Source organism: Chenopodium album, chromosome 5, assembly GCF_948465745.1.
Source record: "Chenopodium album chromosome 5, dcCheAlbu1.1, whole genome shotgun sequence".
NCBI classification, from domain to species: Eukaryota; Viridiplantae; Streptophyta; class Magnoliopsida; order Caryophyllales; family Amaranthaceae; genus Chenopodium; species Chenopodium album.
The window spans coordinates 73302779-73374867 of NC_137838.1; the positions used below are offsets into that span (position 1 = coordinate 73302779).

At 33.7% G+C, this 72089-nt stretch overlaps 5 protein-coding genes across 5 annotated transcripts; all 5 read left to right on the forward strand.

The window, feature by feature from the left end:
• The first annotated feature begins 21577 nt into the window (after positions 1-21577).
• Positions 21578-29236, forward strand: LOC145632267 (transcription initiation factor IIB-2). Its single transcript, XM_081684591.1, has 7 exons — positions 21578-22108; positions 23797-23821; positions 24349-24478; positions 24563-24693; positions 25759-25847; positions 26566-26642; positions 28698-29236. The coding sequence occupies exons 1-7, from the start codon at positions 21756-21758 to the stop codon at positions 28829-28831; spliced, it is 939 nt and encodes a 312-aa protein (XP_081540717.1). The 5' UTR covers positions 21578-21755; the 3' UTR covers positions 28832-29236.
• Positions 29237-30193: 957 nt separating this feature from the next.
• Positions 30194-31519, forward strand: LOC145633131 (putative disease resistance protein RGA3). The gene has a single exon (XM_081685414.1). It carries the CDS (start codon positions 30194-30196, stop codon positions 31517-31519), a length of 1326 nt encoding a protein of 441 aa, XP_081541540.1.
• On the forward strand, positions 31367-33328 carry LOC145631014 (uncharacterized). Its single transcript, XM_081683123.1, has 2 exons — positions 31367-32809; positions 33029-33328. Exon 1 carries the CDS (start codon positions 31538-31540, stop codon positions 32801-32803), a length of 1266 nt encoding a protein of 421 aa, XP_081539249.1. The 5' UTR covers positions 31367-31537; the 3' UTR covers positions 32804-32809; positions 33029-33328.
• An 11578-nt stretch (positions 33329-44906) lies between these two features.
• Positions 44907-48164, forward strand: LOC145631015 (putative disease resistance protein RGA3). The gene is made up of 2 exons (XM_081683124.1): positions 44907-47552; positions 47812-48164. Exon 1 carries the CDS (start codon positions 44996-44998, stop codon positions 45914-45916), a length of 921 nt encoding a protein of 306 aa, XP_081539250.1. The 5' UTR covers positions 44907-44995; the 3' UTR covers positions 45917-47552; positions 47812-48164.
• On the forward strand, positions 45945-47546 carry LOC145633133 (putative disease resistance protein At3g14460). Its single transcript, XM_081685415.1, has one exon. It carries the CDS (start codon positions 45945-45947, stop codon positions 47544-47546), a length of 1602 nt encoding a protein of 533 aa, XP_081541541.1.
• Positions 48165-72089: the final 23925 nt, after the last annotated feature.

The window sequence follows — 72089 nt, forward strand, 5'->3', positions numbered from 1 at the left end:
CAATAATTTAAGCTTCAGCTGAGTTTGATACGCAACTTGCTGTCACACTCTCATCTCATAACTAAGGCACGATTATTTGATTTATTGCATTCCTCTGATTTTCTTTACTCTCTTAGGTCACTTTTTTGGACTTTTTAATGTTTTGGCACAATGGCACTGCCTAGGCTACTTGCTGAGTTGCTGGGTCTTTAAAAGTAAAACAAATACTAGTAACTGAAATTTCCCGCTAATAGCTGTACAAATATACCACCCACTTTATTATGGGAGTATTCTTGAGTCTTGACTACATCATTTGTACTTCTTACTCCGTATACTACCTCAATTACAGGTTATGTGCAACGATTAGACATTTTTTTTCTCTGCTTTATGTCAAATCATTGCACATAACCTGTAACGAATGTAGTATTTAAAATAAATAAATAAATAAATAAAAACTTATCGCCGAGTTGTTCGTGAATGAGTCAAACTAACACCTTTTTGATTGAGGTGAGAATATTCAAAAAAATAATTTGATTTTTTTGGAGTTAAGCACACAATTAGGTACTCAATTGTTAAAAATTTCACCTTTTAGATACTCAATTATTTTTACTTTGCTTTTGGGTACTGAGGGCCTGTTCCGATTGACTGAACTCAGCTGAACTAAACTAAACTGAACTGAACTGAACTGAACTGAACTGAACTGAACTGAACTGAACTGAACTGAACTTATTAATTAGTGATTTTTAACTACGGATTAGTGATCTTTGATTATTTATTGATATTTATTACTATACATATGTGTATATACAAATGTACATATTAAAATATTTACGAAAAATATACTATATAATTATAATTATAAAATGTATGGAAAATATATTATAAACTTGAAACTTCTAAACATTTTAAACACATATACTATTTAATTCAAAAATAAAATAGTATTAGGACAAAAGAACACAAAACACTTACATGTATCTAACCCATTTAAACAAATTTTAAATAAAATAATATATATATATATATATATATATATATATATATATATATATATATATATATAAAATAATAAAATAAAAAAAAAATAAAAAAAAAACCAACAAGAAAAGCTGAAATTAGCTACGGTCCAACACCCTAACCCACGATGCTCTAACCCCAAATAAAGAGAAAGAAAAAACCTAAAAACCTATCTCCTTCCTCCTGCAGTCACCAGTTCGGCAGTGCCCCAAACAAACACAAAAAACCCAACGAAGCTGTCTCCTTCTGCCTGTAGTCCACCAGCAGCGGTGCCCAGCCAGTTGTTTTGATAATTATTATTATTATTTATTGATTATTATTATTAGTATTATTATTAGTATTATTATTATTAATATTATTATTGTTATTATTATTATTATTATTATTATTATTATTTATTGATGATTATTATTATTATTTATTGATTATTATTGTTAGTATTATTATTATTATTATTTCAATTATTATTGTTATTATTATTATTATTATTGTTGTTATTATTATTATTATTATTATTATTATTATTATTATTATTATTATTATTATTATTATTATTATTATTATTATTATTATTATTATTTTTATATACTATTTATTATTATTATTATTGTTGTTGTTGTCGTTGTAATAAGATCTTAAAAGAATGAAATTTGGCTTTATATCATTAGCAATATCATTAGACATAAATTAAGAGCTGAACTGAACTGAACTGAGCTGAACTGAACTGAACTGAACTGAACTGAACTGAACTGAAGTGAACTGAACTGAACTGAATTTCAACGGAACAGAACAGACCCTGAGTTAAGAAATTAGGCCAAAAAAATTAAATCAGCCAAAGAATTCAGTACCTTGGGTTAAAGAATTTAGTACCCTTGGTTAGGTATGTGGGCCCCACCCGATTAAAAAATTCGCGGGTCAACCCATTTTTTTCCCTTTCTTTTTCTTTATTCCCCTTTTTGCTCCTTTATTCTTTCCCATTTCTGGAAACTTTGCTGCGAACGTCGAAGAACAACGAGCAACCTTTGTGCTCGAATCCGAATCTGGGGAAAACGACACCAAAAGCCGCCATTTTTTTGAGGTAAGCTCAATTTCTCATCGTTTATGTTGTTAATTTGATATAAATTTTGGATTTTTTGCCCATTTGTTGATGTTTGTTGCGACCTAGGGTTTTTGAATTTTGGGGTTTTTTTTTAACAAATTGATGATGTCGATTGGTTGTGGTTTTTGTGTTAAATTTGGGTTTTCGAATTTTTTTTTTTTTAACAAATGGTTTTGGATGAATTTGTTAAGCAACAATGGGTGATTTTGTGGCTGGACAAAAGAAGCAACAATGGCTGATTTTGTGGCAGAGTTGAACTACCAGCAGCAGGAGAAGCAACAGCCCTTCTGTTTCTGGTTTTTTTATTTTTATTTTTTTTTTTCTACAAAATCTGGCAAAACCTTGCAGAATTTATGCCTAAATAACATGCTCAATGAACCTGTTTTGTTGTTGGTTAAGCTGATGTTTTTGATGAATTTTGATGAATTTTCTTGCTGTTTTTTATGAATGAATTTTGATGAATTTTGATGAATTTTCTTGCTGTTTTTGATAAATTTTCTGCCAGGTTCATGCCTCTTTAAATAGAGAAACAACGGCTAGTTTCTTAGTCAAATTTATTACATTTTTTTTAAAAATATTAATTTTTTTAATCGGGTGGGGGCCACATACTTAACCAAGGGTACTAAATTCTTTAACCCAAGGTACTGAATTCGTCGGCTGATTTAATTTTTTGGCCTGAATTCTTAACTCGGTACCCAAAAGCAAAGTAAAAATAATTGAGTACCTAAAAGGTGAAATTTTTAACAATTGAGTACCTAATTGTGTGCTTAACTCAATTTTTTTGCTATAGTTCTTCAGATTATTAGTCATGTGAAATAAGGAGGACAAATCATTTTTAGTTTATGGAGTGAAATTCTGATATCTGTTGGTAAGACTACGTGTTTGTTCTCATTGACTGAAATGAGCTGAGCTGAACTGAACTTATTAGAGCTGAACTGAACTGAATATTTTATGAGAGAAGGAAATTAGAAGCTGAACTGAACTGAAAATAATCTGATGACTTAAAAGTATTTGAAAGAGATGAATATCTCCCATTAGTTAAATCATAGATCATCGTGATGTTAACATTATTCTTGTAGAAATTAGTAGATTAATAAAAATAAAGAGTAGAACCTTAGGAATAGGCATTATAATTTTTTCCATAAATAAGTTCCAATTTAATTGGTTTAGTCTTCAATGGTTCATTCATGAACCCCGAACCTTTAAATACCTTATTCTTTGTGATAACTTTGTAAATAAAACCATTTTTAAATCACAAGTCTCGTTATGAAAAATTGTATTCCATAAAATAAAAAACTAACTCGTGATCACCATATATATACAACACATCAATCATAAGAATACAAGAGAAGGAATAATACAAATGCATGAGAATTTTAAAACTCGATCTCTTATATACATGAACTAGATGAAGCTCGTGCGATGTACGGATTGTTTAAAATTTTAAAATATATATTTTTTTTTTGTATTTATGTGTTAAAATTTGTTATATATTTAGATAAAATTCCTAATATCAAAAGATAATACTCCCTTCGTTTTTAAATACTTGCTCCATTTCTATTTTTTGCATTATTTATTTATCCTACTTTGACTAATATTTGTGATTTATACACAAGAAAAAATATAGTCGTGTGGGTACTTGTTGGAATCATCTCAATGAATAGATTTTTAATTTAATTGTTAGAATTTATACCTATTGATAATTAAAGATATTAGTGATAAAAAATTAGGGTCGACATGCGTGTCCAAGAGAAATGGAGCAAGTATTTAAAAACGGAGGAAGTTTTATATTAATTAATTTAAACTTACATATATCATTCGCCAATTTTTCTTGCGTGGCATTTGAATTAATTAATTCTAAAAGAAATTAATAATCTCTTATTTAATTGGCTACATCTAAAATTTATTATCTAACGTGACACGCTAAGAAAATTAAAACCTACGTGGCTCTCTAAAAGCTCGGGAAAAAACTCCCCTTTAATATATATATATATATATATATATATATATATATATATATATATATATATATATATATATATATATATATATATATATATATATATATATATATATATATATATATATATATATATATATATATATCACCTAATCACAATAATGTAGTAATTATACAATAAAAATAAAAGGTGACCAATGCAAAGTGGGAAACAGGATGCCATTAATTGGGAGATGAAATGAAGATGGATAAGAATCTGATCACATGTACAACATGTGCTTTGTTTCTTGCTACAAAAAAAAGAGTGAACATTTTTTGGAATGAACTTTATTACCATCTTCATTTTATTATTATTCTCAACTTGTGACCAACTGACCAACGAGCATCCTTAGCATCTGCCATTTCTACATTACCACATGTTTTTGCAACTAGCCATTCCAACAAAGAAACTTGATCTCCTTTATTCTAAATTCTAATCCCCAATTATGTTCTCAATTCTACCAATTTTGTTGGTTAAACATTAGTTATTGATCGATTAAGGGTCTGTTCTAATTAACTGAATTGAACTGAATAAATTAGAGTTGAGCTGAACTGAACTGAACTTATTGGAGCTGAATTAAACTGAACTGAACTAGGCCTGTTCTCTTCAAATTAACTGAACTGAATATTTTACGCGAGAAGGAAATTAAGAACTGAACTGAACTAGGCCTGTTCTCTTCAAATTATTTTCAGTTCAGTTCAGCTCCAATAAGTTCAGTTCAGTTCTTAATTTTCTTCTTTCATAAAATATTCAGTTCAGTTCCAATAAGTTCAGTTCAGTTTCAATAAGTTCAGCGCAATTCAGCCAATCAGAATATGCTTAATTATTAAATAATTTAAGCTAACATAAGGTGTTTGGTGGAAAGCTATTTAAAAAACTTATTTCTCTAAATAAGCTTTTATCTAAAACGCTTCTCCTTTTAAGAGCTTTTTCAATTAGCTAATTTAATTCTTATGATGAAATGACACTTATACCCTCATATAATATAATATTCTATATGAACAACCTACCCAACAATTGCTTATTGGTCATTTCACATAATCAAATAACTTTAAACAATCATTTATTTACTAAACACTTTTATACAATCAGCTAATAAAATAAGTTAATAAAATCGGCTATTCAAAATCAGCTTCACCTTTTAGTTTTTCATCAAACACGGCCTAAATCTAATTTACATGTTTACATTATTGTCGATATGGTTCTCTAAAAATTATAATACCAATTAAAAATTGAGTAATTAAAATGATTTGGGATATTAAAATTAAATACAAGGCGAACTCAAAAATAGGTGGAGTTTCAACTCATGGCATGTTCACATTTATTGAATTGAGCTGAGCTGAACTGAACTGAACAGATTAGAGCTGAACTGAACTGATTGGAACTGAACTGAACTTAGCTGAAATGAACATTTTATGAGAGAGGGAAATTAGGAGCTGAACTGAACTAATTGAAGCTGAACTGAACTGAACTAATTAGAGCTGAACTGTATCAAAATGAAATTAAGTAAATGTGAACAGGCCCTAAGTCATACACACATAAATAACTAAATCGAAATAGTGAACTTGAGCTTGGAGTTACGTATAGGGCATCCATTGGACCCCAAAATTTGTATTCCATATGAAATTTGATTCAATCTAAATTATATTGTAGATCATGTGACTCCAGAAGAATTTCAGTTAATAGAAAAATGAGCCAGTAATAATACAGTGCAAAGTCATGGTTATCCTCAATTATTATTGGAAGTACGTGGAGAGTATCAAGCCTTAGGATTCCTGGTTTTAAAATTACTCTACTTACTTCAAATTTGCAGGAAGAAGAGATTAATTTTTAGGAAATTTTGTTTTTTACCACCTCACAAAAACACGAAAATCTCTTTTACCACCTCCCAAAAAAAGTATTTTACTTTACCACCTCATAAAAAACACGAATATAGGTTTTACCACCACTTAACGGTTTCCATCCAAAAATTCCGTTAAGTGTGGCCCACAGTAACACGTGTCAGCATTTTATTTGTTAAAAAAAAAAGAGAAATTAAAAAAAAAAACAAAAAAAAACCTAAAACTACTCCGGCCACCACCGCGGCACCACCCCCGCGCCACCGCCGCCTTCCCCCCCAACTCACCACAGCACTCCCCGAAACCACCACCTGCGTCGCACCACCAGCCCCAACCCACCTAAACCCTCCCCCTCCCTTTCCCGCAACCGTAACACCCCCAAAAACCACCAAACCCAAAACCCTCCTTCCCTAATACGGTCACGATTTCGGCCACAAATGGCCGAAATCGGCCGGTTTTAAGGCTGAGTGGCCTTAACCGGCCGATTTCGGCCATTTGTGGCCGAAATCGTGGCTATTTTGGGGGGATTCGTGGTCATTGAGGGTTGTGGGTTGGTGGTTTTTGGGTCGATTGCGGTTGCGGGAGATGGAAGGGGGCGTTCAGGTGGGTTGGAAGAGGGAGGGGGTGGAGTTGCGCCGCCAGTGGTAGGTTCGGGGGGTAGTTGTGGGTTAGGTGGTGGCGTGGTGGTGGCGCTGTGGCGGTGGCTGGGTAGCTTTAGAGTTTTTTAATTTTTTTTTCTTTTTTTTTTATTTTTTTCTTTTTTTGGCCAATAATAGCACGACACGTGGCTTTATGGGCCCACTTAACGAATTCTTAAACGGAATCAGTTAAGTGGTGGTAAAACCTATATTCGTGTTTTTTATGAGGTGGTAAAGTAAAATACTTTTTTTGGGAGGTGGTAAAAGAGATTTTCGTGTTTTTGTGAGGTGGTAAAAAACAAAATAGCCTAATTTTTAATACTTGGATAATGTTGAATATGATCAAAGTGATCATAATATAATCTGATTGGATGAATTGATTTACTTTCAAGTTGAGTAATTAAGAATTTATGCATGTTGTGAACTGTTACATCACGTGACTAACATTCTATATTCTATAGTTTTGCAGAGTCTTGGATTAATAGATAGAACTTAAAGAAATAGGCCCTAAAAAAATTTAGAGGGTTCAAATTAAAATTCCATTAGCAGAGGCCTTTCAGATCTTGATCTTATTGAAGTTTTAAATGAATAAGCTTTGGTTATGATTTAAGAATAAAATATGTGATTTGATGTACAAGTATAATACTCCGTATTGCTTTATTTATGAGTATAGTTAAGATATGTTGAATTAGATGAGAAATAAAGGAAACGATATACATAACCCTTAGGACTACTTATAAGCATTAAAAATACTTTTGAAAATTGTATAAAATTAGAAAATCATCACAAAAACACACTAATTACACAACAAAACAAATATTGTAAAAAAAGCTTAGCAATAAACGAGCACTTGAATTTATATTCTATATTATTTTGTCTCTAACTTATACTTGTATAAATTATTAAAACTTACATTATTTTGAATTTTTGACTATATTTTGAATTTATCTAAACTAATCTAAAACTTTCTTGAATTAAAAAAAAAAAAAAAAAAAAAAAAAGAGTTTATGATGTCTTAGTTTATTATGGTCAATAAAAAAAAGAGTTTATGATGTCTTAGGGCCTGTTCTCTTACGTTGAAATTCAGTTCAGTTCAGCTCAGCTCCTTATTTCCTTCTCTTATAAAATATTCAGTTCAGTTCAGTTCAGCTCAGCTCAATTCAGTTGAGTTCAGCTCAGCTCAATTCAGTTCAGTTGAGTTCAGCTCAGCTCAATTCAGTTCAGCTTAATTCAGTTCAGTTCAGTTCTGTTGATCGAGTTCAGTCAATGAGAACAGACCCTTAGTTTATTAATTTGTTTCTAGACTTATGCAAGTAATTATAATATACGATAAATTACTTAGTTGAATAAGATGAAACTCTAGCACAAAGTATGATATAAATTCAAAAATTAAAGTGAAACCCTTATTTAAAGACGGAGAATTTTCTAATTAGCCAATACCGGTATAGTATTGGATACTAGGAGTATGAGTTACGACTGTACGAGTATACGAATATGGTACATGAAGAAGAAGGTGAAGATTGGAGGCAGCAGGAGATGGGAAAATACCGGAAAGGCTGACAAATTAAAGGCAAGTGTTTTAAAACAAAGGCGTGTCAGAATACGTTATGTTACATCTTCAATTCTTCATTTCTTCCATCAACAAAAGGACATCCTCTGTATAGCTTTAGATACATACATTACTCATCATGATATGAATATCCCTTTTTTTTGGGTCCCATACATTTATCTTTTCCTTTGACTTAGTTAATTATTATACGGAGTATTAAGCATGCTTATTAATTGCTAAGCTTTTTTTTATCATCTCCACCTTTATCCCCCGCCTCCACGGCCCTATTACCGCCGGAGTTATGGGCCTTTACCACTTTCCCACATTGAAGAGATCAAAATTTGAACTACTAAGTACCAATTCATTGTAGGTTCTAGAATGCATCAGTGCTTTTAGCACAGGTTACATATTTCTTGCGATGAAAAATAATCTTTGAATATTTTGATTGGTTCTTTACAAAACTAAATGTAATAGGTAGTTATTGATGCTCTTTAAAAAAAAAAAAAATAGAGTGCATATATTGCTCAATTAATGAATAGTAGGAATTGGTTAAAAATTGTGCAAAAGATATATACAATTATAAAATACTCCTTTTGACCCCAAAACTTTGACCATTTTGGCATAATTTCAATTCCAAAATGATCGACCCATTTGCATTAAAATGTCCACCAATTTACAACAATGTTTGTGCAAAATTAGTTTTCCCATATAAAATTTTGATTTTTTTTTTAATGTATTTTAATACTCCATGTATATTTAATTTTCCAATATGTTTTTATTTCTTTTTATTTAAGTTTTTTAATAACCGCGAAATCTGTTGAAGAATAAACCTCTCAAGTGTCACCAACTCACCACATGTAAGTGTCCCATGGTTGAAGAAGAGAGAATTAAACACTTTATAAGGCTGAGGGGTTACTCCTCCTATTGTCATATGGTTTTGGGATGGAACCTCCTTAGTTTGCGGGTGCGGCCCAGACCCGCGTTTAATAAAATCAACCCAAAATGGTCGAAATTTTGGGGACGGAGGTAGTAGATAGATGGATAGATATATATTAATGATAAAAAATTTGCGTTAAACAATTAGGGGTTTATTTTGATTTTTAAGTGTTGAATTCATCAATTCAATCTAATATGAAATAAATTCAATTTCCAACCAATGGATTCAATCCAATATGAATTTCTTACCAAATCCAATTTGGACCAATCCAAATTTCAATAATTTGGATCCACCTCAATACTAATTAAAATAGGATCTACACATTTTTAGGGCCCAATGACTATAGTATAGACTAAGGGCATGTTCACTTCAGTTTAATTTCAGTTCAGCTCCTAATCTCCTTCTCTCATAAAATATTCATTTCAGCTCTATTTAGTTCAGTTCATTTTCAATTAGTTCAATTCGTTCATTTCAGTTCAGTAAATATGAACAAACACTAATAATCTCAAGACATGTGTTGTAAGTTGTAAACATAGTTTATGCAATCAAAGAGAAGCAATTGGGCCAAATTGACCATTAATCTCAACACATTCCTTAAAAACATACTTCATCTCTTTTTTTTAATATCAACATTTTGACTTTTACATTATTTATATGTTTTTACTTTGACTAGCTTGATGACATATATATTATATAATAATAAAAATAATAATAGCTATGTGGATCTTGTTAGATTATTCTTGAGTTATACTATTTCATTATCAAATATTTATAAATTTTAAACGTTTATAATGTATCGATAATTGTAAAAAGAAAAGTGTTAGGGGTAAAAAAAAAAAAATCCAAAGGAAATAGTGTCAGATGATCAAGATATGTAAACATCTATCAATTAAAAATAAATACTTCTTACCACAAGTTACGGGGAAATGATTTTGGCACACCAAAAATTGATTTTGGCACACCTTCATGTGAGAGGAGTTTTGAAAACTGTGCTCTCACAATGGGTGTGCCAAAATCAATTTTTGGTGTGTCAAAATCACTTCCCCAAGTTACGCCATAGTGCGTAGTACAACACATGAAAATAAAATTGATTTTAGTTAGTACACATAAAATCCTCTGTTATATATTAGATGACATATTTAGGCTCGCTTGTGAATGCATACTTTTTAATGCAGATATCTTTGATTACATATTAGAAATATTTATAAAAATTAGATATTTGAAAAATAGATATTGAGACAAATCCGATAAGAGCTTGTTCTCTTTGGCTTAATTTTAGTTCAGTTCAGTTCAGCTCCAATAAGTTCTAATCAGTTCAGTTTAGTTAAGTCTGGTTCCTTATTTTCTTCACTTATAAACAATTCATTTCAGCTAAGTTTTGTTCAGTTCAGCTCTATTTAATTTAGTTCAACTCAGTTCAGTTCAGTTCAGTTCAACTCAATTCAGTAAATCAACAGTGCAGTAAATCAGAACATGCCCTAAGACTCTACATAATATGTTTTTTCTCAACACGAAATCACAAGCAAATTCATAGTAAGTTATGTACTTATGTGAATAGTGCACATAGTCAAACTGTGTTATTTAACTTGGAACAAAGGAAATACTGTTAGTGGACCAACTCAACCAAAAGCTTAAACTAATGATTGAGGCCCATAAATATGTTTTATACTCTATCACTCCCCTCACATGAAAAGCCCTTTGGGGCCCACCCATACCTGGTGCGAATGAATTCCACTTTGAAGGGGGGGCGGATGAGATTCGAATCCGTGACCTTTGTGTCACACTGGCTCTGATACCATATTAGTGGACCAATTCAACCAAAAGCTTAAACTGATGGTTGAGGCCCAGAAATATGTTTTATACTCTATCAAATACTACCTCAATTTCTGAAAGTTCGACTCATTTACTATTCATGGGGGTCAAAATAAAATAACTTTTGACTACACCAATGACTTATACAATGTAGTACCTCCGTTTCTTATTAAGTGCAACAAAGGGATATTACTTGTGATACATTAAATATTTCTTTGTTGCACATAATTAGAAACGGAGGTAGTAAATAAATTAGCATATGAGATCTAATTAGATTTCACTTATTATAAATTTCCAAATATCAACTTTTTATAATTTTAACTTATACATACCAGAAGATATTTATAGTCAAACATGTTAATTGGAGACCACGTAAATACAAAATAAGTCGAACTTTTAGAAATAAAGGGAGTATATATTTGGTCCAATTGTCCAAGTATCCAATTGCCCCTAAAAACAACAACGATATAATATCAGACATAAGAAATAGTCTTATTGGACTAAAAAAGATTATTGGGCTTAAGGATGCCATAGAGCATATTTCTAAAGCTGGAACATTGGACACTAGCCTATTGCAGCGGAAAACCATTAGAAGGCCAGTACAATAACTTCTTGGGTATCAGAATTATACTCTGATGTGAGTATGTGACCCAGTCGTACAATCAATAATTGGTAGGTATTTGAGTATTTCCTCCCTTTATTTTTAATAGTACTCCGTAATGTTTCTATTCTCATGTCAATGTATTAATTTAATTTCAGATACATAGGATTAAATATTAATAAAAAATATTTAAATTTTTGAGATTATGAATTTTTGTACTAATACCTATTTAACAACATATTTTATAATAAAATTTATTTTTTATACGATATCAAAATACGATGATCAAAGCCGTTATATTAATAGTAAAAAAAGTCAAACGTGTCAACTATTTAAGCTCTAAGGGAGTATTTGTCGTACATAATTTTAACTACGAAGAATACGAATTTAATGATATGTTCACACACAAGTACATAACTACAACTTGAAGAGTGAGGAGTGGAGGCTGGAGGGATGGTTAGTCCCTCCATCTCCCCCAGATGTGACATAGGTTCTACTCCTCATCCCCCCTTTTAGGTGAACTGCTAAACACCGCCAATAAAAATGATCATCACCACCAACATTCGGTGTGAATGGACAATCGTACCCTTATTACTTCACCACCCCTTATCCTCCCGGCGACCCACAACTCCTTTTGATCGGTGATGACCACCACTACCCTGATCGGCGACCCACCATACTATACCCTCCTCTATGACGACCCACCACCTTCCCTCACCTTCCCTCAGCTGGCGGGAAGATGGTGGTTTAATATATTTTTTTTATTTCAGGCAACCGCGGTAATCAGAGCCCAAAACCGATTACCGTGCGCGATAATCGGAGCCCAAAACCGGTTATCGTGCACGGTAACCGGTTTTGGGCTTTGGTTACCACGCACGGTAACCGGTTTTGGGCTCCGGTTACCGTGCACCTTAACCGATTCCATGTTTACCAGAGCCCAAAACCGGTTATTGTGCCCGGTAACCGGTTTTGAGCTCCGGTTGGTACGGTTGTCAAAAAAAAAAAAACCACCACCTTTCCGCCAAAGAGGGAAGGTGGTGGGTCATCTTTGAGGGGGATGTGGTAGGTCGCCGGTCAGGGTGGTTGTGGTGGTGGTCGTCGTCACCGGTCAGTGTGGTGGTAGTGTTAGTCATCAATTGGGGGTGGTGGTGTCAAGGTGTTAGTGATTGGTGGCAAGAGGGAAGATAGTGGTGAAGTACTAAGGGTATGGTTGTCAATTCACACTAAATGTTGACGGTTTTGATCATTTTGGATGGCGGTATATAACACCCCCTTTATGATAGGAGGGGGATTCCCCCATCTTACCGTTTAAAAAAAAATCAACTCGACAAGTATATATATCATGAAAAATAATCAACAAGAAAATAGTGTTTATAAAAGTTGAAACATTAAAAAAAAAAAAATGGAAGAACTATTTGTTTGATTGAGTTTATTCCCATTTTGGGAAATTGGAAATGATTTTAATCATCTACTTTTGAAAGTTTAATTTGTAACATTTTTTATTTTTTTTTTTATTTTATGTCAACAAAGTTATAACGGTACAACTTTGTTGATGTTGGTCAAATTAACATATTGAGTCATTTACTACAAGTATAATGGACATGTATAATGGACAATAAATTGCTATAGCATCTATAATGTTGCTTTAATGTATCACTAAGTATAATTGACATTCATTGTAAAATAATTTGTTAGTATCAATAGATTCTTTAATTTGTTATTTTTAGCATTATCAAAGTACACATTTATACCGACGGGTATTATTAGAATCTGTCAAGAATAGCGAGAATAGTATGGTGTGTCTTTATTATTAGAGTATGCACAACCACATATATATACAAGATTACAACATGACTCTGATACCATGCCAATAATAGAGAGAATAGAGGATAGTGTAGTGTCTTTTCTATTAAAGTATGCACAAGTATATATATACAACCTAAACAAATTAAGGCTCATAACATCAGCCCATAAGCTATACACTAATAGGCCTAACTAAATTGTTAATGACTCAAGTTATTTAAAGATGGGAAATACTTCTAAACAATCACTCTTTTTTCTAAGTTTCTTTTCCTAATTTTGTACTCGTTATGAGTTAGGTCTTAATTAGGTCCTTCAGTACAAGAAACTTAAGACAAAAGGTTAAAATTTGTCCAATTAGTGTGTATTCTGCCCTACCTTAAGCTTACCGCTTGCCTGTTTTACTCCTCATTTTTCCACAAAGAGGAATGCGGATTAGATTGTACGGCAAACATGCCTATATACTGTACAAGTATTCAAACCTTATACCGTTCAATTAGAGTTGAAGTGGAATCATGTTCAATTAGAGTAATATTATTTAGTTTTGTTCTATAATCTATAGTAATTGATAAATAGAAACAACTGTTACTGACTTAAAGTCTCAAACAAGACTCAGCAAGATACATTAGTAATTTCTAAAACTATTACTCCCACCCTTTTTAAATACTTGCTCCATTTCTCCATGCGTGGAGTTTTAGGAGAAAGTAGTAAAAGTAATAAAAATATGGAGTAGTGGAGGTTGGTGGAAGAATAAAAAATTGTAAAAAACAAGCTAAGAGTAGTGGAGAGAATTGGAGGAGAGAGAGCATAAAATTAATCAAATATGATTAATGATGGATTCACTAGGTGAGAGAAATTAATTAATTATTGCAAAAACTTACCAAATAAGGAAACAGAGCAAGTATTTAAAAACGACTATAAAAAAAAAAAAAAAAAAAGTGGAACAAGTATTTAAAAACGGAGGGAGTATAAAGTATTTATCTTTGTGATTCGGATAGTATCATCAATCATTTAGTTGTTATAGACTTGCTCAATTATTGGTGCATTGTTGCGGAAACCATTTGAATGAGGGGGTGTACACATTATAAACTTAGAGCATCTTCTCCACCCAAATTTGAAAAGTATCAAATTAAAGCAGTACCTTGACCGTTGGAATAACATTGGCAGACTTGCTTGATTGAGCAACACTACTTGAAATTTTGAAGAAGGTGTATATATGTACTACGTATAGACTAAGGGCATGTTCACTTCAGTTTAATTTCAGTTCAGCTCCTAATCTCCTTCTCTCATAAAATATTCATTTCAGCTCTATTTAGTTCAGTTCATTTTCAATTAGTTCAATTCGTTCATTTCAGTTCAATAAATATGAACAAATACTAATAATCTCAAGACATATGTTGTAAGTTGTAAACATTGTTTATGCAATCAAAGAGAAGCAATTGGGCCAAATTGACCATTAATCTCAACACATTCCTTAAAAACACACCTCATCTCTTTTTTTTAATATCTTGTGACCCGGCGATGCCCGGGTAGTTTATGGACTTTTAAGATAAAATTATACTACGTATTATAATTCAATTTGATTGAAAATAGAATTCTAAATTAACTCTTTTGCTACAAAGTCAATCTATATTTATCCAACGTAGATACTTGGTGAAAAATTAAAATGTTAAATGATGTTGTCTTGTGGCCTAATTATAAATTTATTATTTGATATTTTATCAAAAATATAACTCTAAACTAGTAATCTTATTCTAAAATTCTATCCTATAGAATTCTTAGCTAATTTTTTTTTATCTTATGAAATCTATCCAAGGTGGCGCAACACTTGACGGTTTTTTTTTTATCACATGAAGTCTATTTAAACTTTTAGCCAGGCGACGAGATATCGACACTTGGCGTTCCAACTTTTCGCCAAGTGTCGCGCCACATAGGATAGAGTTATATAGAATTCAATTTGTAGGATAAAAAAAGTTAATTTAGAATTCTATTTTCAATCAAATTTGGATAGAATTTTAGGATAAAATTGTTAATTTAGAGTTTTATTTTTGATAAAGTACCAATATCTCATATGTACAAATTAAATTATAATTTTATTAAAAAAAAATTATAACACTCATAAATTATCATATAAATTTATTTTTTGTATCATAGTATTTTTTTGGAGCGAAGGAATTAGCACCACATCCATTATTTATAATATATTCTAATCAATTTAAACAATACACTTTACAATCTAATATAATTTTATTACTCTATGTAGACCTTTCAATCGGGTCGGGTCACGAGTCATTTCGGACAGGGTCATTATTTCAGGTTACAGGTCAAGAAATGTTTAAATCATCATAAAAACACATCAATTTCTAACTAATTTTGTATCAATGATATGTTTTAAAATTTGACAGATAGATTAAAAATTTATCTTAAAATTCAATAAACAACCCGGGCATCGCACGGGCACGAAATAGCGACACTTGGCATTCCAACTTTTCGCCAAGTGTCTTCGCCAAGTGTCGCGCCACGTAGGATAAAGTTATATAAAATTCAATTTGTAGGATAAAAAAGTTAATTTAGAATTCTATTTTCAATCAAACTAGATGAAGCCCGTGCGATGCACGGTTTGTTTGAATTTTTAAAAATAAATTTTTTTTATACATATATTTATGTTCTAAAATTTGTTATATATTTAGATAAAATTCCTAATATCAAAAGATAATATTTTATATTTAATTAATTTAAATTGGAAAATCTCATTCGCCAATTTTGCTTACGTGGCATTTGAATTATTTAATTATAAAAGATTTTAATAATCTCCTATTTAATTGGTTACTACTAAAATTTATAATCCTACATGGCACACTAAGAAAATTAGATCTATGTGGCTCTCTAAAAACCCGGGAAAAAACTCCCCTTTATATATATATTAGATTTGGATAGAATTTTAGGATAAAATTGTTAATTTAGAGTTTTATTTTCGATAAAGTACTAATATTTCGTATGTATAAATTAAATTATAATTTTATTAAAAAAAAAATTATGACACTCATAAATTATCATATAAATTTATTTTTTTTATCATAGTATTTTTTTGGAGCTAAGGAATTAGCTCAAAATGCACCACATCCATTATTTATAATATATTCTAATCAATTAAAACAATATACTTTACAATCTAATATATATAATTTTATTACTGTGTGTAGACCTGTCAATCGGGTCGGGTCACGAGTCATTTCGAACAGGGTCATTATTTCAGGTTACGAGTCAAGAAATGTTTTTCACCAATGTTATTATTATTAGTCATTACATGCCTACTACATAGTTTTAATCATCACAAAAACTCATCAATCCTAACTAATTTTGTATCAATGATATGTTTTAAAATTTGACATATAGATTAAAAATTTATCTTAAAATTAATAAACAACCCGGGCATCGCACGGGCACAAAACTAGTATATATATATATATATATATATATATATATATATATATATATATATATATATATATATATATATATATATAATTTTAATATTGCATATTAATTTATACCAAATGGAATATACTGTGTGAGATAAATACAGGTAATTTGGCATGCAAATCGCTGGATAAATGTACATCGTATATGTTTCGATTTTATTGGATCCATCTCCTTCACACTCTTTTTTAATATTTTAAGTTTTCTTAGGCAGGCCCTGTTCTATTCACCTTAAAAAAATAATATTAAGTAAAAATAAGTTCAGTTCAGTAAAATTAATTTCAGTTCAGTAAAATTAATTTCAGTTCTGTAAAAATAAGTTCAGTTCTGTAAAATTCAGTTTTCTTAAAGAAGAATTATAATAGAAAATCAGTAAAAATAATTTCAGTTTAGTAAAAATAATTTAAGTTCAGTAAAAATAATTTCAGTTCAGTAAAATTAAGTTCAGTTCAGTAAAAATAAGTTCAGTTCAGTAAAAATAATTTCAATTCAGCAAAATTAAGGTGAATCAAACAGGGCCTTAATCATATTTTTTAAAAAAAAATATTTTTTGTAGTATTTTTTTTTTTTTTGGAAACCTTTTTGGTAGTATTATTTGTAGACTAAAATGTAAACATATTATTTAATAAATATTCACAATTCACAACTATCCAATAATTATACAAAAAAATAAACGTTAAAAAAACCCTAGCCTCCTTTTCTCTCTTCTCTCTCCTAAACCTAGTCTCCATTGTCAATTTGAAAGGGGCTTCCATCGGTGGAAAGCCCCAATTTTTATTTACTTTTAAGCTTTTTGTTTTAGGTTACAATAATGTCTCCCTCGAAAGAAAGGGTTTATCTCCTTCGAAAGACAAGGTTTTTTCGATCTCCTTCGAAAGACAAGATTTTATTTGTGCTTAATTTGGTCTCCGGTTGTGCGGGGCTACTATTGATTGTGGCTCGAATTCGGGTTACGGAATCAGCACAAGAATTTACTTTCTCACAAAATTGCGAATTGAAGCGGCGATGGATCCACTCAAAAAGTTGTATGAGACAACAAATCGAGAATATGCCGAATTGTTATATTTATGTATTTGGATTCTTAGCCCTTCCCCGATTAATTCTTGTTTGATTTTGTTAAATTCGTTTTCATTATAATTCATTATCAATTGTAGATGCCGTATGGCTTATATCAATGAAATTTAGTGTCCTTCAGGACTTTTTTCAAAAAAAATAAAAATAAAAATAAAAATAATTATACAAGTAGTAAGAAAAAATCATTATTCTATAAAAATAAAAACAATAATAATAATAATAATAAAAAAAAAAAAGCAAGCTACAAGGTATTGTAGCCAACTAATGTGGAACTTTGTAGCTTGAAACCCTTGTATATTGAAAATCTGATGTGGCAATACAAGCTACTATGTAATATTGTCATTTTTTTTTACGGGAATTGTCATTATTATTAGAATGAGTGGTTAGTTTGGGAATTTGGACTATTAATTAGGTTGTTGATGTATTATGTTATTATTTGTAGGATGTTGCTAACGAACGCCCCCGGAGTGTTGGATAAACATTTAAAATATTACCTAAAGTGGTATTAATTTGGAAAAACATGACCAAATCACGTGTCGATCAGTGTAATTAATGTAGTAATTTTTATTTAATACTTCTACTTTTAGCTAGCTTATTTAGGGACATTCGTTAGCTATTGCCTTATTTTTATTATCGGAATAAAATGATTTATTTTTACAAGATAATGCCATAATTACTCTAAAATTTGAAAGCTCGTCTCTCTTTCAATCTCAAACAATCATTATAAACTAGTTTGAGGCCCGGGCGATACCCCGAGTCATTAATTTTTATATAAAAAACTATAGTAAATTGTTTTAAAAAACAACTTTAATAAATTAAAGGGAAATCAATTGATGGTTTTATAATTTTTTTTTTTAAAAAATCATCTTTTTTATAAATTTTATTAAACATTATCAAAGTTCATTATGAAATATGCAGTAACCTAGCTTTTATACTTCATATTAGTTTGTTTTATCTGTTAAATGAATTTTTATCTACTATTATAAATTTCTTCAAAATATAGATGAGCAAACGAAAGAATGAGGATTAAAAAATTAGCATTTATGAACATTAATTTTTTATGAGGGAAAATTGATGATTAGTTTTAATATGACATGAATCACATGACCCCACATCATTTATCAATTCACGACGACACGTGGCAAAAAATGATGACACGTGGCAAAAATGATGACACGTGACATGATTACAATTCTTGCCTTGGGTTTTAATATATATATAGATGTTATATACTATGTATAAACAGTTTGTCAAACCAACAAATACGGTGAAACAACTAACAACCAAGCTAGCAACCATTAGTCTATTGCGAATGAACAAGTTCTTTGCGAACAGTTATTATTGGCATATTAGCATATAACATTACTCATATTATGTTAAGGCCTAAGGCCTAGGACATGCACAACTCGATACTTGCGTTACAAGGCACGAAATAAATACAAGTGCCAAAGTATGGCCTCTAAAAAAAAATTACTTCCTCCAGTTTTATATTGGTAGTCTCATTTTGACTTTACACGGTCTTTAAGATATGCATTTGACTATCAATTTATTTAATTGTATATTAACAAAATTATAAAATTTTACTCCGTAATATTATAAAATTACATACACATGAAATGAATATAACAATATACTTCGTATATAAATATCTCATTATATTTTTTTTCATACTAATCGTTGCAAATAATATGAAATGAAGGTAGTATATATATTAATGTGAGTGTTTGGTCAAAGTTTTAAAAATTTGACTATAGAAATTAAAATGGGTCTATTAAAATAAAACGGAGGGATTATGTTAAATGCATTCTTTTTTTTTTTCGGTGCTTAGAGAGCCACAGGGGCAGGTGATGAGAATCGATCCCAAGATCTTTTGGAATCGGGAGGGGAGCTCTAACCATTTGAGCTATCCCTCACTCTCTTAAATGCATTCTTTGTATGGAGTGGAGTAATAATTATGAGATGTTACGGTAGTCCGGCTATAAGATCATACATTCCTACATACTCTGCATTAATGTACTCCGTATTATGCAATAAACACTTGAACGAAATAACGAGTACGTGAATGTTGAACAAATGAACATCTAGAGCTTAGTAGTACAGTTTAGTCAGTTACGGCTGTATATGTTTGCTTGTTTAACACAGTAATGTCCGTGTGTACAACTCACAACTTGTCAAAGTTGATCTGTCAAACTCAACTGTGCTAATTTGCTAAACAAGTAAACTAAACTGCTTCAATTATGTTTCCTTAAAAAAAAAAAAAAAAAAAAAAAAAAAAAAAAAAAAAAAAACTGGTTCAATTATGTAAATTTATTTAGCCAACCTAAATTGAACGCAAGATATTTTTAAAAAACGTGGTAATAATGACGTTAGCCGTTACAAATTAAATATCTTTCATCGATAACTTACAAATTAGTACTAGTAACAAACCTACCTGCATATGCATGCGGTCCAAAATCTAAACACATACACCTAGAGCTGGGCCGGGTCAGCACGCGGGCGGCCCGGGCACGGCCCGAGGATGGCCCGGCACGGCACGGCCCGCTGAGTGGCCCGGCCCGGCACGACGGCACGCCCCTCGTGCCTCGTGCGGGCTGCGTTAAAAAAAAAAAAAAAATGGCACGGCCCGGCACGAGCCCGTGAAATGGCCCGCCGGCACGGCCCGAGGCACGGCCCGCAGCACGGCCCGTGGGTAACGGCTAGTTGGCAGCAGCTCTATTTCCCTCCAACGGCTATAAACGTTAATATAATTCAAATATAACTTAACTCCATAAAAAATTTAATAATTATTAAATTCAAATATTAAATTGTATAATTATTCAATTCAATTTTTTCTTTCATAAAAAAAATTCAAGTTTTTTTAAAGTTTTTTTTAATTGTTTTTTTTAAAAAAGAAAAAGAAAAAAGGGTAAGCCGTGGGCCGGCACGACGGGCGGCCCGGCACGGCACGACCGGCACGGTGGGCCGTGCCGTGCCGTGGACAGGGGAAGCTTGAAGGCCGGCACGGCACGGCACGGCCCGCCTCCACCGTGGGCCGGCACGGCCCGGCACGACACTGTTCATGGCCCGCCTAGGCACGGCCCACGGTAGGCCCGGCACGGCCCATGCCCACCGCTACATACACCTTACTACTTCTAACTTTCTAAGTTCTAATCGTTGTCATTTGGTCCCACGCATATTTTTCTTTCTTTCTTTTAGTACTCGTACACTACTCGTAGTTAACGAGCAGAATTAAAACAATAGAACATACTCGTATTAATACACGAGATATAATTTATGCAATTAATAAAAGGTATACTTTTAAATATATGTGGTTGTGGCCAATGCTAGTGAGGTGATGAAAGACATCACTTCCCTAAAATGAAAGTATTAGTTGCATCACTTTTCTTTTTATTTTATAAATTTTCTCTATCTCTTCACTCTTATTACATGGGGCCATCAAAACAAAGGTATTATTAAAAATAGTAGAGACAAATCGACAATACTCATATAGACCATGTTCTTTTGAGTTGTTCTGCTTTGTTCTATTAAGTCCTGCTTTGCCTAGAAGCTCAAAAATAGTATGTATATTTTGCAATAGATTAGGTAAGTGATGCGATTATTACAGACGGAGCAAACCCAGACACAAATCAAAAGGTCCCACACATACATTAATTCATTCCCTTTTTATTACCACATCAATTTCCCATGACTTTCCTAACAAGCCAACAAACCCACACCCTCTCCTTCTATAAATACCCCCATACCCCCTCCATTTCCCAGATTCTCCTCTCCTCTCCTCTCCTCTCCTCATTTCCCTTCTTCCCCAATTTCCACCCTAATTCCAAAAACACCCATCACCCCAAATCCCCATTCAATTCAAATCAATCAAAAACAAACAAAAGATCAGATTTTGATTCTGGAAAATATCTGGGATTTTCAATCAATTTGAGAAATGGGTGATGCGTTTTGCAGCGATTGCAAGAAACACACCGAGGTTGTGTTCGATCATTCTGCAGGTGACACAGTTTGTTCGGAGTGCGGACTCGTGTTAGAATCTCACTCAATCGATGAAACCTCCGAGTGGAGAACGTTCGCCAATGAGTCGAATGATAATGACCCGGTCCGAGTTGGTGGACCCACCAACCCCTTGTTATCGGACGGTGGTTTGTCCACCGTTATATCAAAGCCGAATGGTACTACCGGAGATTATTTATCGTCTTCGCTAGGGCGGTGGCAGAATCGGGGTTCGAACCCCGATCGAGGTCTTATTCAAGCCTTCAAGACCATTGCCACTATGGCTGATAGGTCTGATTTTTATTGCCTTATTGTTATTTCAGCTCTTTGAATTGTTTATTGTGAAATGGATTAATAAAGTTGATTTTTTGATAAGGTGGTGGGTATTTTTGTTGATGATACAATGAATTTTCTTGATTGTTGTAGGATTATATACAGTATTTGTTTTTGAGGGTTGAAGTTGGAAAATTTATTGGGTGATTTGGTGTTAATCTGAGGGAAAAGTATGAAGTTGGGTGAATTTTTGGTTGGAAAAGACTACACTATGGTGTTTTGGTGTAATGTTGGTTGGTCCATCTCCTTGCATTAATGTGAATTTATATTGGATTTAAAAATATGCTGTCGGAAGAAGTGTTGGATTGTTGGTCATGAATTCATGATCCCAATGAATGTGTTCATTTGGGTTGTTCTGTGTTGTGGCGAAATGTAGGGAATTTGAGTATGATTACTTGCACAAGTACTGTTTGGAGCTGGGTGATTATAATGTTGTCGAGACTAAGTCGTGGGGTATTGTAATATTGTTGGTTGTAGTGAAAATCTTGTGCTTACTCCTAAAATGTACAGATATGATTGAGGGAGAATTGTTGATAACTTTTTGTATTGAATTTGAAACTAAGTTGAGGAGTAGGGGTGAAATGGTTTCTAAATTTTATTGAGGAATATCGTCGTCCTGTTCACTAATTTTATTTGGAAGGTGAAATTGTGTTTAACCTGCATTATTTTCAAATGATCCTGCTGCAGAATGTGGCTGCTTGCTTTTGGCTGTTCTTGATTGAGGTTTTTGGTTGTGCAATAGAGAAGCAGACTTAGATAAATGTTGGCAGTCTGCTGAATATAATGTGTGTTGAAGATAATGCTATTTTAAGCCATTAGGGTTGCTCTGTGGATGTTTTCTTTAGGTCATACCCAAAAGAAGGGAGATTGTGGCTGGTGGTCTCGTTGATTAGTCCTAAGGAATAATGAATGGTGTTTGGGCTATATTGTGGCGTGATTGAGAGAAAGAGTTGGTGGATCATATTTGGTAACATGGAATTGGAGATGTGAGAATAGTGTTATACTCTAAATTGTCTGGGAGCAAGTTTAGTGTTTGTAACAAATATCCACTTCCCTGTCTACGGAGTACCAATCTTATGCTAGCCTAAATTTCAAAAAGAAGGGACGAGCTATGTCTCTTAGGTTGCTTACATAAATACTTCTGGGACCTGTCATTTTTGATCTTTTGTTGTTAGAAATTAATGTTAAAGAAAGTGGGTTTATTTTGTAACTAAAAAGCTGTTTCACTGCTAGGCTTAATATGGTATTGTGTATTGTAGACTTACAACTCTGGCGAATTGTTTCTATGGTCTAATCTCTACCTTGGCTAACAAATTCATATGCTCCTTTTAAGCCTCCCTTTGATGATGTGCATAACATGAGCACTTCATTGTGGCGAATTGTGTCAAATTAAAGCATATTGTACCCCCCTTTCTTTTTAAATCCTCCAAGCTATATATAACATCATCCATGGTAACATCCTCATTGATTATGTTCTTTATGTATGATTGTCTTGCCTTTTGTTTATTTATTTGTTATTAATTTTTTTTTTTTTTTTTTTTTTTTTTTTTTTTTGTGTAAGTCAAGGTTTTACTTTTAATTTGCTTTTGAACATTGAATCTGAAATTGTGAAGCTAAAAGCTAATGGGAATATTTTGTTGTTTCAGGTTGGGTCTTGTTTCGACCATAAAGGTAATGACTTCAATTTTATCCGGTTAATATTTTTTGGAATTGATTTGTTTTTTAAACACGCTGGCTAGCCAAAGCAACCTTTATTTGCTGAAAATTCTGTTGTTCCTTTTGTTTACTAATTTACTTTTTAGTCTTATGTTTTGATTGGCGTAAGTCATTGTTTGCTTGGGTGTAAATCTATCATAGAAGCAATTTGCTTGAAAAGTCTTCAATAAGACACCTCACAAACAACACTGTAGGTTAGATGAATTAATATTACTCAAGAGTGAAGATGGCGGTCATGACTAGTGGTCTAGTGCCATCCCTTTCATTGAGCTATTAGTGCACTTATCACTGTGAGAAAATTATTGACCTTTAACTGTAAATAGGGAGGTATTTTTTAAAGATTGTTTTGTGCTTCCAATAACATTAATTACATATCTTTTTGCTGCACTATACTGTACATACAAGGTCAATATTACCTTTGTGGCTGCTTTTGCATTTGACCTTTGTAAATTATTTGTAATGGTTTGTTTTATCTTTAACAGGACCGAGCTAGTGAGATATACAAAAAAGTAGAAGATCAGAAGTCTAGTAGAGGAAGAAATCAAGATGCTATTTTGGCTGCATGCCTATACATAGCTTGTCGGCAAGAAGACAAGCCTCGGACTGTAAAGGGTACAGCCTTAGAATCTTATAAAATATGGATCTTCAACCATTTATTTGTGTCTGAGCTTCATTGAACATGTGGATTTCATATAGAAATCTGTTCTGTCGCCAATGGAGCGTCAAAAAAAGACATTGGTCGTGCAAAAGAGTACATCGTGAAACAGCTGGAGGTCGAAATGGGACAAGCAGTGGGCATGGGAACTATACATGCTGGAGATTTTCTGGTAAGTATCTTGTCTCTCAATGACTATATATAATGACTATATGTATACTATCTCCGTTTCAAAAAAATCGCAACACTTTGACCGCCCGATACACAACTCTGACCTTTAATATTTGAAATTTTGACATTTGCTATATTCACATTCACTACTGTTTTTTTTTTTTTATTTTTTTTTTTTATAATTTATAATTTTTATTTTTATTTTGCTACCACCTAAATAAGAGTTTGTTAGAAATTACTACCCAATGCCTTACACCATCACAATTTCCGTCAGTGGGGCCCAACCACCGTCCAACCACCCCACTGTCACCCCTCCCTATCCCCCCGCCGACGGCCGACGCCCGAAGGTTCGGCTGGCGTCGGCGACCCCACCCCCTCTCTTTCCCCCACCCACAATGCCAATCCCCTTCCCTTTCCCCCACCCACCGAAGCCAACCCCACCGAATTCAGCCCCCCCTCCCTGTTCCCTCCACCGGAATCGACCCCCCTCCCCTTCTACCCTTTTCGGCCACCCCTAACCCTAAACCACCGCCCCAAAACCACCGTGGGAGAAAGGGAGGGGAAATTGTCTTCGTGGGTGGGGGAGGGGGTTGGCTTCATGGGTGGGGAAAAGGGAGGGGGGTGAGGTCGCTGGCGTCGGCAGGGGGGATGGAGAGGGGGAGGGGTGGCAATTGAGGGGACGGGGTGGTTGGGTTTTTTTTTCTTTCTTTTTTAAGTTTTTTTTTGATTTTTTTTTTAATTTTTAATAAACTTAACGGAATTTCTAACAAATTCCGAATTAGGTGGTAGCAAGGTAAATTTTTTTTTTTTTTTTTTAAAACGGTAGCAAATGTGAATAGAGGTGTTTTCCCTGGTAGCGAATGTCAAAAATTCCTAAAGATTAATCCAAAAATATTTTACCCGGCAATACATGTATTTTATATATTGATAAAAAGTATAGTCAAATCAAGTATATGAATAGTGCAAAAGTCAAAGTGTTGCGATTATTACCAAACAGAGGGAGTATTCTGTTTGATGTCGTGAAATTAATTATATTCTTTTGACATGGGATTGAAACTTCTTACAGAGACGTTTTTGTTCAAATCTTGGTATGAACAATCAAGCCATGAAGGCTGCTCAAGAAGCTGTTCAGAAATCAGAAGAAATTGATATAAGGTGGTACTTTTAAATGTATTATAGTTCAATCTTGTTTGCTTTGCTTACAAAAGGATATTTTATAGAAATAGGAATTGTTTCTAGCAAGTTAAAATATTTCTATTTGTCAAAAAAAAAAAAAAAAAAAAATGCTATTTCTAAGTCAAGATACTGGTTTGAAACTATTTGAAGTATCATACAAAGTATTTCTGTATCAACAAGACCAAATGCTATTTTATAAAATTAAGTTGCATGAAGCTGGTTCAGATGTTGTCCCTTTATTTTCAGTATGCTATTATCCCATACTGAGCCATTTTCTCTGAAGTGCTATGTTGAGCTGTGAAAATGCATGTTTGTGTATATTCCATAAAACAAAGTCGAAGAGATAGAGGATGTACATTATCTCCAGGAATACTTAGCCAGATAGATTTACGTAAAATAATTATTTTTACTTTGAAATAAAATAATTATTGTTGAAGGTTGTAAGAGTTTATTTGTGGTGCACCATGTGTCCATGTTAATTCTGCTGCTTCATGGTTATAATATCTTGTTTTATAGATATGTAAGTCACTAAAGCTCTGTTTTGTTATACAAGGAATGCATGTGTCTTTTTTTTTTTTTTTTTTTTTTTTTTTTTTTTTTTTTTTTTTTTTTTTTTTTTTTTGGTAATAGGTACCACGCTACATAAATTTTTAAGCATCCATGTACTAACATGCTCTTTTTCTTGCAATCAATACAGGAGAAGTCCCATATCTATTGCTGCAGCAGTGATATATATTATTACCCAACTTTCTGAGGAAAAAAAACCCCTTCGAGGTTTGTCTTCTGTTATATCATTTTGAAGCTTTTGTTGCACATATAGGAATCTATTCAGATTCTTGTTTTATCAGGAAGATTATGACCTGCTATTGCTATTGTGCAATTTCTGAATATTGATGCACGTACACAATCGTTAAGACTCAATAATCTACAGCTACCTGGATTCTTTTATCCTGGGTTTGGATGTTAAATCTTGTTCACCTTTAAAATGCAGCTTATTTTAGATGTGGGAGATGCTTTTTGTGTGTGTGTGTGTGTGTGTGTTTGTGTGTGGGGGAGATGCTTTTGTGTGTGTGTTTTTTTGTGTGTGTGTGTGTGGGGGGGGGGGGGGGGGGGGTGCGTCACTGCTGTATGTATATTTTTCAAAAGAGACTTAAAGGTGTGTCGCAACCTTCTTCTCTAAAGGGTGGCTAGATGTCAATTGGTTAAGGATTAATGCTCTAGAGGGCAGAGACTATTCAAAAATTTGTGGGGACAAAAGCAATAAGGGGATAACATGTGCAAGCATTTAGTGAGAACATTTTGCAGTTTTGCTTCGTTGCCTATTTGTAAGTTGTAATATGGACAATTTCTAATTGTTACTATGTTTGGATAGAGAGAGATGAGGGAAAGGAAAAGGAGATAAAAGGAGGGATACACCATCCTTTTATTCGGATATCTAATGCAAGGAGGGAAGGGGAGGGTCGAGGGAGTTGGAAGGATCTATTTTCTCCCCTTTTAATAAATCAAATTCGTCCATTGTTGGAGAGGTTTCAAAGGAAAATGGAAGATCACTTTCTTTGTTGTAGTGGTTGGAACTTGAGCTTTGGCTTACTTCTCTTTTATTTATAGCGTTATTTCAATTTTTAGTACCACGAAGGATTTTGAACAGTATTCTGTTCCTATTGACTGTCCAGTTGCTTAAAGTGTTCGGGTTTGTCCATTATAGAGAGAAACTAGGTTGTGGATAGGGAATGGATTATCCACTATTGGCATTGAGTCTTGATTTTTGGATATTTCCTACTACTATATATGGGTGAAATTGTTAAATGTTTGCAGTATAAGATTTAGGGGTTTGTTAAGGAAAAGAATGGTCTTGCATGCCGGACTGTTAAGTGGATTTCTCTAGATCGGGGTTTGATGAGAGGAAGAAATGAAAAGTGTAAACCAATCCAAATTGAATGATGGTTATACAACCTTGTTTAGGAAGTAACTTTCTGGAGGAGAGCTTTTAGCTTTTTGAGGCCTGTTATAGGGTTTGACCATTCTAAAAAATGTTAATTTGAGATATGGTAAACAGTTAAACACAGATTTTTGAAAGAGCTTTTGAGCTCAAAAAGTTGTATTTTAAAGAGATCATAGAAGCTATTGAAATTAATTGAACATTTAGCTTTTTGGTTAGTGCTTACACTCAAGTAGTAATTACGAGCTACAAGCTATAGTAAAACCAAACAGGGCCGTATTTTTCTTAAATTGCTACTTTCGTTATTAACAATTGTGGATTAGGCCTTCTCTGCTATCGTTGTAATTGAGAATTTTTCCCGTGTGATATTTACGTTGTATGTCGTAATGTAATGATCGTTTGTCCAATCCTTGGTAGTTTGGTTTTGTACTTGAATAGTACCAACGACTAATTGAGTCTCTGTGCTGAAAATGTGTCTGATTTCATGTAAATTTGAGATTGGATAGTAAGGTTGGTTTGCTCATCGTATTAAGAGCATGTTTGGTAAGAGTTTTTTTTTTTTTGGGTTGGAAACGGATTCAATTTAACTATTACCGTTACCAAGTGTTTGGTTAGAAGGTTTAGGTAACAATTACCATAGGGGTAATGGTTTCCACCTATTTGTTATGTCTCTAAAACTTAAGGTAACAATTGCCCTTATCCTCCGTAAACAAAAGTAAAGTGAGTTAAGTGTAAGTGATTCCTTTCCATAGTTAAACCAAACTAATGAAAAGGTAAGAGTTAGATGATTCCTTTCTTCCCTCTTATATGTTTCCTTTCCACTTCGTTTCCAGTATTCCAAGTGTCTAACCAAACAGCCCCTAAGCACGAAAAACTTTCTTCTCTTGCAGATATCTCACTTTCTACTGGTGTTGCTGAAGGAACCATCAGAAATGCTTACAAGGACCTTTATCCTCATATTTCGAAGATAATACCCAATTGGTATGCCAAGGATGAGGACCTGAAAAACCTTTGCAGTCCTTAGAAGGAACGTGGGAGCTCTACGGACCATCTTACAGATTTTTGCCTTTTTGGTGTGGGGAATACAAAATGGAAGTCTGCCCATTACCTTAAAGATATAACTCACATAAAAGTTGGCTTAACTCCTGATCGAATGTGCAATTGTTTTGTCTTAAACTTTAAAGAGGCGCACCCATCTTTGTTGGGGGGTGACATATCAACATACACTTCTCTGTTGCATTATTGTAGCAAATATAGTATCTGAATGGGATAAATGACAGGTGCAGGTGAAGAGTTAGGGTGTTGGGTGTAACTGTAAACTCTTTGCTTGGAAGAGGGTGATATGAAATCGGAATTTAGATTTCTACGCATTTATAAGTTATTTTTTTTTACGGGATTTATTAAAAATGAACACTATGGTTAGTGATGATTCTTAGAAGTTTTTTAGCATTTATATTTTCCCTTATTGATTGCTGATTTTTTTGGTTGTAACACTCTAGTACTCTATTAGTCTGAAAGGTTGAGGGTGTTCTTGATTTTGACCTCGTTACAAGATGCAACCACCCTCAATGTCATTGCTGATCATCAGAACAGTTTCTCTTGTTCTCAAATCTCAACTTTTCAGGTTCCGGGGAAGATAGTAAAGAACCCAACTTCATATGTTTAGGGAATCTAGGGATCCCTTATGTTCAGCGGTAGATCTAGAGAATAATAAACAAAAACATTTTTAGGGTATTTGTATTTCAAAAATGAAAACATGGAGGTTTTGTGTACATAATTGACGCGATGAGATCAGTGCTCCTAGTTAAGGCTTCTTTAAAACCGTATTAGTCTCACCTGAACAGCTAGAACACATTGTGGCTAAGAAAGCGTATTCAAAGGCTATGTTATGTACACCAAAAAAAATGATCTTACATTCTTACCTTATTAGTAAAGCGTCAAATATGAAAACAGGGAGGATGTGTACCATAATAAATTAAATCAATTATTAAAACCCAAGTTATTCCTGTGCACCAAAAAAGAGTAATAAGGAGTATAACCCTTAAAACCTTGAAATCAAATAATCTCACTTGATTTTTTGCAAAAAAAATTCTATTTTATAAAATTTATGAGCAATCACTGTTGACTTATCAAAGGTAGGCTGGAGCCATTTCAATTATTTTACAAAATTTATAAAGCAATATTGACTTATCAACTGTTGAATGGAGAAATTACAAAAAAACAAATTAAGGGTATTTGTACTTGAGTTGCCTTAACCACTCATTTTTTACGAGCACATCTTAAGATCGAAGGGCGTTACTACACTAATAAAATAGTACACCCTCACCCTCACTCATCTTCACATGTTTTCTTCTTTTCTTATCTTGTTTTTCCCACAATTTTGAAGATGGCGGAAGCCATCATTTTGCCTATTGCTAAATCCATACTTGGTAAGATCGCTTCCTTTACTGGTGATCTTGCCATTTCCTCTGTTTCCGAAGAATTAAAAGCGGCCAAGTCAGCTAAGAAAGATCTTAATAAGATAGCTGATAAGCTCACTGCTATTTGTGCTGTCCTCCATGATGCTGAAAACAAGCAATACTCGAACGAAGCCATGAAAGTTTGGCTAAGAGATCTCAAGCGTGTTGTTTATGATATTGATGATCTCTTGGATGAAGTCGCCTTTGACGCTTTACAACGCCATGTCAATGAAGGTCGTTTTCGCCGCAAGCTTAGGTACTATCTTTCCTCCTCAAACCCCATCATTTTTTCTTTTCATGTGAGTCACAAAATACGAGACCTCCGTGAACAGCTAGAACACATTGTGGCTAAGAAAAATGATTTTGGTTTGACTGAGAATCCGGTTGAGTACTCAACTTCTGACATCAGGGATCTTTTTGATAGAAGCTCATATGTCCATGTACCTGATGTCGTTGGAAGAGATGAGGCTAAGCAAGATGTTATAAGAAGATTGGGTAGTGTCAGTGATGTTAGTGAGCTCTCTGTGCTTCCTATTGTTGGGATGGGTGGGATTGGAAAAACTACGTTAGCTAAGTTTGTGTATCATGATGTCCAACACTTTGATCTTAAGTTGTGGGTATGTGTTTCGGACACGTTTCACATACCCAAGATCATTGAGGACATTTTGAAAGATGGTACCGGTGACAGTACTCCTAACCAAGATATGAGTATATTGGTGAAAAAACTCCATAGTTTATTGAGTGGAAAAAAATACTTGCTAGTGTTGGATGATGTTTGGGTTGAGGATTTTGCAAGTTGGAAAAAGCTTATGGATGTGCTAGCTGTTGGTAATTCGGGGAGTGTAGTTTTGATCACTACAAGAAACTCCGTGGTTGCTTCTACGACTCAAACATTTGAATCGTCTTATGATTTGGATAGTCTTCTGATGGAAGTTTGCTGGTCAATGTTCAAGCACCTGGCATTCAAGGATGGCGAGGAAGGCAAATATCCGAGTCTTTGTGATATTGGCAGTTCTATTGTCAAAAAATGCCATGGCATCCCACTTGTTGTGAATACTTTGGGGAGTTTATTAAGAAGTGTGAGGGACAAACATGAATGGCAACGAATTAATGATATGGAAAGTTTTACAGAATTGAAGCAACATTATGGTAATGTTTTACCACTGCTAAAATTAAGTTATGATAAATTACCATCTTACTTAAAACCATGTTTTGCTTACTTGTCCTTGAACGTGAAAGATACTCCATTATAATCAGTTCTTGTACCATATATGTGGAGTGCACTTGGATTGTTGCCACTGGATAAGAGAAATAAGGATATTGATGGCTTGGGATATTCTTACTTCAGGGAACTGACATCAAAGTTCTTGGTTGAAGAATCAGGTGAACATATCGTAAGTGTATACTGCGAGGGTAAAATGCACGATCTTTTGCATGATCTAGCAGTGAACATTATGTCAGAAGAGTTAGCTGTTGTAACTTTGGGTAAGATGACAGATTTAGACTATGCTAGGCATATTGTATGGGGATATGAGAAAATTGATAGTTTAAAAGAAGAACAATTTCCAACAGAGCTTCTCAAAGCGAAGAAAGCCCGGACGTTTCGTTTTGGTTATAGAATGAAACATGTAAGCATGTCCTTTCTAGAGGGTATTATATCCAATCTCAGTTGCTTACGCATCTTGGATCTTGAGGGTCTTTGGTATGAAGAGCTGCCAAAGTCGATCGGGAACTTGAAGCATTTGAGATATCTTGACTTGTCATACAATCCCCTCATGAAATCACTTCCAAATACAATATGTAATCTATTGAATTTGGAAACTTTTTATACCAATGTATGTGAGCAATTAAAAGAGCTACCAAGGGATATACATCAGTTGCAAAGCTTAAAGAGTTTTTCAGTGACAACGTGTCAAGAGAGCTTAGTTGACACCAAACTCAATGCATTAAGTTCTCTACAATTCTTACATTTTGATTCATGTGAGAGTCTGATCTCGTTGTGGGACAGTGATGATATTGGGCACCTCAACTCCCTCAAATACTTGTACATTGAAGATTGTCCAAAATTGACAAGTCTTCCAAAAAGTATGAAGTACCTTGTTGACCTTCAGATATTAGACATAACAAATTGTGAAGAGTTAGATATGAACAAGGGAGATGCCCTTCAAGGCCTTCAAAGCCTCCGACTATTGCAGATCATGAATGTGAAAATGGCAAGTCTTCCAAATGACATACAATCTGCTGCAACTTCTCTTCAATATCTTTCTATTGAAAATTGTGAAGGTTTGGTGGAGCTTCGAGATTGGTTACATTGTTTTACCTCTCTCCGGGAATTTCTTATTGAAGATTGTCCAAATGTGTTGGGTTTGCCCAAATGTATTAGCCACATCAATTCTCAACAAAAGCTCTTAATTAAGGGATGCCCAAACCTATCAATAAGATGCGCTGTACCATATGGAGAAGACTACTCTCTCATAAAACACTTTCCCACATTCGAGCTTGATGGCTTCACATTTACTCCAAATCAAAGCCACTGAAAAAAGGTCTCAACTTCTATACTCACTAATATTGATTTTATATTCTTTTATTGTCTCATTTTAATTTTTAATTTTTATGACATAACAATATCTATTATACCTGAGTATAACTAACAACAAAGGAAAAGAGGGAAGAATTACAAATTAATGATTTTTATTATTTCTAAGAGTACACTCTGTAACTATTATGTGTTGTTGATTTTTTTGCAATTATTTGTTATACAGATTTTGGGACCACCGTTCTTCAACCCGGCTGTTGGAGCAAAGTATTGGTCTGATTGTTCATGGCTCATGCATATTTGAAGACTCAAGGCCTCAAGGGTATATTTGTCTAATTCGTTCTTCTGTACAATATAATGATTGATGCTATGGTATTTATCCTTTACTTGCTTTGTAGGATTTACATGGTTTTACCTTACTCTTAAAGTGAGGGTTTTACATGTAACAAACATTTTTTTTTACGTTTTTCATTGTACTTTGATTGTATGTTTGTACTTTTAAGAATGTTTGAGTTATTGTGTTCAAGTTAATCTATGGAATTAGATTATTTACCTACCGATAAACATTTGAAGTTGAGAACACATATTAATTAGTGTGTGTTTGTTTCACAAGGAGGTGGCTGAAAGTAATTTCCAGAAAATCACTACAATATGTTATCAATCATAAGGTACAATAATTATTTTCCTATTAATTAGTTTGGTTTATAATCAGTTTAAGAGGAAAAACAGAGAAAACGTTTATTATAAAGGAAATGCGACAAATAAGTTGTAACCAACCATGTAGAAAAATAAGAGATCAAAGGTACCAAGTCAGCTAAGAAAATCCATAAGATCATAGCTGAAAAATTGGAGGCTATTTTGAAGATGCAGAGGAGGAGCAATTTGCTAATAAGGCAAACAGAATTTGGGTAAGAGATCTTAAGAGTTTGTTTACGATATTGATGACCTCTTGGATGAAGCAGCCTTTGATGTTATATAGCACCTTATAATCAACACCAAAATTAATCGATTGAGTAGTCTAAATTACTCGTGGTTCGAGTGGTGTAAATGTTTAAAATCGTTACGGAACAACTACGTACCAGGTCTCAATTCCCTTCAAACCTCGATAATCGAGGACTGCCCGAGATTGACATGTCTTCCAACCTAAAACCAGCTTGATGGCGTCACATTTACTCCAAATCAAAGCCACTGAAAAAAAGGTCTCAACTTCTATACTCATTAATATTGATTTTATATTCTTTTATTGTGTCATCTTTGGTTAGTATTTGATTTCCTCTAAATTCATTTTAATTTTAATTTTTTTGACATGATAATTTCTACTATATACCTAAGTATAACTAACAACAAAGGAAAAGAGGAAAGAAATACAAATTAATGATTTTTATTATTTCTAAGGGTACACTCTGTAACTTATTATGTGTTGTTGATTTTTTTTGCAATTATTTGTTTTACAGATTTGGGACCACTGTTTTGCTGTTGGAGAAAGTAATGTCTGATTGTAAATGGCTCATATTTATTTGAATACTTAAGGCCTCAAGGGCATATATATGTCTAAGTGTGCTTCTGTATGATATAATGATTGATGCTATGTATCTATCCTTTAATTGCTTTATAGGAGTTACATGGTTTTACCTTACTCTTAAAGTGAGGGTTTTACATGTAACAAACTTTTTTCTTTCACTGTACTTTGTTTATTTGATTGTGGTTGGCCGCACGGTGTGGCCAGCTACATATAAAACTTTGTGTTGTTTATTTGATTGTACTTTTAAGAATGTTTGAGTTATTGTGTTAAAATATCATTGTACTGCATAATTTTAGTTATAGCCAATTAAAATAAAGAAGAGATTTATAAATTCGTCGTTTAGAATTTTTCAAATACCACTTAGGCAAAATTAACAAATGATATTTTTTAAAGCTTCAATTAATTAAATATAAATATTATCTCTTAAGATTAAGAACTTTATCTAAATATATAACAGAATGAGAAGAAATTCACCATTTATATATATATATATATATATATATATATACTACGATGGCCAACGCGTGCGATGCGCGCGACATGGCTAGCCAATGCGGAGAAGTTATCAAGGCTTAGCTTGTCTTTGTACTTAAGATTTTAGCTTGTACACAGTTATGATTAGTAAGCATTTTGCACGTAAAATGTCTTATGCAATCTTTAAATACCTTGAAACTGGTAAGATTAATACAATGAACCTTTAGAAAGTGTAATAATCAACTATTAAGTTCAAAATCATATATTCTTAACCTTTTCTTATGTATTTTAAAGAGTAAAAAATAGCATTTACATGCTGTTCTTATAGAGTCTGGATGATTCTCTAGAATAAAATTTTGATACATATTACAAGCTGAAAAACAAAGAGAAACAAACAGATCGAGGAATAATGAAATTTTGCATCAATTTGTTCTTGGGTATAGTACCCTATGAGTAGTTAGGACTCTTAGGTGTTAAATTTTAGTTTTGAGTTTGGATTTTGCTCAAGTCCAATGCAACGTGCATTTATACTTAGTATTACTGTTAAGTCTAATATGATCATCTAATATAAAGTTTGGTAGCTTGAACCTAATGTAAAAATCCAAAATAATAAAATACGGAGTAGTTTTTTTTTTCTCCTCTCTTTGTATATTGGTACAGGGGATTTATTTTTTATTTTTTAATGCTCTGTAATTAAACCCAATGTAAGAAGAGCAGAGTTATCCAATGTAGGCAAGCTTGAGCTCAGCTTAATTCAACTCAACAATATAAAGAAATACAGTAAATCATTAAATTGATACTCATTAGATGCAGAGCATATAGCATTATTAGGATGCATCATATCAGAATCTCACCAGAAAAGTGGTATCTTCTCTTCTAACAAGTAACAATAAACCTTGAAGGTAGGTTAGGATTGATAAGAGAACTACTCACACCTCCTTTCCTTCAAATATAGAATATACATCCAGAGCCTAAGCACAAAGGCATTCTACTCCCTTTAAAAAACATGTACCTTGAAAAATTGCATCTTTTAAAGTTGTGGACTCTCATCTTACGCTCGTAATCCCAAAATTATAATCGAAATTTAGATGTCCTTTGCATCTCATAACAACGAATCTAATAGCAATGTTGAAAGCGACCTTTGTAAAATTCTACTATCCCCAAAATCAAAACCAAAGTACAATCTAAAGATCATAAATAAAAATCCTAAAAAAACGTATAGGGAAAAAATTAAAGTACCTTTTGATCGGATTTGTGGTAGCGCTTAACTGGACAAACCACAAAGTCACTGACAAATATTCATGAAATAATCAAATTGAAAGAATAGAAAGAGACATGAGGGGCTTCCATGGGGTAGTGCTTGGAAGTTGGTATATTTCCCTCGCTTATAGTGTTTATGGTTCTCCATTCACTTTAATTATCTACTATATTTTTTTTTCTTTCAAAATCCAATCAAATTTAAGAAAAATAGATGAATACCCAGACCCTAAAACTTAAAAAGGATAATACCTTAAAATCTAAAATCAATCAAAACCTTATAAAACAATTGAAATTAAAATTGAAAAATACATTTGAAGATTGTCAGTGACTTTGTGGTTGAAACTTCAAACCAATAATTCAACCGATTGAATGAGAAGAGGAAAAAGTACGTAATAACAGAGAGAAGATATACAGTATTAAAAAAAATCTTGTAATATTAAATGGGGGCAAATGCGTAAATACACATTTTTGGGGTTATAATTGTCACAACACTATTCATAAGAGCAAGATTCTACTTTTTATAAAGTACTAGGGTGGCCAACGCGCGCACGCACGCGACATGGCTAGCCAATGCGGAGAAGTTATCAAGGCTTGTCTTCGTACTTAAGATTTTAGCTTGTACATAGTTATGATTAGTAAGCATTTTGCACGGAAAAATGTCTTATGCAATCTTTAAATACCTTGAAACTGGTAAGGATTAATACAATGAACCTTTAGAAAAAGTAATAATCGACTATTAAGTTCAAAATCATATATCCTTAACCTTTTTCTTATGTATTTTAAAGAGTAAAAAATAGCATTTATATGTTTTTCTTATAGAGTTTAGATGATTCTCTAGAATAAAATTTTGATACATATTACAAGCTGAAAAACAAAGAGAAACAAACAGAGGAATAATGGAATTTTGCATCAATTTATTCTTGAGTACCCTATGAGTAGTTAGGACTCTTAGGTGTTAAATTTTAGTTTTGAGTTTGGATTTTGCCTAAGTCCAATGCAACGTACATTTATACTTAGTATTGCTGTTAAGTCTAATATGATCATCTAATATAAAGTTTTGGTATCTTGAACCCAATGTAGAAATCCAAAATAATAAAATACGGAGTAGCTTTTATTTTTCCTCTCTTTGTATATTGGTCCAGGGGCTTTATTTTTTATTTTTTAATACTCTGTAATTAAACCCAATGTAAGAAGAGCTTAGTTATCCAATGCAGGCAAGCTTGAGCTCAGCTTAATTCAACTCAACAATACAAAGAAATACAGTAAATCATTAATAAGCTGATACTCATTAGATGCAGAGCATATAGCATTATTAGGACGCATCATATCAGAATCTCACCAGAAAAGTGGTATCTTCTCTTCTAACAAGTAACAATAAACCTTGAAGGTAGGTTAGGATTGATAAGAGAACTACTCACACCTCCTTTCCTTCAAATATAGAATATACATCCAGAGCCTAAGCACAAAGGCATTCTACTCCCTTTAAAAAACATGTACCTTGAAAAATTGCATCTTTTAAAGTTGTGAACTCTCATCTTACGCTCGTAATCCCAAAATTATAATCGAAATTTAGATGTCCTTTGCATCTCATAACAACGAATCTAATAGCAATGTTGAAAGCGACCTTTGTAAAATTCTACAATCCCCAAAATCAAAACCAAAGTACAATCTAAAGATCATAAATAAAAATCCTAAAAAAACGTATAGGGAAAAAATTAAAGTACCTTTTGATCGGATTTGTGGTAGCGCTTAACTGGACAAACCACAAAGTCACTAACAAATATTCATGAAATGATCATATTGAAAGAATAGAAAGAGACATGAGGGGCTTCCATGGGGTAGTGCTTGGAAGTTGGTATATTTCCCTCGCTTATAGTGTTTCTGGTTCTCCATTCACTTTAATTATCTACTATATTTTTTTCTTTCAAAATCCAATCAAATTTAGGAAAAATAGATGAATACCCAGACCCTAAAATTTAAAAAGGATAATACCTTAAAATCTAAAATCAATCAAAACCTTATTAAAACAATTGAAATTAAAATTGAAAAATACCTTTGAAGATTGTCAGTGACTTTGTGGTTGAAACTTGAAACCAATAATTCAACCGATTAAACGGGAAGATGAAAAAGTACGGAATAACAAAGAGAAGATATACAATATTAAAAAAATCTTGTAATATTAAATGGGGGCAAATGCGTAAATACACATTTTTGGGGTTATAATTGTCACAACACTATTCATAAGAGCAAGATTCTACTTTTTATAAAGTAGGGAAGTAGGGATATATATATATAGGGACCCGGTAAGAACCCTTCTTTATATAAGAACCTTTTCTTATGTAAGAACACCTTATGTTCTAAACTTTTTTCTGCTTGTGTTCTAAAGTTTTTCGTATATTCTAAATTTTTTCCAATGTTCTAAATTATTTTTTAAGATAATACTCTAAATTTGTTCCTATGTTCTAAATTATTTTTTTCAACTTATGATCTAAATTTTTTTCTATGTTCTAAATTATTTTTTAGCTTATGTTCTAAAGTTTTTCATGTATTCTAAATTTTTTCTACCTATGTTCCAAATTATTTTCAATGTTCTAAATTGTTTTTTAGATTATGTTCTAAATTTGTTTCTATGTTCTAAATTATTTTTTCAGCTCATGTTCTAAATTTTTTCCTATATTGTAAATTATTTTTTCAGCTTATGTTATTAATTTTTATTTATGCTATAAATTAATTTTTTCAACTTATGTTCTAAATTATTTTTCTTATGTTCTACGGAGTAACATTTTTGGTTGCTTATGTTCTAAATTTTTACTATCTTCTAAATTATTTTTCTTATGTTCTATAATTTTCTGCTTATGTTCTAAATTTTTTCTGCTTATGTTCTAAAATTTTACCTATGTTCTAAATTTTTTTGTATGTTCTAAATTTTTTTCTAATACAAACTTCTCAAAATTACAGAAATGTCATTACTAAAGGATCATTTTAGATGGTTAGATCAAAACTAATAAAGGGCTGAGATTGGTTCTTATATAAGAATGTTTGTTAAGTGGGAAGAAGTACTTGCTTGTGTTGGATGATGTTTGGGTAGAAGACTTTGCAATGTGGAATGAGCTAAAGAACGTGCTAGCTGTTGGTAATCCGGGGAGTGTAATTTTGATCACCACAAGAAACTCCAAGGTTGCTTCTATCACTCAAACATTTGAATCGTCATATGATTTGGATAGTCTTCCAACGGAGGTTTGTTGGTCAATATTCCGGACTTGGCATTTAAGGAAGGTGAGGAAGGCAAGTATTCGAGTCTTTGTGAGATTGGCAGGTCTATTGTTAAAAAATGCCATGGCATCCCACTTGTTGTGAAGACTTTGGCGAGTTTATTAAGAAGTGTGCAGAACGAACAAGAATGGCAACGCATTAATGATATGCAAAGTTTTACAGAATTGAAGCGACATTATGGTAATGTCCTACCACTATTAAAGTTAAGTTATGATAAACTTCCATCTCACTTAAAACCATGCATGTTTTGCTCACATGTCCTTGTACGTTAAGGATGCTCATTTAAATTCATTTATTGTACCATACTTGTGGAGCGCACTTGGATTGTTGTCACAGGATAGGAGGAATGTGGATATTGATGGCTTTGGATACTCTTACTTAATGGAACTGACTTCAAAGTTCTTGGTTGAAGAATCGATTGAACACGTAGTGGATTTATATTGCAGGAGTAAAATGCATGATCTTTTGCATGATCTGGCAGTGAACATTATGGAAGAAGAGTTAGTTTTTGTAACTTTAGATAAAATCATGGACTTAGGCTTTGCTAGGCATATTGTATGGGGGTATGAGAAAGCCGATATTTTAAAAGAGGAACAATTTCCAACACAGCTTCTCAGAGCAAAGAAAGCTCGAACGTTTCGATTTGGTTATCAGATGAAACATGTATGTCCTTTCTAGAGGGTATTACATCCAATCTCAGTTGTTTACGTATTTTGGAACTTAAAAGTCTTTGGTTTGAAGAGTTGCCAAAGTCGATTGGGAATCTAAAGCATTTGAGATATCTTGACTTGTCATATAATCCAATCATGAAATCACTTCCAAATACAATATGCAAACTATTGAATTTGGAAACTTTTTATACCAATGGATGTGAGCAATTAAAATTGCTACCAAGGGGTATAAATCAATTACAATGCTTAAAGAAATTTATGGTAACAACATGCCAAGAGAGCTTAGTTGACACTAAACTCAATGAATTAAGTTCTCTACAATCCCTACATTTTCATTCATGTAAGAGCCTAATCTCATTGTGGGACAATGATAATATTGCGTACCTCAGCTGCCTCCAAAGCTTGTTCATCCATAATTGTCCAAAATTGATAAACCTTCCAAACAGTATGAAGTACCTTGTTAGCCTTCAAACATTACAAATAAGAAATTGTGAAGAGCTAGATATGAACAAGGGAGAGGCCCTTAAAGGCCTTCAAAGCCTCCGACTATTGTTCATCAACAATGTGAAAATGGCCAGTCTTGCAATCTGCTACAGCTTCTCTTCATTTAATACTTCTATTATTGTCTTATCTTTGGATGATCTTTGATTTCCTGTAGATGCATTTTAACATTTAATTTTTTTGACATAATAATTTCTTTAATTCCTATACGTAACCAACAACAAGAAGAAGGAAAAAGAACTACAAATTAATGACTTTAGTTCAAAGAGTATACTCTGTAACTATCATGCATTGATGATTATTTTTGAAATTTTTGTAATACAGATTTTGGACCACTGTTTTTCGACCCAAAAGTTGGAGCTTAGTTCGGGTGTGATTGTTTAGGGCTTATTTGAATATTCAAGGCCTCAAGGGTCAAGGGCGTATATTTGTCTAAATCATTTTCTGTACAATATAATGGTTGAAGTTATGGTATCTATTTATTAAATGCTTTGTAGAAGTTATGTAGTTTTACCTTACTCTTAAAGTGAGGGTTTTACATGTAACAATTTTTTTTTCCCTCATTGTACTTTGTTTACTTTGATTGTTTATTGTACTTTTATCAACATTTGAGTTAATTGTGTTAAAGTTGGTGTGTGAAACATGATTAAATGGAGTATCTACCTATTTTTTGTTAGGATAATTACACAAATAACCCATCAACTTGATAACTTCTATCACATCATATATTCAATCAAAATAAAAATTGTAAATCATTCATAAAAAAAAATTGGCTACTCCGGTTTCCATAAAATCATACAGTATCTTAGTTTATGTTTCTATAATTCAGATTTTCAATACATTGATTTAAGAAGGCAAGATTCATTATTCAAGTATCAATCTCAATTCTCAAACAATCAATCCACAACTATTATAATGGAAACATCCCCCACCCTCCTTGGAAGAGTTGTGAGATTTGTGACATACCTTGTTAGTTGTTACATCTAGGCAATAGAATCACAACTTCTGTTCACATGATCACAGCTTGCAAGGCTATTGTCTCAGCAGATAGCATCAGTTTTACACAAGCAAAAGAGCCAAGCACGGGACAATCATCAACATGACATTTCTACTCGCAGATACTGCTTTGCCCAGCATCAAGCTGATCTGCTTTACAGACTCTGCATCAGTAAAACAGAAGCACGGGACTGTTGGAGCAGTCTGATTCATAGAATATTGCACAAGAGAACAGCAGTTGGAAATCAATCACTTGAGAGCAACTATTGTTCAAATTGCAGCTTAACTAATGTGGTAGCAAACGATATAAGTCATATAACAACTGTATGTAGCTAACAAATATAAATATATCATTTCAGTGCAGCGGCTGAAAATTTTATCATTAACATTCAATAAGCAAGCAAAAATGCAACATAAAACTAAGCATATTCCTTGATTGAGTATAACTTTAGTAGTCTTAAAACTAACCAATCCTGCAAGCTAATCATTCATGGTAACATCTTCACTGATTATGTTATTTATGTATGGTTGCCTTTTTTTTTGGGTGTAAATCAAGGTTTTACTTTTTATTTGCTTTTGAAGCTATAAGCTAATGGGAATGTTTTGTTGTTTCAGGTTGGGTCTTGTTTCAACCATAAAGGTAAGGACTTCAATTTTATTTGGTTAATATTTTTTGGAATTGATTTGCTTTAAAAACACGCTGGCTAGCCAAAGCAACCTTTATTTGTTGAAAACTCTATTGCTCTTTTTGTTTACAAATTTACTTTTTAGTCTTATGTTTTGATTGGCTTAAGTCATTGCTTGCTTGGGTATAAATCTATCATAGAAGCAATTTGCTTGATAAGTCTTCAATAAGACACCTCACAAATAACACTATAATTTGTTTTTGTGCTTTCACTAACATTGACTACATATCTACTTGCTGCACTGTATTGTACATACAAGGTCAATATTACCATTGTGTCTGCTTCTGCATTTGACCTTTGTAAGTTATTTCTAATTGTCTTATCTTTAACAGGACCGAGCTAGTGAGATATACAAAAAAGTAGAAGATCAGAAGTCTAGTAGAGGAAGAAATCAAGATGCTATTTTGGCTGCATGCCTATACATAGTTTGTCGGCAAGAGGACAAGCCTCGGACTGTAAAGGGTACAGCCTTAGAATCTTATAAAATATGGATCTTCCACCATTTATTTGTGTCTGAGCTTCATTGAACATGTGCAGTATAAGATTTACTGGTTTGTTAAGAAAAGAATGGTCTTGCATATCAGACTGTCAAGTGGATTTCTCTAGATCGGGGCTTGATGAGAGGAAGAAATGAAAAGTGTAAACCAATCCAAATTGAATGATGGTTATACAACCTTGTTTGGGAATAACTTTCTGGAGGAGAGCTTTTAGCTTTTTGAGGCCTATAATAGGTTTGACCATTCTAAAAAAAGTTAATTTGAGATTTGGTAAACAGATTATTGAAAGAGCTTTTTGGGTTCAAAAAGTTGTATTTGAAAGAGATCATAGTAGTAGCTTTTGAAATTAATTGTACATTTAGCTTTTTGGTTACTACGTACACTCAAGTAGTAATTACCAATTATATCAACCAGCTACAAGCTAAATTAATACCATACAGGGCCGTAATTTATTTAAATTGCTACTTTCTTTATTAAAAACTGTGGATTAGGCGCCTTCTCTGCTATAGTTCTTATTGAGGATTTTCCCCTCGGATATTTACTATTTACGCCGTATGTCATAATGTATTGATTGTTTGCCCATCCTTGGTAGTTTGGTTTTGTACTTGAACAATATCAATGACGAATTGACAATGGCTGAAAGAAAAAGGGTCTTTGTGCTGAAAATGTGTCTGATTTCATGTAATTTGAGATTGGATAGCAAGGTTGGTTTGCTCATCGTATTAAGAGCATAATTGATAAGAATTCTTTTGGGTTGGAAAAGGATTAACTGTTACCGTTATCAAGTATTTGGTAAACGTTAGAAGGTTTAGGTAACAATTACCATTACCTAGGGGTAATGGTTTTCACTTGTTATCTCTCTAAAACTTAAGGTAACAATTACCCTTACCCTCTTTAAACAAAAAAAAAGGGAATTAGGTGTAAGTGATTCCTTCCCTTAGTTAAACCAAAAAGATGAAAAAGGTAAGAGTTAAATGATTCCTTTCTTTCCTCTTATTTGTTTCCTTTCCACTCCGTTTCCAATAGTCTAACCAAACGCCCCCTAAGCACGTAAAACTTTCTTCTCTTGCAGATATCTCACTTTCTATTGGTGTTGCTGAAGGAACCATCAGAAATGCTTACAAGGACCTTTATCCTCATATTTCCAAGATAATACCCAATTGGTATGCCAAGGATGAGGACCTGAAAAACCTTTGCAGTCCTTAGAAGGAACGTGGGAGCTCTACGGACCGTCTTACAGATTTTTGCCTTTTTGGTGTGGGGAATACAAAATGGAAGCCTGCCCATTACCTTAAAGATATAACTCACATAAAAGTTGCTTAACTCCTGATCGAATGTGCAATTGTTTTGTCTTAAACTTTAAAGAGGCGCACCCATCTTTGTTGGGGGTGACATATCAACATACACTTCTCTGTTGCATTATTTTAGCAAATGTAGTATCTGAATGGGATAAATGACAGGCGCAGGTGAAGAGTTAGGGTGTTGGGTGTAACTGTAAACTCTTTGCTTGGAAGAGGGTCATATGAAATCGGAATTTAGATTTCTACGCATTTATAAGTAATAAACAAAAAACAAAAAACATTTTTATGGTATTTATATATAGTTCAAAAATGAAAACATGGAGGTTTTGTGTACATAATTGACGCGATGAGACCAGTGCTCCTAGTTAAGGCTTCTTTAAAACCATATTAGTCTCACCTGAACAGCTAGATTACATTGTGGCTAAGAAAGCGTATTAAAAGGCTATGTCCACAAAAAAAAAAAAATTTGATCTTACCTTATTAGTAAAGCGTCAAATATGAAAACAGGGAGGTTGTGTACCATAATAAATTAAATCAATTACTACCTCCGTTAATAGTTATCTGCAACTTTGTGGTATTATTTGTGAGAAATAAAATATTCCAAAGTTGCAGATAACTATTAACGGAGGTAGTATTAAAAACCAAGTTATTTCTGTGCACCAAAAAAGAGTAACAAGGAGTACCCTTAAAACCTTGAAATCACAATAATCTCACTTGATTTTTTGCAAAAATATTTCTATTTTATAAAATTTATGAGCAATCACTGTTGACTTATCAAAGGTAGGCTGGAGCTATTTCAATTATTTTACAAAATTTATAAAGCAATATTGACTTATCAACGGTTGAATGGAGAAATTACAAAAAACAAATTAAGGGTATTTGTACTTGAGTTGCCTAAACCACTCATTTGTTACGAGCACATCTTAAGATCGAAGGGAATTACTACACCCTCACTCATCTTCATTCACATGTTTTCTTCTCTTCTAATCTTGTTTTTCCCACAATTTTGAAGATGGCGGAAGCCATCATTTTGCCTATTGCTAAATCCATACTTGGTAAGATCGCTTCCTTTACCGGTGATCTTGCCATTTCCTCTGTTTCCGAAGAATTAAAAGCGGCCAAGTCAGCTAAGAAAGATCTTAATAAGATAGCTGATAAGCTCACTGCTATTTGTGCTGTCCTCCATGATGCTGAAAACAAGCAATACTCGAACGAAGCCATCAAAATTTGGCTAAGAGATCTCAAGCATGTTGTTTATGATATTGACGATCTCTTGGATGAAGTCGCCTTTGATGCTTTACAACGCCATGTCAATAAAGGTCGTTTTCGCCGCAAGCTTAGGTACTATCTTTCCTCCTCAAACCCCATCATTTTTTCTTTTCATGTGAGTCACAAAATACGAGACCTCCGTGAACAGGTAGAACACATTGTGCAAAAAAATAATAATTTTGGTTTGACTGAAAGTCCGATTGAGTACTCAACTGCTGACATCAGGGATTCTTTTGATAGAAGCTCATATGTCCATGTACCTGATGTTGTTGGAAGAGATAAGGCTAAGCAAGATGTTATAAAAAGATTGGGAAGTGTCAGTGATGTTAGTGAGCTCTCTGTGCTTGCTATTGTTGGGATGGGTGGGATCGGAAAAACTACGTTAGCTAAGTTTGTGTATCATGATGTCCAACACTTTGATCTTAAGTTGTGGGTATGTGTTTCGGACACGTTTCACATACCCAAGATCATTGAGGACATTTTGAAAGATGGTACCGGTGACAGTACTCCTAACCAAGATATGGGTATATTGGTGAAAAAACTCCATAGTTTATTGAGTGGAAAAAAATACTTGCTAGTGTTGGATGATGTTTGGGTCGAGGATTTTGCAAGTTGGAAAAAGCTTAAGGAACTCCGTGGTTGCTTCTACGACTCAAACATTTGAATTGTCTTATGATTTGGATAAGCTTCCGATGGAAGTTTGCTGGTCAATGTTCAAGCACCTGGCATTCAAGGATGGCGGAGAAGGCAAATATCCGAGTCTTTGTGAAATTGGCAGGTCTATTGTCGAAAAATGCCATGGCATCCCACTTGTTGTGAAGACTTTGGGGAGTATATTAAGAAGTGTAAGGGACGAACGAGAATGGCAGCGAATTAATGATATGGAAAGTTTTACAAAATTGAATGGTAATGTTTTACCACAGTTAAAATTAAGTTATGATAAATTACCATCTCACTTAAAACCATGTTTTGCTCACTTGTCCTTGTACGTGAAAGATTATGAATTATATTCAAATTTTGTACCATATATGTGGAGTGCACTTGGATTGTTGCCAGTGGATCAGAGAAATAAGGACATTGGTGGCTTGGGATACTCTTACTTGAGGGAACTGATATCAAAGTTCTTGGTTGAAGAATCAAGTGTACATACTGTGGGATTACTTTGCATAAGTAAAATGCACGATCTTTTGCATGATCTAGCACTGAACATTATGGCAGAAGAGTTAGTTGTTGTAACTTTGGATAAGATGACAGATTTAGACCATGCTAGGCATGTTGTTTGGGGATATGAGAAAGATGATAGATTAAAAGAAGAACAATTTCCAATAGAGCTTCTCAAAGCGAAGAAAGCCCGGACGTTTCGATTTGGTTATAGAATGAAACATGTGAGCATATCCTTTCTAGAGGGTATTATATCCAATCTTAGCTGCTTACGCATCTTGGAGCTTCAGAAACTTTGGATTGAAGAGTTGCCAAAGTCGATTGGGAATTTGAAGCATTTGAGATATCTTAACTTATCATTAAATCCCATCATGAAATCACTTCCAAATACAATATGTAATTTATTGAATTTGGAAACTTTTTATATCCATGGATGTGAGCAATTAAAAGAGCTACCAAGGGATATACATCAATTGCAAAGCTTAAAGAATTTCATGGTGACAACATGTCAAGAGAGCTTAGTTGACACCAAACTCAATGAATTAAGTTCTCTACAATCCTTACAGTTTTATTCATGTAAGAGCCTGATCTCGTTGTGGGACAATGATAATATTGGGTACCTCAACTCCCTTAAATACTTGTTCATTGTAGATTGTCCAAAACTAACAAGTCTTCCAAAAAGTATGAAGTACCTTGTTGACCTTCTGAAATTAGACATAAGAAATTGTGAAGAGTTAGATATGAACAAGGGAGATGCCCTTCAAGGCCTTCAAAGCCTCCGAGTATTGATCATCGTGAATGTGAAAATGGCAAGTCTTCCAAATGACATACAATCTGCTGCAACTTCTCTTCAATATCTCGATATTGCAAATTGTGAATGTTTGGTGGAGTTTCGAGATTGGTTAAATTGTTTTACTTCCCTTCGGGAATTTAAAATATTAGATTGTCCAAATGTGTTGGGTTTGCCCAAATGTATTAGCCAGATCAATTCTCTACAAAAGCTCGTAATTAAAAGATGCCCAAACCTATCAAAAAGATGCGCTGTACCAGATGGAGAAGACTACCCTCTCATACAACATATTCCCAAATTCAGGCTTTATGGCGTTACATTTACTCCAAATCAAAGCCACTAAAAAAAGGTATCAACTTCTATACTCATTAATATTGGTTTTATATTCTATCGTTGTCTCATCTTTGGTTAGTCTTTGATTTCCTCCAAGTTCATTTTAATTTTTTAATTTGTTTGACATAATAACTTCTATTATACCTAAATATAACTAACAACAAAGCTAAAGAGGGAAGAATTACAAATTAATGTTTTTTATTATTTCTAAGAGTACACTCTGTAATTATTATGTGTTGATGATTATTTAATTTTGCAATTTTTTTGTTATACAGATTTTGAGACCAACGTAGTTATACAGAATTACAATACTTTGCTCCAACACGGCTGCTGGAGCAAAGTATTGGTCTGATTGTTCATGGCTCATGCTTATTTGAAGACTCAAGGCCTCAAGGGTATATTTGTCTAATTCGTTCTTCTATACAATATAATGATTGATGCTATGGTGTTTATCCTTTATTTGCTTTGTAGGAGTTACATGGTTTTACCTTACTCTTAAAGTGAGGGTTTTACATGTAACAAAATTTTTTTTTTCGTTTTTCATTGTACTTTGATTGTATGTTTGTACTTTTAAGAATGTTTGAGTTATTGTGTTCAAGTTGATCTATGGAATGAGATTATTTACCTACCGATAAACATTTGAAGTTGAGAACACATATAAACTAGTGCGTGTTTGTTTAGATAAACCTTATCGAACCTGATTCACAAGGAGGTGGCTGAAAGTAATTTCCAGAAAATCACTACAATATGTTATCAATCATAAGGTACAATAATTATTTTCCTATTAATTAGTTTGGTTTATAATCAGTTTAAGAGGAAAAACAGAGAAAACGTTTATTATAAAGGATATCGACAAATAAGTTGTAACCAACCATGTAGAAAAATAAGAGATCAAAGGTACCAAGTCAGCTAAGAAAATCATAAGATCATAGCTGAAAAATCGGAGGCTATTTTGAAGATGCAGAGGAGAAGCAATTTGCTAATAAGGCAAACAGAATTTGGGTAAGAGATCTTAAGAGTTTGTTTACGATATTGATGACCTCTTGGATGAAGCAGCCTTTGATGTTATATAGCACCTTATAGTCAACACCAAAATTAATCGATTGAGTAGTCTAAATTACTCGTGGTTCAAGTGGTGTAAATGTTTAGAATCGTTACGGAACAACTACGTACCAGGTCTCAATTCCCTTCAAACCTCGATAATCGAGGACTGCCCGAGATTGATATGTCTTCCAACCTTTTAAAGCCTTAAGACATTTAGCATAACAGGATGGAGTACCAAACTTAGTAAACTTGCCAACAAAATTGTATTCAATCTGCTACGATGTCTCTTCAATATCTTTATATTGTTCAATTCTACGGGTTTTGTAGAGCTTCCAAATTCCAAAATGGCTTCAACATTTACCTGTTTTCGAGAATTGAGAATCAGAGATTGTCAAGATCTCTTAGCATTGTTCATGGGATTAAACATCTTAGCACTCTGCAACAACTCTGGATTACGGATTGTCCGCACCTTTGTAAAAAGATGTGCTATGCCTATACCAAGTGTAAAAGATTACTATCAGATACGACGAGTCCCTAAAATCTGGCTTAACAATGTTTTGCATACTATACTAAGTAAATAATCGAGCTCTACTACATCACGTTGTGTTTTGATTGATTATTTGTCTATTCCTTGGTAATTGATAATTTGATCTTCAAATAAATTTCAAGTGAAAACAGAAAACATAATTAAGTTGATGAAAAAAAAAAAAGGAAAATTCCTGTGTTTGAGTATCTAGTACTTCAATATTTGTCATTAATATAAAATTAGATGACAAGTTGTTGTAATTAGTAGGTTTTTTTTGTCAAAAACTACCTAATAAAACAAATATTTTGCGAGAAACTACCTATTAAAAAAAATGTTGTAATAAACTATCTAATAAAGGTAAAATGATGTAAAAAACTACCTAAGAAAAGGTAAAATGTTGTAAAATACTATCTATACCGAATTTTCACCGTTGATCGACCTCAAAACACTCGAAAACCACCACTTTCATTTCCAAAACTAACACAACTTGCTTGAAATCGTCTCCACCACATCTAAAGCACCTTCCAACCCCAAAACCACCACCTCTAACCCTAAAAACCACCATCCCGAAGCACCAATCTACCCTCACCAATTCAAAATATCCTCCAACCACCCCGAAAACAGCGTTACCACCTTGAAAACCAACCCTAACGGTGGTTTTGGGGGTGTTCTAAGGTGGATCAACATCCTAAAATTAAGTCAACGGTGGAATTTCGGTCAAAGGTAGTATATTACAACATTTTATCTTTTATTAGGTAGTTTCTTACAACATTTTTTTATTAGGTAGTTTCTCACATAATTTAGGCTTTATTAGGTAGTTTCTCACAAAATGTACTAATTAGTATCTTACAAAGCATTATAAATTGTCATATTGTGCCGATATGTAACTTGTGCAATACTGGTTGCTAAAGTACCATCAAACTCTTATGCGGACCATAATCTTCACATTCCTAGCATTTGATTATTGAATGTGTGTTAGTTTTGTTTAGGAAAAATCAGAAATAATAATCTCAACTTTGTCTAATTTGTGTAGAATAATCCCAACTTTTGATTATACTGGAATAATCCGAACTTTGGGGGTCTTCTTTTTCTTCAATCCCTAACCGGTCAACAAAAGTCAATGACCTATATATTATATCAGGTCACTTGACACGTGTCAAGTTTTGATGGTCCAACAATTTTTTTTTAAAAAAACCAAAATTTATTAAAAAAAAATCACCCAGCCCAACCTCGTCGGAACCCCACTGTTAGTTTAGATGAACTACTACAAGAGGGGGGGTGAATGGTAGTAGGTTCCAATCGCGGAACTTAAGCGGAAATAAACAATTAAAACGTAAAGGAACTTAAAGCACACATCAAGTTTTACGAGGAAACCATCCAGTGCCTAACTGGAAGTAAAACCTCGGCCCTATTGGGACTTATAAACAAATTCCACTATAATAGGCAACTCTCCTAGTACAACCTATTACACAGACCTTTGCTTTGCAAGTTCCACCACGGACACTTGACTCTATGATAGGACACTTCCTACCAGACCTAAGACACTTCTTAGGACCCTTTTTCTCCCCTTACCCAGGACACTTCCTAGGTGACCCAAGACACTTCTCAGGTTCCTTTCACTCACTGTGCACTCACAGCTACCACTCGAATTTTACGAGATTTCAAACTCATCACTTGTGTGAATTTAAGAGAATTCACAATCTCACCCCAAAATACAAAACACTCAAAACCCTTTTTCCCATTACAAGATCTCATTGAATATCCCTAAATACATATCTATGAATAAAGAGATAAAACTAATATGTTGGACACTCGGGACCAGTCTGGAACTCACTGGACGTACTGTAACCAAAACCTGATAGGAACTTTGACCAGGAGAACTGACTTAGCTTCGTGGTGAAGGCTAAAATCATTAAGCACGACCACTACACTTCGTCAGCCTCAACTTTGAATGAATACTTATGAGCATATTTATAGTACACTCGAAATATTCATTTCATCTTGAAAAGATAGATTTTCTGAAAAGATAAGTTTAAAAGATATTTTCTAAAAACAAGTTTTCCGAAAATATATCTTTTTGTTAAGAATAAAATCTGTCAATAATAATAAGATAAACTTAACATAAAATCAGATTTAATTCCAATCTTATCTTTTAGTTTAAAAATACTTTTTAAACAAAATTTATCTTTTTCCAAAAGGGATTTATTAGAAGATAAATATCTTTATTCAGTAAAACCAAATCCCTAAAAGATATGCACGTATAATGTAAATATATATATCATTAAAACCGACTTTTAACAACGTGCACACTTAAGTTCCTATTAGGTTCCTGAACTCTGACAGTCTCCGAGTTCCTGACAAGTCAGTTACTCTAATTTCATTGACTGTTTGGAGTTCACCTAGGTTCTATATAGACTTGTTCCAGACCGACTTTTATGTCCAACATACTTACATGAATCCTAGAGCAATATACTTCTATTTCTCTGTCTTCATGTTGCTTCTCTGAAACTCTTGTTCTGGAATCCTGTAGTCTTGATATATTCTGGATCTTAGGGTTTGCCCCAGCATTACACCAGAACCAGGTCGTTACACCCGTTTGAAGTTCCTGTTGAGAAACTTCGGGAAGTTCCATTTCTGGAACTCTTCTTCTAACTTTACTTGTATCCTCATGGATCTTCTAAAGTTCCTCTGTTTCAGTTCCTACTTCAGCCCTCAACGCTTACTGAACCTGCAAACATCACAACACTAGAAAATCCTTATTAAATGGAAGTTTGCTCAATTCTTAACATCATCATCAAAACCTCATAAGGGTCAACAAGTTGCCCCTTTTTAATGATGACAAACTGAGCAAACTTCTGAGGATAACTAAGCAACTCAGAAGGTTAGTTTTTTTCATTTATAAAAACAGTAAAGAAAACTAAACTAAATTAAAAGACTTCTACACATACATGACATATATATGTATAGGATACTTACCTCGTGAAGCTAACATATGTAAACACCTATTTACATAGTTACCTTCATGGTTCCTTAGCCATCATCATGCTTATCAACCGTAACACTTATCATTGTTCTTGTTCCTCTATTGCTTATCCTATATTGCTCAAGTTCCTTGTATATATACTTGTCATTGCTCAGGTTCCTTGTATCCTGTTCCAAACATAACTTGCTCTTTCTATGCACAACTTAACATACACGTTAGATAGATAATCATCATTAGTTTATAATCATCAAAACCTAATTGCTCAACAATTTCCCCCTTTTTGATGATGACAAACTAATGATGCTTATCACATATTAAAGGATAATCATTGTACATTTATTCCCCCTTAGTTTTTCAAGGAAATACCATATGAACAAGTTAAGAACATTAAGAACATACACAAGAACTTAACATAGTTAGGAACTTAGCTAGGAACTTAGCAATACACATCATTATCAATATATATATATACTTTCAACGATCATGATGTATGAACTTTAGACTTAATTACTGCATACCATAAGCATCATACATATTCTTCCCCCTTTTGTCATTATCAAAAAGGGTATTGTTCCACATGTTTGTTTTTCGTAAATTATACACACTTAAAGTCATATGTCACACCTACCACCATATAATAAGTAAATATATAATGGTTAAACACTTGTTGTTCCTAAAAGCCTCAAGGTACTCACTTTTCAAACACGGATGCCATTTTCACACTAATTTCCAACTCACAATCCAAAGGCCCAACTTCAAAACCCTTAATTGAACTTGACAAATAAGTAAAGATCAGGGCTAAAAAGTTAGGAATGAACTGCATGAATAGACAAATGAAAGCGCAAATTCAAAGGATATATAAAGAAGCATATGGAACAAAATAAGTAGAGGGAACATGAAATGGAATTTGTGCTCTTCGTTTAGACCTTTTGAGATGATAAGGTTCACCACATTTGTTCTTCATTTCATACTCTTGAACCTCCTGCTAAACACAACACATATTCATCTTACCAATTGATAACCAAATTCCCTTACTTCTACCACCAACTTCTTTGAGGAACATTCTGCATACTGGAACTTAAATAGATTTCAGTTTCATCATAGCCAAGTTCCTTCAACGTTTGTCGTTGTTCCTTCACTAGCTCACCAAGTATACGAGTACTCCACATCAAAGTCAATATTCTTCATCTTTAGATATCCAGGAAATTAAATATTTGATCACCCTTTTCTTTTTCTTTTCTTTATTTATTTATTTATTTATTTTTTTTTTTTAAAGGGTGACATTATACAAATTTTGCATACTTTCCTGGAATAACACATTTTTAAATCAATGAAGATATTACTTACTCATACACTTGAGTTCCACAACCAGATCTGAACCATTTTGATTTCTTGGTTCCTGCCTTATTCCCCCTGAGTCCCTTACCATTCTTCTTCCTTTTCAAGTACTTACTTCTTTATTTATCTTCAACTTCCCCCTCAAAATATAATCACCATTTTTCATGTTTCATCAAATCATAAAAAGATGATCAACAAACTTAGAGCACATGGGAATCAAGAATAAGAAGTAAAAGTGTGTGAACGGAAAGAGGAAATTGAATTGGGTGAATAAGAATCTTCGATTTTCTGAATATGGGACAATTAAAGTATATGCAACACGGACACACAACTTAGAGTTGTAGAATAATGTTGCGATCGAAGATATATGACGTGGATGCTTGAAAGTTGGCTAAAATATAGGTTAGTTCCCTCTGAAATTTAAACAAGTGAGGTGTAAACGGTCTGGGAACTTACCTGTCTTGTTCCATCAAAGTTTCTTTCATTGTTCCTTTGGCAACTTAGGAACTTCGTGTTTGACAGCACCCATAGTTCTATTATGAGACCTCTAATACTCTTAGGCAAGTAAGTATGTCTTTTACAACACAAGAATTAAGTGTGACACATAAACAATAAGCGCATATTCTTTACTTTAAGTATTACATGCATAGGAACCCCAGCTTGACATAACTTATGGGAAAAATACTTTATACTCATGTTATGTTTCATCAAGTCTTGTTCTATTAAGCAACAAACAAGAATATGACAAGTCAAGACAAAACCATAAGAGAATCAATTCACAAATTCACATATTGCATTCATACCACAAATATATCAATTCCATTCATCTAATGCCGACATGTGAAAAGGAACTTGTATCTTATGTAGTCTCTTACCAATAAAAATATAACTTTAAAGCATTGGTTGAATATGATGGCTTACCTTGGAGTTCTTGAAGTGGCTGTTATGTTCCTTGATGATCTCGAATCTAATATGAACTTCCACTTCTAACTCAAGTTCCATTGTCAGTGGTTAATGCTTACAAATATATTTTCTTATCATAAATTAGCAAAAACCAATGCACAATGGCTCGTTAGTAGTACCAGAGATATATCAATGTAAACAAGTACTACTAATAACTCAGTTCATCTTGAAAACAAAAATTGATACTTTTTAAAACTCAATTTTCAAGAAGGAACTTGGATAGCATTCTATCCTAGAGTATGTTCCACATAGACGTCTACAAAAATTCATATCAAGACATACAGGACATCCATGTGGTACAACTCTAATCCCATATAAACAGCAAGAACAAATATTATTCAATTTGCTTCAAGTCTAGCTACACACGCAACAAGTTCCTTAAAGACAATACATACCTTTGTATTGGTTGTTTCTTTTAAGAACCAACCTGGCCTTGTTCCATCCACGTGCCTTACTCAATAAGCATTTTCCAGAACACCCTTTTTAATCTCCGACCCTTTTTAGGTGTTCTAGAATAGGTTCAGGATGTGACATGCATCCTCTTCCTTTTAAGCTTATTAAGTTCCTGCTGCACATCTAACCTGATAACAACCAATTATATGTTTACATCAACCTTAAAAACAAACTTATCTTTTATACAACTATGAGTTATGAAGTCCATCTTTTTCAGTTGATATCTCGAGCTCTTCTCTGATCCTTGGTTGTTGAGGTTTTCCCTTTGGTTACATATGCATGAAAGACACTTTAGTTCCATAGTTTGTTGAGATATTGCTGGTCGGAACAAATATTATCTCAGCTCTGGAACTTCGTTGGAACTTGCTTTCTTGTATTGAGTTCTTTGAACTTTGCTGCATGAGTTGGAACTTAACACCTCGAAGTTCCTCAACATATGTAGCTATCCCTTGCTGTTATTCTTAGTGACATATTTCTTTACTAGGAACTCAGATAGTTCTTCAAGAACTTGCGAGTTCACCTTTTATCACCTGTCTGATGGGAACAAACATGTTAGTCTCAAAATATGTTCACTTATTGCACATTAAATAAGATAGGGTAAACTCTTTATGTTTTGCTGTTCTCGGCGTTTATGGATAAATCGCCTTGGCACTTCTATCATCAAACATCCCTAAGTGGAACATAGGGTGTCTTGTTAATCAAAGATCTATTGCTTCAGTGTTGATGATGTAGCAAGAGGCATTGAAAACTATTCCAAAGAACCTGCAAAGACCATTAGTATATAACTTTGTTCTCTTCTTGTCTTTCATGATTCAAAATTGGAAACTTGTTATCAATCTGTGTTCCTGCAACAAACACTAAACGTGACTGGAACTAGGTTCCGTTGTTAGATCTATAACCTCATAGATGATGAACACTTAGCCACTTACCCTGTGATAGAAAAGACTTTCAACAAACAATTCATCGTCTCTTCTATTAAGAAAAGTAACCAAGTGCACATTTGCTTTCATTACTTATAAACAAGACATCTCTTTCAATTAGTCTCTACATATCACATGGTAAACATATCCATATCACTAAGATCCAATGGATTAGTGTTGCTTACCAACTACCTGATGTTGAAAGAGAATGTAACATGTGTCTGATTCTCATGCTTTTCGATCTTAACCTGTTTGGAACTTACATATACATATACCTATTATCGAGTTCCTACTAGGTTTATCAAGCATGAAAAGATTTACATGTTCACAGTTTGAAGCATAGAAGTATCTCATCTTCAATAAAACCTAGAAATGTCAGGTTGTTGTTAGGAATCACCTTGAGATCCACAAATGATGTGTTCCCTTTTTGATTCCCTTCATATGTGACATTTCCATTCTTTATTGATGATGTCATCTTGAAGCCATGAAACAAATAGAGTTACAAGCAATTGAAAACCAGAATGTGCATTAAAAACTCGACGAGAAAAATATTCACAATGGGATAGGAACTTGACTTACTAACTTCCTGTTATGTAGAAATTTTACCTTTCGTGTTAGTATTATAAGTCAAAATTCTTCCATTGTAGGTTTATAGTAAGAGATACCTTGATTTGGCTATCATCATCTCTTTTGGAACCTCGCTGTCGAGATAATGCGAGTTCCCTCCTATTATAAACCTTCAACTCTTCCATGTTCCTTTTGACATAAAGTTGGAACATGTCCTTCTGGTCCTTTAGACCATTGTATCTTGGGTAGAGGAACGTGTTGATTTAATCTCAAATTCTTCAACACCTTGTCAAAGTCCCTCATATTATCATTCAAAAGATATAACCTGAAAGTTCACAACCCAAGAGATTCCTTTGTGCCTTTAAAATGTCAGTAGGTTAGTCAAAAGAGATAGAAAAAACCTAAAGCATAAAAGTGTTGAAACATAAAGTTCCTGTAAGAGTACTCCCTTTTAGATGTCGTTCCATCAAAGAAATGATGAATCTCCAACACGCAGTCAAAGATAATCATCTTAACTCATCATCCTTCATAAGAGTCTGCTACAGGAATTAATGCTTTGTTCCAAAAAAACTTTGAATAATAAGAACTTAACTGGAACTTGAACCAGAATCTTTACAAGAACGTATACAATAACTCCTATAGCACCTTGATATAGAAGCTTTGTTATTCCTGTATCCCTAATTCGTTCTATCATTTCAAGTTCACCAAGTTCCAACCAATTTAAGCACTGAGCTCCTAATGGAACAAACTTTTATGCATCAATTTGTCTCAATGGACAAACCTACAAAACAATCATTAATAACTTGCACAAAACTAGAAGAGAAGTTAGTTTGTCATGATATACATTATAAACATCAAAACAACTTCTCTTTTTATCCATTCACAAATAACCTTCATAAGAATAGGGAATTGAATTTCAATAGGAATTTGTGAAGGATTAATACATACCAAAAGCACATGACCAATCTTTACAGAGAGATGTATAGGTGACTTACACACTTATCCATATTGTCGCTTCACCTACTATATCCCTCTTATAAAGGCTTTCTAGTGAGAGGAACTTGCACATAATTCCTTATATACAAACAACCAAAGATCATCATTATTAATAAGTTGTCTCCACTCATATAGCCTGCAAAATCAGTCATCTTTTGGCTTTGGTTACCCAATATATATTGGGTGCCTTCATGTTAGTAATAGACGTCAATAATCCATAATTAAAATAACTACGGTTAAACCAACTATCTTTACTAACAATAAACATCATGTGTCTACATAATAAATATTCAGAATAACACATACACATGAGAAGGTCATTCTTTGGCAATTATTCAAAATATACGTTCATTACCTTGCCTAAAGAATTAAGTTTCCATACAGGAGTAATCCAGGTTCCAAGAGACCAAATATGCATAATTCTACACAATACGTTCCTTGAACTATTTCTAGTAAACCGATTCTTTAAAAATAAATCAATTTGTAAATCTGACAAATACTTTTCACACTATAAATCAGATTTGAGGTTACACAAAATTGATTTACAAACTTCCAAAACAAAATCCAAAATTTAACTAGAAATACTGCAAGAAACTTTTACATATAATATCATGCATATAATCAAGACTTCAAAGACGAGACACTTACCTCAAAGATGTTCATCTTTGAATCACTTCTGCTTCACAAGCAGACTTTGGTCTCTACGTGGTATTGGGAACGTTCTAGGGTTGAGTTCCATTCGCTGCATTCCTTGTACATATCCATCCTAGCCTGGAACTTGCTCCTCGGGGTTGCCCGGTTTATCAAGAGCACCTGCTCTGATACCAATTGTTAGTTTAGATGAACTACTACAAGAGGGGGGGTGAATGGTAGTAGGTTCCAATCGCGGAACTTAAGCGGAAATAAACAATTAAAACGTAAAGGAACTTAAAGCACACATCAAGTTTTACGAGGAAACCATCCAGTGCCTAACTGGAAGTAAAACCTCGGCCCTATTGGGACTTATAAACAAATTCCACTATAATAGGCAACTCTCCTAGTACAACCTATTACACAGACCTTTGCTTTGCAAGTTCCACCACGGACACTTGACTCTATGATAGGACACTTCCTACCAGACCTAAGACACTTCTTAGGACCCTTTTTCTCCCCTTACCCAGGACACTTCCTAGGTGACCCAAGACACTTCTCAGGTTCCTTTCACTCACTGTGCACTCACAGCTACCACTCGAATTTTACGAGATTTCAAACTCATCACTTGTGTGAATTTAAGAGAATTCACAATCTCACCCCAAAATACAAAACACTCAAAACCCTTTTTCCCATTACAAGATCTCATTGAATATCCCTAAATACATATCTATGAATAAAGAGATAAAACTAATATGTTGGACACTCGGGACCAGTCTGGAACTCACTGGACGTACTGTAACCAAAACCTGATAGGAACTTTGACCAGGAGAACTGACTTAGCTTCGTGGTGAAGGCTAAAATCATTAAGCACGACCACTACACTTCGTCAGCCTCAACTTTGAATGAATACTTATGAGCATATTTATAGTACACTCGAAATATTCATTTCATCTTGAAAAGATAGATTTTCTGAAAAGATAAGTTTAAAAGATATTTTCTAAAAACAAGTTTTCCGAAAATATATCTTTTTGTTAAGAATAAAATCTGTCAATAATAATAAGATAAACTTAACATAAAATCAGATTTAATTCCAATCTTATCTTTTAGTTTAAAAATACTTTTTAAACAAAATTTATCTTTTTCCAAAAGGGATTTATTAGAAGATAAATATCTTTATTCAGTAAAACCAAATCCCTAAAAGATATGCACGTATAATGTAAATATATATATCATTAAAACCGACTTTTAACAACGTGCACACTTAAGTTCCTATTAGGTTCCTGAACTCTGACAGTCTCCGAGTTCCTGACAAGTCAGTTACTCTAATTTCATTGACTGTTTGGAGTTCACCTAGGTTCTATATAGACTTGTTCCAGACCGACTTTTATGTCCAACATACTTACATGAATCCTAGAGCAATATACTTCTATTTCTCTGTCTTCATGTTGCTTCTCTGAAACTCTTGTTCTGGAATCCTGTAGTCTTGATATATTCTGGATCTTAGGGTTTGCCCCAGCATTACACCAGAACCAGGTCGTTACACCCGTTTGAAGTTCCTGTTGAGAAACTTCGGGAAGTTCCATTTCTGGAACTCTTCTTCTAACTTTACTTGTATCCTCATGGATCTTCTAAAGTTCCTCTGTTTCAGTTCCTACTTCAGCCCTCAACGCTTACTGAACCTGCAAACATCACAACACTAGAAAATCCTTATTAAATGGAAGTTTGCTCAATTCTTAACATCATCATCAAAACCTCATAAGGGTCAACAAGTTGCCCCTTTTTAATGATGACAAACTGAGCAAACTTCTGAGGATAACTAAGCAACTCAGAAGGTTAGTTTTTTTCATTTATAAAAACAGTAAAGAAAACTAAACTAAATTAAAAGACTTCTACACATACATGACATATATATGTATAGGATACTTACCTCGTGAAGCTAACATATGTAAACACCTATTTACATAGTTACCTTCATGGTTCCTTAGCCATCATCATGCTTATCAACCGTAACACTTATCATTGTTCTTGTTCCTCTATTGCTTATCCTATATTGCTCAAGTTCCTTGTATATATACTTGTCATTGCTCAGGTTCCTTGTATCCTGTTCCAAACATAACTTGCTCTTTCTATGCACAACTTAACATACACGTTAGATAGATAATCATCATTAGTTTATAATCATCAAAACCTAATTGCTCAACACCCACACAACCACCACCCTAGTCACCACCAGCCAGCCACAACCCTCGTCGGATTCCCACGAAACCACCACCATAGTCGCCGCCAGCCCAGCCATAACCCTCGTCGGAACCCCCACGAAACCACCTCCATAGTCGCCGCTCCAGCCTACCATCTAAACCCCCATCCCCATCCCCCTTCCCCGAAACCCCCACCCAACCACCAATAAAACCCAATTCCACCCTAAAAATAAAGCAATATAATTTACGCCTCTAATTCCCCCTCCTCTGCGCCGCTAATACCTCCTCCCCCAGCGTCGCTGATTCCCCTCCTCCTGCGCTGCTAATTCACGAATTGAGGAGGAAATGTCGGCTTGGACGAAGGTGGTTGGGTATGGGTTGGATTCGGGTCGATCCGAGTGAGGGGAATTGTTTTTGGGGGTTTATTGTTGCAATTGCGTCGCAAAGAGTGGTGTTGTGTGCGACGGCGGTGGTGATGCGGTTGGGCAGCTCAGTTTCTCGGTGATAGAGGGAGAGGGCAGTGGGTGGTCAGGGAGGTTCCGGTGAGCAGGGGTGGAGAGTGGGGCCGGGTGATGTTTTGGTTTTTTTTGGGCGGCTTTTTCATTTTAACTAGATTAGGTCCCATGCCATGTACGACTATTTCACTAAATTTAATAAATAAAAGAAAAACAAATTGTATTAAAAATAGAATAGATAAAATACATATATAACACACTTGATGAATCACGTTTATATAGGATTTATAAGTACGTTTATGCTAAGTTTATAGTTGTTTTTTAGGTCTTTTAGTCGCTTTTTAGGTCGCAAATGCATAAGTTGTTTGTTTTGTGCTCTATCCCGCTCCGTTTGTCTTTTTCTTAATGTTTCAGGTGATTTCATAGTCATTTGGATGCTTTCATAGTGTTTGGAGTTGATTCGGATGATATTTGGATGGAAGTCGATAAATTGAGCTTATTAATCAAAGATCACATGTTCGTGGATGTTGACTCTGAGGATTTTATGCATGATAAATGAAAATAGCATCCACAGTGATCGTTATGCACCTTTCGGTATTGAATTCGGGTTAGAAACGAAGTCAAACGACATTTTACAAAGTGTCAAAACAAAGCTTTGGTCACTCTTTTGATCATAACTTGAGTTATACAGATTGGATTGAAGTGATTCAAGTTGTGTTGGAAACTAGACTTGAAGATATTTCCAATGATAGGTCACAAGCCCCAAGAAGCTTCCTAGAACAGAAGTTATAGGCGTTTGAATCCAAGTGATGATGTCAGCTACCTGCGGGATAATTACTGCGCTCCTGTCCCGTGACCACTCAACACCAGCAGGTGCTACCGCCAGGCCGCGGCCACCACCCTGTGCCCGCAGGTCTGGTCGAGCAGCCTTGAAGCCTCGAGTAGATTTTTCATTCCACGCCGTGACAAGTTTTCGGGCCACGTCATCTTCTATCATCCACTAGCTAGTAATTCAACTTATGTGATTTATATTTTCTTATTTCTTTTCTTTAATTGTTTTTATATTAATTTTAGGATAATATAAATAATCAAGGGATATTATTTTCCCCTTAGGCCGTTTTTACGTTCGTTTTCTCTAGCCCTAGTTTTTCATGGACAATTCCATGGATTCCTCCATGGTTCGTTTTGTTCTTGAGTTTGTTACTTTAATTTTGAGGTAATTCTATTTCTTTGCTTTAATTATGTTTTCTTTATTAGATTTAGTTTTTATTATTTATTTCATGCTTGAGTAGTTAATTTGTAGGGTTTGGGAATCCATGTTTATATAATGAATCTTGATTGATGTTTTTGATATTTTGATTATTGATTTCTCTAATTGATAGTGTTTTATTGTTAATCTTGCAACTTGATCAATTGTTTGATTAATTATTGTTAATAAAATTTTGAATCAAAAGATCTTACTTTTAGAGGCTTACCTACAATTAGCAATTCTAATTATGTTAGCGACTGAACTACATATGTAGAATTGAGAGCATTAAGACCCGACCGTAGGCTTAGTAATTTCTCTAGATAATTGATTGATTGAATTGTTATTGGTATTTTGATAGATTTAAAACTATAAGCATGGTGAACCATAACCCTAGACCTTTTAATCATTTTTATTCTTACTTTAAGTTAGACAATCTTTTTATCCCGATTTCGTGACATAGTTTAGTTTCTCCAATTTCTTAGAGGTTAGATTAAATACCATCTCCCTATGGATTCGACCCTACTTACCCTTCTACATTGTTAGTTGGTTTTGTTAGGAATTTATTTTTAACAGTTGTACGACAACCTATCAATACTACCTCCGTTAATTTTTATGTGTAACTTTGGAAAATTTTTTATCTCACAAATAATACCCCAAAGTTGCACATAAAAATTAACAAAGGTAGTATTTATTATCTTCTTATTAATTGTGCGTATATAATGAAATGAAACATGAAATATAACGAAAGAGTTAGTGTAGACACCCATTGTGTCTCCCCAAAACAAAACTCGGTGATGAGTGCCTTTCACGTCAAATCATAATCGAATGAAACGAAGTGTGGAAAGGTTTAGTACGTGTTGCGGAAAGTTTTATTTCTTTTCTCTTCTCCCTGTTTTTGAAAACTTTATTTTAAGAAAACAGCCAATCCAGTTTGGTTGGTCCATGATATGGGTCCAATAGTAGTGTAGTTGGATGGGGCTTGCAAAGACCTTTCCTACGATATATATTATAAGCCCAATTCCGATGAATATTGAGGAAGTTATGGCCAATTTACTAAACTGGGCTCGGTTTGAGCTTTATGTACGGCCTAATGATCTAGGGGAGGGCCTAATATAATTTATCATTCCTAATGCAATTAGGAATGATTTTACTCTTCTAGAACATTCTAGAAGGTTCTTTTCATTCCTAATTCAATTAGGACTCTTTAGAGTTTTAATCAAGATCAAATAGCATTTTCGATTGAAACTATATTATTTTATCTTCCAGTACGGGAAATTTATCAGATTTTCGAAAACGCGTTGAAAATCAGTTTGGCATCCAACCCCAGGCCTTGGCGCCTAGAACCAGGATTGGCGCCAGGCGCTAGCCATTGGCGCCTGGCGCTAGCCACTGGTGCTGACGCCAACTAGCCAAGGCTGGCGCCAATGCTGTTTTTCGATCTTCAGACTCTGTTTTGTTAAATTATATTTATTGGATGATTTTCTCTATAAATATCATATCAAAAACTCCGTTTTCATTCATCAAGAAGCATCATCTATCATCAATTCTCTTCATTCATCAACTCTCTTTATTCACAAATCATTCATCAAGATTCATCAACATTCATCAATTCTTTTCATTCATCTACGAATTCATTCATTCATCTCATTCATTCATCAATTTTTCAATAATATTCATTCTTTAGCATTCTTTTCCTTTTTTCAATTCTTTCTTGCTTTTTAATACAAAATTCCGCATTCACAAGATCTAGAAACACCTAGCCATATTCGAAGTTGCCTTCGCCCTAGACGTGAAAGGTTTTAATTTCTGAGGGTTTGGTCCCAAATCTCTCTTTCAATTATTTAATTTAATTGCTTTGATTATTATTTTCCTTGAAGTTACTAATGTGTGTATTTTGTTATTAGAAAGAGGTACGAGGCATCCAAGTAAGTACTTTATTGATTTATTGATATTATGATGTAGAAATCATGTTTATATTGTTATTATGATATTCCTAGTATCATGTCTAGGTTAATTTTAATATCAAATATGATTGCTATGATGCCTTTTATTCTCTTCCTAATATTTATGATTGTTAGTATCATGTTAGGGCTAAAGATTTGATTTTTATTGTTTAGTGACATGCTAGAGTTTGTTATTAATCTTGTTAGTATCATGCCTAGGATCTTGCTATGCTTTAACATGATTATGGTTATTGATTAGTATTAATATTATTATTAATGATGTTGATTATTTATTATGCTGCTTGATACATATTATTATTGCTTGATCACCTTTTATGCATGTTAAAGGGAATTGGTATTTGCAATCACGCTTAATAAGATAATTAATAATCTTGTTAGGGTTAATTATGATTATAAATTCAAGTGATCGCCAATAATAGTATATTTGTGCATTAAATTCAACCAACATAGATTAAACAGGTTTAGGGTTAATCCTATTGATTGCATGTTAGTCAGAAAGCGCACATGAATACGAGCAGAATAAAGTAGAGACCTATTATTAGGGCAGGTTCAATCTCTTTTAGGTTGGATTTGTACCATCATCCCCGAACCCTTATTAAAACCATGTTAGACCATATGAGTATTTTAAAAATTCAATGATAAATTAGTATAAAATTTTCTTTTTATTAATCAAATAAGTATTTAAAATCACAAAATCTTATATGTGGTTGGCCACATACACCGTGTGACCAGCCACTATAGAGGTTACTTCGTTAGTGTAAAGGGGGTTACTTGGTTAGTGTTAAAGGGTTACTTCATCATTGTTATAGAGTTACTCGGTCAGCGTTATAAGGGTTACTCGATCGGTATTACAAGGGTTACTTAATCAAAGTTATAGGGGATTACTTTAAGTGGCCACATGGTGTGGCCGATCGCACATAAGGCGAGCTGATTTAAAATGGTGTACTACACTTAATGGGTAGGAATGATAACCCCGTTTTGATATTCAGTCAATTTTTTCCCTAAATTATGATACTATATGAAAGTATTGGAGATACAAATACAAAAATTTAATCAAATTATCTTACATGATTACATGTATAGATAAAGTGTTTATAATGTTATGCTATGTTGCTAAACTCCCTTCGTATTTTTATTAGACTATTCATATTAGAATTAGGCAAGAAACCAATTAAAGTATTAAAAAAAAAAATCAAAATTCCCATTTAATAATAATTTGTGTAGTACAAATTTATTATTTAATAGATTCATCATTTTAAATTAAATTAATCAATTGAATAAAAGAAATTATGATGTATTAAAGATTTGTCTTACAGAATAATATTTATGGAAAACGGAGCAATAACTAAAAGAAATATATTTACTATAAAAGATACGTAAAATATTTGAAATAATATTATGATAGTAATATTATACCAAACTTCTCAAAGAAGATTTAGCAAAAAAGGAAAGCGTTTTTTGGAGGGAAAAAACTACACCAGTAATTGAAATGTGTCATTCCTGGTGTCTGTTTTAGTATTATGTTTTTGATTGATTTTTTTTTAAAATTTTTTAACCAATTAATTTGTGACACGTGTCATTTTAACCAAAAAAAAAATTAACTCATTCAACCGATTACCGGTATTTGGGATTGAAGATAAAGAAGACCCCCTAATTAAAGTTCGGATTATTCCAGTATTAACGAAAGTTGGGATTATTCTACATAAATTAGACAAAGTTGGGATCATTATTTCTAATTTTTCCTTTTGTTTGTCAACTTTGAAGAGTTGCACCCTACTCCATCAGTATTTTGTTCTCATTCTGATGATTGATTTTCATTTAATCATCAAATGAGAGCAAAAACTAATATTGGATGTACGGTGCACCCATGTGTATATAACAAATTCTACCGGCCCTACGCCAAAGGGAGAGTGGTACTATACATAATTGTAGACACCCATTTGTGTCTCCCCAAAACCAAACCCGGAGATGAGTACCTTTCACGTCGAATCATAATCGAATGAAACGAAAGTGTGGAAAGGTCTGGTGTTGCGGAAAGTTTTATTTTCTCTTCTCCCTGTTTTTGAAAACTTTATTTTTAAGAAAACAGCCAATCCAGTTTGGTTGGTCCATAATATGGGTCCAATAATAGTGTAGTCGGATGGGGCTTGCAAAGACCTTTCCAACGATATATTATAAGCCCAATTCCGATGAATATTGAGGAATTTATGGCCAATTTACTAAACTGGGCCCGGTTTGAGTTTTAAGTACGGCCCTATGATCTAGGGGAGGGCCTAATATAATTTATCATTCCTAATGTAATTAGGAATGGTTTTAGTCTTCTAGAACATTCTAGAAGGTCTTGTCATTCTTAATTCAATTAGGACTCTTCAGAGTTTTAATCAGATCAAATAGCATTTTCGATTGAAATTATATTATTTTATCTTCCAGTACGGTAAAATTATCAGATTTTCGAAAACGCGTTAAAATCCGGTTTGGCGTCCAACCCCAGGCCTTGGCGTCTGGAATCAGGATTAGCGCCAGACGCTAGCATTGGCGCCTGGCGCTAGCCACTGGTCCTGGCGCCAATGAGCCAGGGCTGGCGCCAAGGTGGATTTGTGGTCTTCAGACTCTGTTTTGATAAATTATCTTTTTTGGATGATTTTCTCTATAAATATCGTATCCAAAACTCCGTTTTAAAAAAAACAACAACGATTCACCAACAATCACGATGTACAATATTCATTCACCAAGAATCATTAATTCTATTCTTCATTCATCAACTCTTTTCATTCACAAATCAGTCAAATAATTCTTTTCATTCATCTCATTCATCAATTTTCATTAATATTCATTTTTTAAAATTCTTTTCTTTTACATTCTTTCTTGCTTTCAAATACAAAATTCCGCATTCGCAAGATCTAGAAACACCTAGCCATATTCGAAGTTGCCTTCACCCTAGACGTGAAAGGTTTTAATTTCTGAGGGTTTGGTCCCAAATCTCTATTTCAATTATTTAATTTAATTGCTTTGATTATTATTTTCCTTGAAGTTACTAACGTGTGTATTTTGTTATTAGAAAGAGGTACGAGGCATCCAAGTAAGTACTTTAATTGATTTTAATTGATATTATGATGTAGATATCATGTTTATATTGTTGTTAGGATATTCCTAGTATCATGTCTAGGGTAATTTTGATATTAAATATGATTGCTATGATGCCTTTTATTCTCTTCCTAATATTTATTCTTGTTAGTATCATGTTAGGATTAAAGGTTTGATTTTTATTGCTTAGTGACATGCTAGGGTTTGTTATTAATCTTGTTAGTATCATGCCTAGGATCTTGCTATGCCTTAACATAATTTTGATTATGATTTATGATTATGATTATTATTATTAATGATGTTGATAATATTTATTATGTTGCTTGATATGCATATTATTATTATTTATTGTTATTGCTTGATCACCTTTTATTGCATGTTAAAAGGGAATTGGTACTTGCAATCACGCTTAATAAGATAATTAATAATCTTGTTAGGGTTAATTGTGATTATAATTCAAGTGATCGCCAATAATAGATTTATTTGTGCATTAAATTCAACCAACATAGATTAAACAGGTTTAGGGTTAATCCTATTTGTTGTTTTAATGAATACTACAAGAAGGGGGGGTTGAATTGTAGTATGAGAATTTAGCCAAACTTTTTGCGGAATTAAAATTAAGTTAGCTAAAGGAACTGAGAGATTAACTAAAGGAACTAAAGAATGCAAGAGAGATTTTACGTGGAAAACTCCTTGGCCCTAACAAGGAGAAAAACCACGACCACTTGGGATTTTAGGAAAATAATCTTCACTATAATAGGGCAAACGATCATATTACAAGCTAAAGACTCAAACTCAAGTTCCTCTACGAACTTGAGACCCTGAGGAACAAGTCACCCAACTTGTTACTCTTCTCTTCTCTTTCTCTCTTCTTACTTCTCTGTTCTCTCTTCTCTTTCTCTTCTCTCTCTCTTCTCTTTCTCTTTCTCTTTCTCTTCTCTTTCTCTTCTCTCTCTCTCTTCTCTTTCTCATACACAAAAGTTCACTCGAACTTCCCCATTCCCCAATTACAACTCGAAAGAAAAACAAACTCTAGAATAAGAACATTAAAACACTCTAATGAACTTGTGTGGAATTGACACTTGACTCGATTTGAAGCTTGAAAACTTATGTGAGCAAGGTAAGATTTTCCATCTGAAATCAACAACTATTTATAGACCAAAATCCGTTTAGGAAAAACTTCTTTGTGCAGCAAATCCATTACGCCACTACTCCAACCCACTAAGAAGATCATGTTCCTATAATTAAGGAACCATGAACTCCTTAATGTGCACGGCCATGACTTGAAGAAAATCATGGAGGAGTAGCCGCAAGTTTTTAGAAAACGTGGGAGATTTTATTTGCAAAAGATATTTTTAGAAAATCAGAAATAAAATCTTTTTGGTTAAGAAAAAGATAATCGTTAATAGATTTAACCACTTACCTAAAAACTAGCATGCACAACTTTATCTCTTTTGACCAATTCCACACAGATTTTTCGAGTGCCATTTAACTATCTTATACTTACATAAATCCTAAAATATAAAAATATATTTAGTATTCATGTTCTCTAATGAAGCTTCTACTCTGAGGCTTCTGTTCCTTGGGAGGAACTTCTCTTCTCCAGTCTTCATTTCTGAAACGCCAGTTCCTGTGAGGGAACTCTTCTATATGGTTAGCTCTGCTTCTGGCCTTCTTGTTCCTCATGGTATTTTTATAAGACACTTCATTCTCCTGGTCTTTGTAACTGAGTACACACTTAAACAATCAAGCACTTATTAGTTTGTAAGTAAGTGAGGTTGTGTCATCATCAAAATCATTAAGTCCAACAATATTCCCCCTTTTTTATGATGACAAACAAACCAAACTTACTTACAAGGAAACAGAGATAAACCATTTTATTCTTAAGGAAAGGAAATGCAAAAATAAGATACAATGCAGGATAGAAACTAAGTTAAGAAAAATAAAAACAATGCATAAATAAATAACTTAAGGAAAAACTGAAAAACTTGAAAAAAACTTGTATATACATTATACCTGCTTGTAGAGATTTGGCAGCTTGTGAAGAGTTCGAACAGAGACCATAGAATGATTAAGTTTCCTTGATAGTTTGCATCCTTTTCCCCCTTTTGGCATTATCAAAAACTAACACACAAGTATATAGTATACCATAACACAACACCATCTAGTGGTTTAGTGTTAAGACAAGAAGCATGCATAGAGAGAAAATATTCACAAAGCATATAGGCAAAAGAAACATAGACATTCATCATCCAAAACCGATTAAAAACATTGGCCAAACGTACCAAATTTGCAAGTTTACCAAAATAAAATAAAAAGTGCCCAAAATATTACAGACCAAATAAAAATTGCTCCCAAAAGCAAATAAACAGAATGTTTCATCAACATAGAGAGGCTGCAAAGAAAGATAAGTTAAGAAGCAGTGCTCTGGTCATCATCAACAGCAAGATCCTCCAGCTTCTTGCTGATTTAAGACACTATGTCCTTCACAATGGATTGTCTCCCTTGTTCAGTGCTTGAGACCAGCTTCTTGACATCAGTGCTCAGAATGAGCATGCTCTTCTTCAGTTTAGCCATGTTTTGCTTTGAATCCTCTTGTTCCTTCAACACCTTCAGGAGCATATCCTTCATCTCCTTGACCTCCTCGCTGGGAGCCTTTGATGGGGAACTAAAAGCTGCAAAACCTGTTCCTGCAGATGCATTCTTGCCCAGACTAGGAGAGCTTGAGACTTTCTGTAATTCCTCTTACACCCCAGTCATATCAATGCAAATGGGTGCAGAGGGCTCCTTTTTCTTCATAAGCCTCAAACTCTTCCTTTTCTTCCTTCCCCCTGTCTCAGTCACTTCCTCAACCACCTTTTCCTCTTCCTCCTCCTGAATATCTTGCACCACTCCCTCTATAATCCCAGTAGCTCTCTCCTCTTCCCCCTCATCTAGTCCACCTACTTCCTTAGGCCTTTTCTCCTTTTCCTCCAGCACAACTTCAAAACATCCATCCACAACCTTCATCTTATGATTTTCAAGAAAAATTGATTGCATGTATTCGGTGTTTTTGAGGGGCAGAGGTTCTTTATCAGTAAAGGAGATGCCAAAGCTTTCGAAAACATAGGTAAGTAGGTTAACATATCCCACCTTCCATCCTTTTGGAACACAGTGAGAAAGGTGTTGGATCATGATGGAGGGAAAGTTAATTTGGATCTTTTTGGCTAGGCAGTAGATGAGAACAGCGTCAAGCTTGTTGGCACTGTCTCTCTTTTGGGTTCGAGGAATGATGTCATTGAAAACAAATTTTAGCAGAATTTTGTCAAGAGGGGTTAGGTCATTGTGATTTATGTAGGTTTCCTCCGGGTCTCCACCTAGATACTCTACAATCTCATCAATGTTTGCATCAGGAAGAGGGTTCCTTATCACATTACTCTTAAAATACAAGTCATATCCAGTATTGGGAACATCAAACAATTCAGCCAAGTACATCGCATCAAACTCAATTTCCATTTCATACACACAGCAACGAATAACACCTTTAGAATATTTGAAACTTTTGCAAAAATCCCTCATAGCATCAACATACATACTCCGATTAAAGCATTCACTCAACAAATTCTCCCAATTTTGAGCTTCAATCAAATCAAGTAGTTCATACAATTTAACAGACTTACACCAAGGAAGATTAATAGCCAAACCTGTCACAAAGTGATCACTCATCTTCTCTTGCCGTTTCATGGCTGCAGGCTTGTCTCGGTAATTGACCCCTAGTTCCGGAGCGCTTTTTTCTTCTTCTTGCATGTCATTGGACTTCCTTTTTCGAGAGGACTGGGATTCGGTGGTTGAATCCACTTTTGGAGGCTCTTGGTCTTCAATGGGGTTAATTTCCTGTGGGATTTCCATGGTGATTTCTGGAATTGGGTTTGTGTTAAGGTCGGCTTCAATTTGGGTTTTTGGAGAGGTAGACATTGGAAAATAGTTTTGATCGGAGTGATGAGAGAAAAGGTAATTTTTGTGTGGTGTAAATTTGTGTGAGGCTGACATCTTTTATGGTGGAGGTAAATTGGTGAAGTGAGGTGTCGCGAGGTGAGGTGAATTTAGTTGATTTGACACTCATATTCATTGCTTAGGGAAACGCAAACCGTGTTTCAAGAGAGTAGTGTAAGTAGGCTACTTATTGAACAAAAGATAATGATGAATTTAGATGCATTCATCCGATTTTTGTGTTTAGATAAAAAGAATTTGGAATTTTGAAAAATAGATAAACACAACAATTTTATCTTTTGAATATTATCAGTAAAGAACACTTGCAAATATAACTTGATACACGGAACAAATCAACAAGGCTCATGCAACCAATTTTGGACTTTTCATATTCTATGTCTTTCAAATTTACATGCCCTTAGTAAATATTACTCCTGCTTACAACCTGTCTTAACTATGTAATTAAACATATAACACTTGTGCACAGTATACAACAGATTAAGCATGTCAGTTTAAGCTTCATACCTGAGGGAACTTGATGCATTTTTCTCAGTATAACTTAATCATCCCAAGTTCCATTCTCATCTTCTCATGCCTTTCTCTATTCAAGGGTTTTGTTAATATATCTGCAATTTGATTGTCAGTTTGGTAGAAATCTAATTTAATCAAACCCTTTTCAACATTATCCTTAAGGAAATGATGCCTTATATGAATATGCTTAACTCTTGAATGATGGACTAGATCTTTAGATATGCAAATTGCACTAGTGTTATCACAGTAGATAGTAATGCAATTGAATTTAATACCAAAGTCACGTAACTGTTGCTTTATCCAGAAGACTTGAGAGCAACAAGCAGCTGCTGCTACATACTCAGCATCTGCAGTAGACAATGCAACAGTATTTTGTTTCTTGGAACCCCAAGAAACTAGACAAGAGCCAAGGAACTGAACCATACCTGAGGTGTTTTTCCTATTGACTAGGTCACCTGCATAGTCAGCATCTGTGAATCCTTTAAGCATAAAGTCATCACTTCTAGGATAGAACAGACATAGGTCATCTGTTCCTTTGAGGTATCTCAAAATTCTCTTAACAGACGTTAGATGTGATTCTTTAGGATTAGACTGAAATCTAGCACACAATTCAACACTAAAGGAAATGTCAGGCCTACTGGCTGTTAGATATAACAATGAACCAATCATACCTCTTTAAG

Excerpts from the sequence above, each read along its gene's own strand:
- LOC145632267 (XM_081684591.1), top strand. The coding sequence starts at position 21,756 with ATGGGTGATGCGTTTTGCAGCGATTGCAAGAAACACACCGAGGTTGTG. Across the intron at positions 24,694-25,758 it reads TACATGCTGGAGATTTTCTG|AGACGTTTTTGTTCAAATCT; the intron begins GTAAGTATCTTG and ends AACTTCTTACAG. Across the intron at positions 25,848-26,565 it reads TCAGAAGAAATTGATATAAG|GAGAAGTCCCATATCTATTG; the intron begins GTGGTACTTTTA and ends CAATCAATACAG.
- LOC145633131 (XM_081685414.1), top strand. The coding sequence starts at position 30,194 with ATGGCGGAAGCCATCATTTTGCCTATTGCTAAATCCATACTTGGTAAG.
- LOC145631014 (XM_081683123.1), top strand. The coding sequence starts at position 31,538 with ATGTGGAGTGCACTTGGATTGTTGCCACTGGATAAGAGAAATAAGGAT.
- LOC145631015 (XM_081683124.1), top strand. The coding sequence starts at position 44,996 with ATGGCGGAAGCCATCATTTTGCCTATTGCTAAATCCATACTTGGTAAG.
- LOC145633133 (XM_081685415.1), top strand. The coding sequence starts at position 45,945 with ATGGAAGTTTGCTGGTCAATGTTCAAGCACCTGGCATTCAAGGATGGC.